The sequence below is a fragment of the Trachurus japonicus genome, chromosome 22 (genome assembly GCF_045865225.1).
Source record: "Trachurus japonicus isolate A0001 chromosome 22, Traja_1.0".
Lineage (NCBI taxonomy): Eukaryota > Metazoa > Chordata > Actinopteri > Carangiformes > Carangidae > Trachurus > Trachurus japonicus.
In genome coordinates this window covers 29376056-29448144 of record NC_140928.1, presented here as the reverse complement: position 1 = coordinate 29448144, position 72089 = coordinate 29376056, and the positions used below count along the sequence as shown (strand labels likewise).

The 72089-nt window shown below is 41.9% G+C and overlaps 3 protein-coding genes across 6 annotated transcripts; 1 reads left to right on the top strand and 2 right to left on the bottom strand.

Annotated features, from left to right (window-relative positions):
• Window positions 1-32626: 32626 nt before the first annotated feature.
• Window positions 32627-34465, bottom strand: kcnf1b (potassium voltage-gated channel, subfamily F, member 1b). 2 transcript variants are annotated; one of them, XM_085767870.1, is made up of 2 exons: window positions 33163-34465; window positions 32924-33061 (listed from the first exon to the last, which is right to left on the bottom strand). In XM_085767870.1, the coding sequence occupies exons 1-2, from the start codon at window positions 34296-34298 to the stop codon at window positions 32986-32988; spliced, it is 1212 nt and encodes a 403-aa protein (XP_085623996.1). In that variant the 5' UTR covers window positions 34299-34465; the 3' UTR covers window positions 32924-32985. The 2 variants fall into 2 exon arrangements, with proteins under 2 accessions (XP_085623995.1, XP_085623996.1); XM_085767869.1 differs by having other exon boundaries at window positions 32627-34465.
• A 3089-nt stretch (window positions 34466-37554) lies between these two features.
• Window positions 37555-48261, bottom strand: atp6v1c2 (ATPase H+ transporting V1 subunit C2). Of its 3 annotated transcripts, none has more exons than XM_085766914.1 (14): window positions 48138-48261; window positions 47711-47911; window positions 46210-46277; window positions 45684-45769; window positions 45291-45353; window positions 45019-45113; window positions 44089-44180; window positions 43907-44002; window positions 43764-43832; window positions 40788-40880; window positions 40607-40694; window positions 40401-40498; window positions 40159-40288; window positions 37555-37701 (listed from the first exon to the last, which is right to left on the bottom strand). In XM_085766914.1, exons 2-14 carry the CDS (start codon window positions 47837-47839, stop codon window positions 37609-37611), a joined length of 1200 nt encoding a protein of 399 aa, XP_085623040.1. In that variant the 5' UTR covers window positions 47840-47911; window positions 48138-48261; the 3' UTR covers window positions 37555-37608. The 3 variants fall into 3 exon arrangements, with proteins under 3 accessions (XP_085623040.1, XP_085623042.1, XP_085623041.1); XM_085766915.1 differs by having other exon boundaries at window positions 37561-37698; XM_085766916.1 differs by lacking the exon at window positions 45291-45353.
• Window positions 48262-48777: 516 nt separating this feature from the next.
• Window positions 48778-71264, top strand: nol10 (nucleolar protein 10). Its single transcript, XM_085767114.1, has 21 exons — window positions 48778-48970; window positions 49306-49351; window positions 49444-49542; window positions 49692-49769; window positions 49855-49892; window positions 50235-50371; window positions 50485-50550; window positions 51427-51487; window positions 52085-52170; window positions 52430-52508; window positions 56140-56289; window positions 56412-56478; window positions 57814-57866; window positions 63600-63726; window positions 66966-67045; window positions 67182-67280; window positions 67592-67684; window positions 67866-68042; window positions 68710-69008; window positions 69681-69783; window positions 70589-71264. The coding sequence occupies exons 1-21, from the start codon at window positions 48905-48907 to the stop codon at window positions 70763-70765; spliced, it is 2181 nt and encodes a 726-aa protein (XP_085623240.1). The 5' UTR covers window positions 48778-48904; the 3' UTR covers window positions 70766-71264.
• The last annotated feature ends 825 nt before the right edge of the window (window positions 71265-72089 follow it).

Here is a 72089-nt window from a genome sequence, read left to right as displayed (position 1 = left end):
AGGATTACATTAGCACCAGTGAACAAGTGTCACCCCGAGCTGGAACTCAAGTCCTCTGCAGGAATACATTTCTCTTATCATGTCCTTTAAACGCCACCTGTACACAAATGTTCAATTTTATTCTACTATTATTTTGCTGCCAACCAGCCCCCACAAACTCACAGGCAAAAAAGTGTTCAGGAGCGTGCAGGCCCCCTGAATGGTTGGAATGACAGTGGTAATTATCCTGTCATGACACAGCAATTAGATGGAGGTATTTAAAGCCAGCGCCAATTGGGTAAGAGATTCCTCAAATGATAGGCTCACATCCCACTTGTGCAGCAGTAGGCTATTCTCTTCTTTTCTGTGTGGGCATGAATTGCTAGTGGAAAAGGAGGAACATGAATTAGCATATGGCTAGAACCAAGTGTTATGCTGTAAGAGATAGCATCAGGAGTTGTTTTTCTGAGTACTGTGTGATTATATCAGCTAACCAACTTTCATTTTTTTCTGATAACAATAACCAACCCATAACTCAGCTTGTTTAAAGGGATAGTTCAACATTTTGGCAAATTGGCCCCATTGCCATAATCCCTATAGTTTTACGAGTAGGTTCGTTACATTTAATTGTTGTTGCAAGCTATTTTTATGTGACAGTGGTGGTCCTGTCACTATGCCTCCAATTGATCATGCGCCCTGGCTACTTGGCCAAGGGGATGTCCCTTTGGGTGACTGGCAATCGCACATGACTCTTACCCGGGAGGTGTGGGTTCAATCCCCGCCCGGGCCCTCTTCACCTTGCCACATTCTGGCGTTGTTGGCAGGATCCATGTAGCACTAGGGGTGGGTCCATGGATTCCTAATGTGTGGCAGCCTGCGTGGAAGCACGAGGACGTGCTTGTGAAAAGAGGGGGAGAGATGTGACAGTGGTGGTCCTGTCACTATGCCTCCAATTGATCATGCGCCCTGGCTACTTGGCCAAGGGGATGTCCCTTTGGGTGACTGGCAATCGCACATGACTCTTACCCGGGAGGTGTGGGTTCAATCCCCGCCCGGGCCCTCTTCACCTTGCCACATTCAGAACAGCAGAGCAGAGCCGTGAGCTGCTCAGAGCTACGCTACGGAGGCTCATGGGATTTCTTGGTTTCCCTCATCAAACTCATTAAATACACAATCCAACAAATGCTCTTGTGGACAAGTTGTGACCTGCACATTCAGCACGCTATGAGATAATAACGGAACGTTACCAGACAGAGTTGTTTTCGCTGATACGTAGGGTTGCCACCCGTCCCTTAAAATACGGAATCGTTCCGTATTTTGAAATAAAATAGTGCGTCCCGTTTTGAATCAATACGGGACGGGCTTTGTCCCGTATTTCCGAGTTGTCATGAATGCAGCATCACTTCGCACGTGTTCTGTAAAGATCCAGCATTTAGTCAGAACTACAACAAAGCAGAGATCTCTCTGTAGGACACTTTCTATCCATCGCTCTTTCACCGTTATTGACGCTCTCTCTCTCTCTCACACACACACACACACAGAGCAAAGGGCGCATGCATGACATCAGTGCGCGGTAAAAGCGAACTCATACGGTCCGAACGCGGACCCCCCGCGCCCCCCTCCCTCGTCGGACAATCGGACCACCCGCCACAGTCTCCTTGCTTTATGTATCCATAGATGTAAACACGTCCTCGTGTTGTCTTTTGTTGTTGTTGTTTTTTTTTTTAATCCACTGCTGCTCTCTGCACCCGGACGCAGCACAGTAGCAGATCGTAAGTGAGGGTGATGTCCTGCACCCCCGGCTTAAAAAAAACATCCTAGAGGAAACACTGCTCTGCTCCATGACTATACTAAATAAATGTGCCTATTCAAAATCACTGTGCTAATATTTCAGTGTGCACTCATCTGTCTATTTTCCAGGTTAAAGCAAACTGATGTGGCATAGTTTTTCCCCTCCAAAAAAAAAGATTATTTAGAGCATTGGTTCCCAACCTTGGGTCCGGGGGCGTCAGAGATGTCAGGGGGTCCACAGAGCTTTGTCTGTTCTGACGTTGTGAGGTTATCAAAATTAGATTTGTGCATATTGATATTTTAAAATTCCAATAACACATCCAATTGGATAATCAAAACCATCAAAATCAATAGGAACAAAAACCTACATACAACCTACCTGCTTATAGGGACGTGATAACAGTTATGACACAACATAGGAAAATTGACATAAAGACAAAATAAGGATGGCACAAAATAGAATAAAAAGGCTTGTCTTTGACAAAAGCAAGGGGGGGGGGGGGGACTTTGAGGAAAAAAGGTTGGGAACCACTGATTAAGAGGAATGCACACCAGAAAGAGTATCTGAAGAATTTAAATAAGAGAAGTGTTTTTTTTGTAAATGACTACTCGTCAACCAAAAATTAATTGTTAGATTTGTCAAAAAATTAATCGCTAGACTAATCGACTAAATAATAGTCGATAGATTAATCGGGAGAAAAATAATCATTTGGGACAGCCCTATTTTATATTATTATTATTACATAAACAAAAGCAAACTAACTCAGTGGGTGCTGTTTATTCGTCTGACCTGCTGTTGCTGGTAGCCTATGCAGCTGGTCTTGAACTGGTCTGAACATTAGCACAGTGTTATTTCTGATCATTTTGTGCAGATGCATTTTTATTTGATTTGCATACGTTTCAAACCGTGGTAAATCACTGTTAATAATAGGCTTTATGCACAGCTCCACTACTTCCTGAACTTAAACCATCCAGTCCTCCCATTAAGCTGGCCAGCTCTCTGACCATTGAGGTCAGACACACCTGGATTAATCAGTTTGTCCAATAATACATACAGGAAATAAAGGAACTTGTTTAAATGTTCAGGAAGTAGTGGAGCTGTGCATAAAGCCTATTAGGCTGTTGTGAGGAATCATTACATGTGTAACATGTGACAGCCTCTTCACATAGGCTATAGGCATTAATATGTATGACTATTATATTTAAGTGGGATATTGCAACTTTATGTTTTGGATCAAACAAGTAGGCTAGCCCGTCCTGGCCTTAGCTACGTCAAGTGATAACCTCAATAAGGTGCACTGTACCTGCCCCCATTCCAGTTTAAAATATGTGTTAATACAAGAAATTGAACGTGTACAAAATACATAGGCCTACATGAAAAGTGTGGCGTTTTGACCCGTGTCCCCCCCCCCCCCCCGCCCGGTCGACATTTGGTCGAGTCAGAGCGATAGATATAACAGAGTGGCGACAGCCTTTGATGTCGCCGCCAGCGCGGTCACGTGGTTCATGTAGCTCCCAATAGTTCCAAACGAGGCTGCCGCTGTCATGTTCTGCTATGGGACAGACAGCACTGAGCTTGCTTTTGGACGGTAAATATTAAAAAATAAACCGTACAAAGGTATATTTACAACTGTTACTGAATTACTGTATGTACATCAATGTCAGTTTTCAAACAAAAGGCAAAATCTTCTTGCTTCAAGGTTTTATTTGTCACTCTAAAGTGAAGATTAGCCTGCCCTACAGTAAAAATGGCATAAGAAGAGGAGTAAAGCAATATATTAAGCGGGAATATATATATTTAAGCATAAAAGATGTTCAATCAAACCCACACAGTTTGAAACAACGTTCAAAACACACACACAGCCAGTATCACAACTAAATATAAAGCCCGCTAGCTTAATGCTAACGTATAATGCAAAACCTCATAGACGGGCTAACAGAAATTAGCATCGATATCGCCATTTTGCGGCAACCGAGCCACAGCAGTAAAGCTGCCAAAACCTGGCTTTAGCGCTGTCAACACGTCACAGTTTTAATATTTTGTTCATGCAAGAAAGTCACCGTTTAATCCGGAGTCTGTGGTCAGTTCATAACGTTTGTTAGGAACTTGCACCGATGTTTGTTCTGGGAGAAGTGCAGAGTCTGTGTGAGCCCAGACCGGGGACCAGGGGCAGCGGCTGTCACAGCAGCAGCAGCCGCTCTACTGAGCTGATCTGCCGGGGCCGACCGTCCGTCCTCCCGTCGGAGAAAACGAGCCAAGTAACGCATCCGCATGCTTTTAGAGGTTTACCGCTGGCTTGTTAAATTATTTTGAAGAGATTAATGTTGGTCTCATTGATGAAATATAACAACTGTGGCAGTGGCATTAGTTTGTTTGAATGAAAAGTGAGCAGGGCTTCTGGGCTACGGACTGAAATCACCACAGTTACGTAAATAAATAAATGTTTTTCAATGAACCGATCAGTCTAATAATTTTTATTTTGTTAAGTCAACATGGTTACTGTACTTGGGAAAGATTATTACCACTTTATAACTTAAAATTGGTCGGTATTTCGTCAACGTAGCTCAGTAGTTTCTTGCTGTGCGGCCATAGAAACAGACGTGGTCCAGCGCCGCGGGAGGAATGTTTGGAACTATTGAGGGCTCCATAACCCGGAAGTCGGCCCGCCATTTTTTACAACGGAGTCCTATGGGAGTGTCGCCACTCTGTTATATCTATCGCTCTGGGTCGAGTGTCCCTTATTTTCACAACTCAAAGGTGGCAACCCTACTGATACGCGCCAATTGACCCTTTGTCAAGGCCCCGCCCCCCACGGTTACTGTTGCTAGGTTGGACAAACAATGGTCACGGAAGGGTTAACTCCCATTGGAAACCATTGAAAATTAGGCAGATTTAAATTGTTTGTAAGGAAAATTTGAATTAACTCATACATCAGAAAAATAGCGTCCATGACAGAGGACAGACGTGGCTCAATAGCGATTGAACGGGCATTACCTGACTTTTCCGAAAAATGGGGAAAAACTATTGTTTTGGTCACTCACTAGCTAGTAGCTAACGACGCTAGCTAATGTTAGCTACAAGCTAACGCTTAATCTCCGCTGATCTCCCGTTTTTCCTCGTAAAACTTCACAAAGTTCAAAAGACATTAGTAGCGGTAATGTTACGTTTGCTAGATAACTAAGGTACTAGATCTTCTCTGTCTATGAACACGACCAGAGAGTGGACTGGAGAATGAATGAGCTTAGCACTTCAGTACAGTCAGGGAAAAACAGGCTCACTTCTCATGAGGACTGCACACAACAACAACAACAAACAAAACTTTGCAGTTAACCCCTGACCTATGCCTACAGCTCCCCCTAGTGGACCACCCCCAAACCCTATTATTAAGCTCAACTAAATACATAACAGAAGGTTAAAGTATATACAGTAGCCTACATAGGCTAAGTATGTTTATTGATGTCTTGGGTTTGGGGAATGGGATAAAAATGACTCTGGGAATACGTTCCAGATATCGTGAGTTGCTATTGCAGGAACCCCAGGCACATTTTAACCATATTGAAAAATTATAAAGTAGTTTTTGCCAAAAAACTTGCTGTCTACCTATCTCGTTTCATAGGGTTTCATGCCAGAGTTGTCCAACCTTAGAATGTTGCGCAACACGTGACATGGGGAGAAGCGCTCCGATTGGTGGAACAGCAGACCAATCAGAAGGCCAACAAAGGGTCAATTATCCAAAATGTTGAACTCTCCCTTTAAGATAATGAAGGCTATATTATGTTTTGGCACCATACAAACTGAATCCTTTAGGGTTCACACTCATCATTTTCCAGGACATATGGCTGCTACAGTCTGACAGACAGGTTATTACACCATACACTAATACATCCCCTCATCCCAGTCATGCTTTGGAGACATTGTAGTTTGATAGTTGTACTTTATTTTGTACATTAAACCAGTTTGTTTCTATGTTTGTTCTTTTCTCTCACCCCCAGAAGTCTGATTTGAAAATGTGCAATCTGGCTGTAATTTACATATCTATGAAATAATCTCATATATGCTTAGAAATTAAAACAAATTTATCATAGAAAAACGCAAAAACATGTTGTTTTTGTACCTAAAACAGCTCTCTGTCACTATATATCTATCTGTCACTCAGCAGAGGAGACAACAGGTCCAATACTGGAAACACTCATCAAATAATTTTCCAGGACAACTCAAGCTTTTCCAGGACATTTGACCTTTTTTTCTCAATTTCCATGTGTTTTCCATGACTGGAAATTTGGTCAACCATTTTGCAGGTTTTCCAGGACATGAGGGAACCCTGTCCTTAACAATCCCTTTGACCTATGGCATCAGCCATTTTTTGTGGAGTGGTCTCCTGGAGCAGCAACATCTCAGCTGTGAAGTAGAGACTGGACGAATTGGTCAAGAGGGCCAGCTCTGTCTTGGGATGTTCACCTGACCTGTGGCTGTTGGAGAGAAGAGAATGATGGCCAAGCTGTCATCTCCGATGGACAATGACTCCCACCCCATGAGGGACATCCTGACTGGACTGGAGAGCAAGGCTAAAGGAGCAATAGTGTAGGTCCTTCCTCCCTGCAGCTGTCAGACTGTACAACCAGAGTTTCTGCAGTCCACAACAGACATAGCCTGGACAATCTGACAACTGCTCTGAATATATATCTGAGTATATCCTATACTGATTGATTGTATATTGTGTCAACTAAGGTACTCATGGCTGGACTGTACATATTGTTTACAATTACATGCATTACCAATAGTATAGATACAGAGTTAATCATTTTTTGTATTGCCACGATGCACTGCTGGGATGTATATATTTTTCTTATGAATATTGTTTTATATCACTTTATATATACTGTGCTTTATATTCCTTACACTGTCTGCTGCTGCAACACTGTAAATGTCCCCATCGTGGGACAAATATCTTATAGATTATCATATCATATCTTATCTTATCTCATCTGTGTATCAGCCTCTCTGATTATCAGCATACAGTATAACCTCAACTATGGCCTGTAGAAGTAACTGATCATTATGATATTGATATTAATATTAATTACTTTTTCAGCTAATTTCAGCTAAATTAACTCCCCAAAATAGCAAAAACGTAATCCATCCATGTGAAACACTGTGCACATTTTAATGTGATTGAATTACCAGAAAGCTACTGTAAAATGCAGTTACACTACTACTAACTAAGTGTTCACTACTCTGCATCATTTCAAAAATCCTCTGGAAAATGTTTTTTAAATTAATAAAACAAAATCATCATCTCAGGGATCTGTTCTTTGGCAGCGACGCTCTGAAAACGACCCGTGACACTCATGATCTACAGATCAGGCTGATTTCCGCTGACTAGCAACATGGTGCCAGTTAAAACAAGTTCTGTCTGTTCCCTCTCTCTCTTTGTGGCACTGGCGTCACTCAGTAAGCAGGTGGTGCAGGTCTATGAGGCTATTTAGTCATTAGTCACCAGCATTTGTCACACCATTTGGGATGCATGGAGCCTCCACGTGTTCTGCTTATATGGGGGAGGACGTTGGACAAGCTCTCTGCTCCGTCTCTTCTGACTGAAACCTTGCAGCTTTGTAGTTTCGGCGCAGGTGTCACATGTAACAGTTGTGGAGAATTATTCTATAATGCAAACAGCAAATGAATGTTGGTGTTACTGCTATTCATAGCAGTTTAAAGACAAAGTGGCACTGGCAATCGCTCTGTTCAAATCACAGAGCTAATTCGCTCAGCCAGTCGAGCCGTTCTGATCCTGCTGTTGACGAGCAGCACAGTGGTGAGGTGCTTTTAAATGAAAGAATATAAAGAAAAAATATACAAAATATATACAATGGAGGCATTATGTACGCATTGATGTGTGGTTGTGCAGCGTAAGTGATGGTTCACATTCAGCAGTCCAGCAGCAGTTTTGGTCCTGATGGACCACAGCCGGAACAGGTCCTCAAGTGAGGGCAGCTTGCAGCCAATCACCTTCTCCGCTGAACGAATGATACGCTGCAATATGATGATGGAGGAGGTGAGGATCTTCAATGACATTCAGCTGAGGAGAAGTTCCCCATGATTGTCTTCAGGCATTTTGAACTTGTCCAGCTGCTGGAGGTACAGTACTACATCCTCTGCTGTACTTTGGATCTGAGGGGGTTCATGTTCAGGTCCCACTTGAGGTCCTTGGTGCTCAGGAAGCAGGAGGACTCCACAGTGGCCACAGTGGAATTACACAGGGGGATGGGTGTGTCATGCCACGAGTTTGCCGCCACTTTGTGGCTCGGCTTTCAGTTTGGGTTTTGGAGTTTGTCACTGTCTTGTCCTGTGTATAGGTTCTTGTGTTAATTTGTAGTTCTGTGTCCTGTTTCCTGTGTGTTGTGTTTTGTCTCGTTTTCCCCATAGACAGTAAAAAACATGGACGTAGCATCCGTGACATCACGCATTGGTTTTGGGGAGTCGTTTTTGTGACTCAAATATGGCGGCCTGAACAGCGCCACTGGCCGAGAACCCACCCACTGGCCTCGAAGCAGCCTGTCTCCGGACCGCTCCGGACCTGTCACTCAACGTTTCCGCGCCCTAATTGGCCAGAATTTTAAACCTAATAACAGTAAAACGGTAGAGTTAAAAAAAAAAATCACCCCCCTCAGAGTGTGTGTGGGGGTAGAAACTATCGATTGAGACCAAAAAATGTATGGTACCAGGCTTTGATCATGTTTATTGAGGATGTAAAGTCGGCGATTTTAACATGGGGGTCTATGGAAAGTTGCTCCCTTCTGGTACCAGCCCCCAGAGGAAGCCGAGGGGATTGCAGTTTTTGAACGCGGAAGTGAGCTTCACTTCTCAGACCGACAACTGCCCCCTTGGTTTTCTCTGTTATGTACTGGTTTCCTGTTTTATTTTGAAGTCTGTGTCTGATTCCTGTCTTCGTGTTAAGTTTCCCGCCTGTTTGATTACCTCATGTGTCTCACCTGTGTTTGATTGCACCACCCGTGTCTCGTTCCCTAGTGTGTATATAACCTCTGTGTTTCCATTGTCTCTTGTCATGTCATTGTCTACCCATGTGTCTACCTGAGTGTCAACCCATGTCTATCCAAGTGTTCACCCTGGCTCCATGTGTGTACCTGTTCCCCTGGTGAGATTAAAGAAGTTTTTGTTCAGTCTGCATTTGGGTCCTCCTGCTTCCCTCAATCCCTGACAGGGTGCTGGTGGGGCTGGGTTCTTCCTGAAGTCCACCATCATCTCCAATGTGTGTAGAGCATTTAACTCCAGGTTGTTCTGGCTGCACCATTCCACCATACGGTCAACCTCCCACCTGTAGGCGGATTGTATCCGCACCGGAATACCTCATGTGATACTTTCACTTATGGATGTCACTTTTAATGTGGCAGTAATGTGGAGTTTGTGCACAGATACACAGACACATGATGGCAGAGTTACTCACTCACTCAAACAATTCAATGAGAAAATAATAATTGTAGGATGTTAAATTCCAACTATGCAAATCCCTGGCATCTGGTTCTAACAAGTGGGAAAGAAAATTCTGACTGAAATCTCTAAACAAAACAAACTAACACACACAGAAAAAAACAGCTGTCATTTTCCATGGGGTAAAACATGGAGGGTTGAATCTGTCTTCCACCTCTTCGATATTATCTATTTTTTAACAGAAAAAAAGACTTGTAATGGGGATAAAGATCCTTAGACGGCAGTGACTGAGACTGTCATAATGGATGATGGATGGAGACACTGATATTTTTGAAATGATGGTGCCATTAGTCACCCTGACTAATGGCACCAGGGCTAAGTCCATGCCCATTACATGCAATGTCCTAAATTACTGAATGTGGTGTTTTCTTTAACACTGAGAGGTAACACCATCTAATCATCTTACATGTCCTGATTTTGAAGAACCTACACCTTCAACCTGCTCCTCCTGTCTTACCATGTGTAAGAGACGTGGAGGAGAAAGGAGAGGACGCAGGGAAGAAAGACAGTGTCTTTGTTCTCAGAACAATGGGACAAACCTCGGATTTATACATGTCAAGGTCAATGGGACAACAGCTTTAGAAAATTGTAAGGAGAGATACTACAACTGTAATCATGTGTGTAATTACATGATAGCACTGCCTGCTTGGATATTTGTTGTTGCAGAATGCCTACAAGGTGACTTTCATGTCCGTGCATCTCAGTAATGTCTCGCTAGGATATAAAATCATGTTAACATGATGGTTTCTGTGCTACACATAGAAAACCAGTTTCACTCTGTAGGGCATCCCTCAGTTTCTGTAGATTAAAAATCCACATATAGCTAACTGGCTATAATTACTGCCACAGTAATGTCATACTGTCCAAATGGTAATTACAAGTAGCTGAATGAAAAGGAATTGCATTAGAATCCCACTTGTAATTCCAGCTCTAAGATGTGAATTTCCCACAGCTATGGCAACCATCAACACTGACCATCACATTGGAATACAATCCAATATTACATTTAATCAACATTAATTAAAATTGTGTACACAATTGTTTGCACTGTTTTAACTGTTACAAATACAAATTTTTCTCTTTATTGTCTGAATTAAAGTGTTAAACCATATGCAAAAATAATGTGCTTTCTATGGCAAATTTTCTCATTCATGACAAAGTGATGATGGAGTGAACTGTTGTATAACTAACCCATTAAATTATATAAAGGCTTAAAATGTAACTGTCTGCTGTCACCTGAGCTGATTTCAGAATGATCTAGCGCTATCTACTATCTATTTGATTTAGTATATGTTGGCACTAATTAGCTATCACTGTCAGTTCTCATCATACCTGGCTTAATAGCAGAGTCCATTAACCAACCAGTTACCCAGCAAATGAATTAGCCTTGAGTACGCCTTCAAGTAAGACACCCAGCTGTACTAATGATGCAACCGCTGGCACAATTATTAAACAGGTATGCACACACTTTTCAGATAAGCCAGGAGTTCAAATCCACTGCACAGAAACATCACTAACTCTACAGTAACATCAGAGGGCTACATCCATCTTTGGCCTATAGACAGTTTATAGGTTAAATATAGTATGGACCAGTGACATTTTTGGCATTTGTCCGTATCTTGGAGCTCTTAGAAATTGAATCCAAACTAGTTCCATGTGTTCCAGTTGTCTGCTGTTAGATGTGGTAGGGGTTATATGTGCAATACAAACAGAAAATGCACTGTTTGGTCTTAAGCAGAGGGAGTGGCATACTGCACCACTTCATAGTCCAGCTTGTCATGTTCGTGTTCGAAGGATGAGGCCGTGTTGATAGCAAGTAACTTAGTTTAATGTCTCACGTTCTCAACAACATACATGTGGCTCCATGCAGTCTTGCTCTACCCAGTTATATGGTATGGTAAGCTGACTACTAACCAGTACTGCCGCCTAGCGGTCAAACATGTAATAACATCCAATCATAACATCCCCCCTTTTCTAAGGTAAAATGCATTAACATGAATCATCACATTAGCTGTGTCAGTTATTTTAACCATTTCACATTCAGCATAACTCTGCAACACATAAGCAGTATAAACAGTTTACATCAGATTGCATAACTCATATCTAAGCCAACACTAGACCATTTAGACCACATTCACAACATCAATCAATATACATTTTGTTCAACATCTTTAACATGCATATTGAATTTTCTTTGTTTATAAGTTCAGTCTATCAGGCTTTCTGATTTCTCTTGTGGACCTTCTTAACTCAGGTTCACTTGGAGTAGGTGTGTGAGAGTCAGTGTTACAGTCCATAGCAGGTGTAGGAGTTACCTGAGATTCACCACAGGTTACACTGAGCTCACCAACAGTCCCTTGAGGAGTCTTTAATAGACTGCGACGATTGCGTCTGAGGATTTGTCCATCATCAGTTTTCACCGTGTACGATCGTGGAGCAACTTCTTGCAGGACAGTTGCTTTTGTACTCCATCCATCAGCATCCTCAACCCTGACTGTGTTGTTGGTAGACAGTGGAGGGAGATGCTTGGTTGTTCTGTCATAGAATGACTTTTGCATCATTTTCTGTTGTCGTAGCTTATGTTCAATCTTTGAGTGATTCTTTTGCTTGAATTTGTCGTTTTGATGACTCGGCAACGTTGTTCGTAGCTTCCTCTTCATCAGCAGTTCAGCTGGTGATAGGCCGCACTGAAGAGGTGATGCTCTGTAGCTCAATAAAGCCAGATACGGATCCGAGTCACTGTCCGCTGCTTTCTTTAGGAGTTGCTTGAGAATGTGAACTCCTTTTTCAGCTTGCCCGTTTGACTGTGCATAGTGTGGGCTTGACGTCACAGGCTTGAAATCATATTGCACTGCAAACTTCTGCCATTCTTTGCTGCTGAAGCAGGGGCCATTGTCGCTCACCACGGTGTGTGGGATACCATGCCTGGCGAAGATAGATTTAGCATGTGTTATGACACAAGTTGATGTTGAGCTTGTTAGTAGCGCCATCTCAGGGAAGTTTGAGTAGTAATCCATTACCACTAAATAGTCTTTACCTCTGAGATGAAACAAGTCCATTCCTACTTTGTGCCATGGTGCTGTTGGCACCTCAGCTACCACCATAGGCTCTTTGCTCTGCTTGTTCCTGTGTTTCTGGCATGTTTCACATTTACTTATAAGTGTTTCAATGAACAGAGAGATGGCCTTCATGTATCCTGTGCAACATGTCCATTCTCAAAGCCCGTGGAATAACAATCCTGCCCTTTTTCAACAGCAGACCATCCACAGTACTAAGCTCACCTCTGACATGGTAAAATTGTGGACACGAACCAGCTGGCCATCCCTCATCCATGTTCTTCATGACATGCTGTAGCTCAGCATCCGTTGCTGTAGCCTCCGCTATTTGTCTTGACTTTGTGTCAGACACAGGCAGTGTAGCCGACACCATGTTCACATGACACTGTATGTCTTCGTCTGTTGCACTCACACTGTCGCCTGTAGTTGCTCTGGATAGGGCATCAGCAAGGACTAGGTGTTTACCTGGAGTATATATCAGTTCAAAATCGTACCTTTGCATCTTCATCATTAACCGCTGAATCCGTGGAGACATTTCATTCAGATTCTTTTTGATGATGGCGACCAGCGGTCGATGATCAGTTTCGACTGTGAAAGATGGCAGGCCGTACACGTAGCTATGAAACCGCTCCAAACCATACGCCAGTCCCAAACATTCTTTTTCGATCTGAGCGTATCGGCATTCAGTTTTTGTCATAGCCCGAGATGCATAGGCTACCGATTTCCAGTGCTCACCCTCAGCCTGGAGTAGAACGGCACCAATACCATCTTTGGAAGCATCTGTAGACACTTTTATCCTCTTCGTGTGGTCATAAAATGACAACACAGGTGCTGTGCTCAGTGTGTCCTTGAGTTTTTGCCACTCATGCTCATGTTTCACTGTCCATTTAAACTCACAGTCCCTGTGCAGAAGCTCTCGTATGCATGATGTCTTTGCTGTCAGATTGGGAATGAATTTACCTATGAAATTCACCATCCCCATGATGCGTAGCACCCCTGTCTTGTCTGTGGGCCTTGGCATGTTCTGTATTGCATGTATTTTGTCTTTATCTGGCTCGACACCACGTGCAGACAGCTTGTCTCCCAGGAAGAGGATCTCTTGAACGCCAAACTCACATTTACTCTTGTTGAGTTTCAGTCCATACTTTTGTATGCGCTCCATAACTCTGTTCAGCCTCTCGTTGTGCTCTTGGGCTGTGGAACCCCATATGATGATGTCATCAATGTAGACTCGAACTCCATCCAAGCCCTCGATGATCTGCTCCATCGCTCTGTGAAATATTTCAGGTGCTGACTTGATTCCAAAAGGCAGTCTGAGAAAGCAGTATCTGCCGAAGGGCGTATTAAAGGTACAGTACTTGGTGCTGCTTTCATCCAGTTTCAGCTGCCAGAAGCCTTGTGAGGCGTCAAGCTTTGTGAAGTATTTGGCACCTGACATTTCACTGAGGATCTCTTCACGTGTAGGTATTTGATAATGTTCACGCTTTATGCTCTCATTTAAGTCTTTAGGGTCCATACATATTCTCAACTCACCATTCTTTTTCTTTGTGATGACCAGTGAGTTGACCCAGTCTGTAGGCTCATTAACCTTTTTGATCACTCCTAGCATGATCATTCTGTCGAGTTCTTTCTTTAGGCAGTCTTTCAGTGGAGCAGGAACTCTGCGTGCTGCATGCACAACTGGTTGGGCTCCTTCTTTCAACTGTATTTCATATGTGAAGGGCAAAACACCAAAACCCTTGAAAACATCTGAAAAGTTCTGAACAATTGTGTCCATAGAGTCATTTGTTGGGTTTATGGTTGGAACGATGCGATACACTCTTTTCACAAGCCCCAGTTCTTCACAGGCTCTGTCACCAAGAAGTGATTCCCGTCCCTCATTCACAACAAAGAAGAATAGGTGGTGCACTTTTCCTTTAACTGTGACACTCAACCTGCATGTGCCCAAACATTTGATTGGCCGCCCATTGTAGTCTTTCAGTCCAGATTCTTTTCTTTTTATTTGTGGCTTATTTTTCATTGCCTTCACATCACACATGCTTATGAGATTTGCTTTCGCACCAGTGTCCAATCTCATGGTGACTACAGTCCCATTTATCATTAGAGGAGCTATCCACTTATCTTCTGTAGTGACATCATTTACATTGTCTGGTTTATTTATTTGTTCACTTTCACAATTCACCATTCCAACAAAGAACGTGTCACTTAGATCAGGCTTGTCTATTAAGTTTACAGTTTTTTCTTTTTTACACTCTTTCCGTTTGGAGAAGCATTGTTTAGCAAAATGATTCTTGCCTTGGCAAATGGAGCATTGCTTACCAAACGCTGGACACTGTCTAGGCTTGTGCTGTGAGCCGCAGCGCTTGCAGTTTATCATCACGTCCTCCTGCTGTGCAGGCCGGGTCTGTGTGCGCCGTCTCCGCTGATACGACACTGCTCCAACCGCTGCTGCGCTGTCGCTCTGCGCCGAGGCGACTGCAGACATCTCGCTGAACGTCCTCACGTGCCTTTGGGACAGCTCACTTGCCTGGCAGATCTTAATGGCTCCTGCCAGCGTCAGCTCCATCTCCCGTAGTAGCCTCTCTCTGACCTTTTTATCCGCCACACCGTAGACGATCTGGTCCCGGACCATGGAGTCAGTCAGCGCCGCGAAGTTGCAGGACTGCGCCTTTAGCCGCAAGTCCGTCAGGAAGCTATCGAAGGGCTCATGCTGCCGCTGTGTACGAGACCGAAACACGTACCTCTCGTACGTCTCGTTCTTCTTCGGAGAACAGTGAGCATCAAACTTGCTAAGCACTACATCCAACTTTTCATTATCTTCAGGACTGTCAAACACGAACGTGTTAAATACTTCTATGGCCTGTGGCCCTGCTATTGTTAGCAGCAGCGCTACCTTTCTTGCTTCCGGCTTAGCCTCGAGTCCCATAGCCGACACATAGAGGTGAAACCGCTGTTTGAAGGTGCGCCAGTTCTCGTCGACATTCCCCGTCAGTTTCAAACTTTCCGGTGGTTTTAAATCCATGTCGTCCATTCGAGTTTACTCCTGGTACCATGTCATGTTCGTGTTCGAAGGATGAGGCCGTGTTGATAGCAAGTAACTTAGTTTAATGTCTCACGTTCTCAACAACATACATGTGGCTCCATGCAGTCTTGCTCTACCCAGTTATATGGTATGGTAAGCTGACTACTAACCAGTACTGCCGCCTAGCGGTCAAACATGTAATAACATCCAATCATAACACAGCTAACATTAGATATAAGGTCTATAACATATTAGCATTGAAAGCTAATTAAATGACTTTTTAACTATGGATTAAGTATGATGCATGTTAGTATAGTATGCACACCTTTGAAAACGCCCCTTCCCACCAACTCCTCTGATTGGTTCAAGCAGGCTCCTCCTATGGTATTTTTGTGTGTCTGTGTTATAATGAGAAGATGTTTATCTCTGTCCTAAATCAATGAGTCTGTCTTTCAGAAGGCACCTGGTGGTCTGAATAAGCTGAAGTAGTCTGTCAGGTACTGACCTCATCTAAACTTTCTAATTAACACTTGTTGAGGTGACAACACAGACAAAGACTCTCATTACAGATCCAGGGACAGAAGGTCTTCGATTGGTGAATATTTGATACACGTATGTTCTTCAACAGATGTTACATGTACCAACACAGATGAATGGATATGATCTGTAAACAATGAATTCTCCTGAAACGGAGACTTTCTCGCAGCTCATAAACATTATATCAATATACATAAAAACAATAAACATCAGTGTGTCTTTGTAATAGCTTGTTGCTGATAATGAAATACGTGTGTTGCTATAAGAATCAAACATGTGGGAAAATAGTAATAGTAATAGTAATGCTAACAAGTTCTACCAAAACTCACTGAAATATTTATAATAAATGGGTTATAATGAAACAAACAGTCAGTAAAACATCATATAATGTAATGCAATTCTCTTTCATGGATGCACATCAGGAAACAATAAGAAACAACACTATCTGGCTCCCTGTGTAACACCTAAACAGGACCAGAAAGAAACAAGAAACTCAATCTTTCTACTTGTGCTATAAAGTTCATACACGTCTATTTGGAAGAGTTTGGAAAAGGGAACATTTTGTTTTGTGCAGTATTGAGTGAATGAGGTGATTCCTAACTTGTTCATTATGGGACAAATTTGAAGTGTTGAACCATGGTAACCACCCAGACTTAATAGCAGTTGTTCTAGTAAAAGTAATCAAAAATAAGCTGAAATGATTGAAAAAGATTGTAGCCACGTGGCTTATTTTCATCTCTTGTCCCATTAGCAGGAAGGTGGTAAATAAAACAGAAAACAAACTAATTAAAAAGAAGCCAGAACAAATTACAACAAAACAATATGAGTTGGGGGACCACATGAAATTATTATTATTAGTTATTAATCAATGAGAATATACAGTGCTGGGTTGTAATTGCATGATGCCAATAAATAAGGAGGACTCTGTGTAACTGTCTGTAGCTTTTTGAGCTTGATGTGTGGGCATTTGTGTCAACGGTCTGTTTCTGCAGCTGATACATTTGACCTTTATGTGGGACATCATCACCATGTTTCCAAAAAAAATAAAAAATCTAAGGATTAATGGCTGCATGACTGCTTGGCAGGGTATCCATAGTTCTGCTACACAGAATTAAAACAAGGATGTACACTAACTAATCAATACCCTCCAGAGCTGGGTCTTTGACATCCAGTGTCACCTGGGGACGGGGCTTTGTCCTCTTTTGACTTCATGCTTTAGATGAGGGACATGGGGACCCCCAGCACAGGCAGAGTGTCTCTGAAGTTAATCCTGGAGCTGTTATCAATTCTCTGCCAGAGTGGGTGTTAGCCACTAGAGACAGCTCCCAAAACACTGGGACAAAGATGTTCAGAAATGAGAGGAGGGCAGCCTCGAAATAACTTTGAACATCAAATGATAAGAGGAACCACAGTGGTTTGGGACAAAGGATTTTGCCCATGATGCTCTGCTGCAAACGCACATTGATTATACACATTGATTCTATAATCACAGCAAACAGTTTCCCAGGCAGTGGAGAGGTTAATGTGTTCATTACCAACAATGCATTGCAGTCATTAATCTTATCGTGAGTTATAAAGTGCAGCAAACACAGTCTCACAGCATGAATTGAAAATATCCTGTAATACATACTTAAACATTGATATCAAACATTCTTAAATGTTATGACTTTTATTATATGGCTGGCTGTGAAGTGTCAGCAGGGCGTCAAGACTGAGCCCAGTGATGCAGTTATTCCTCATTCAAATCAAGATGTTCAGTCACTCACATGGAACTTGCTTAGTAGACACCCCAATAAGAACATGCGCAAAGATTGTACATGAGGAAACACACCAGCATGTCCAGTATCTAAATGTAAAAGGTTCAGTGACTAAGACTCCTCTGAACCTCAGCTGTGTGGACTCTACTCCCCTCTCTTACTTCTTTAATGGAGCTATTATTAACTCCTGCAGAGGTGAAGCACTCTCTGGTTCTGAGAGATGAATGAAAAGGTAGTCAGCATATGAATAATTAACATTTGTCCTCTTCATTCATTGCTGAGCTCAAGTTGGACAGATACACACTTAACCCCACTCTTTCTTTTCCTTTGAGCTAAAGTCTTGATTGTAACAGCAAGATTACAGCTTGCAGAAGTATTTTCTGCAGAATTAGGAACATATTAATAATTTAGGAGTAAAAACTGAATTTTTGGGGGGAAGTGAAGAGGCTGTGAAAGACCTGAATTTCAAATAGCCAAACCTCAGCAGTTCAGCAGTGCAAATAGCAGCTGATGAAACCATCATCTGACATTTGCCTGCCAAATTCCTCCTTCAAATTTGAACTGTCACAGAAATGCTTAGAATGCATTTATGTAAATTCTTTAAGCAATTTCAGCAATTTCTTTACCTTGAAATACATTTTTTTATATACCAAGTCTTGGGACATTGGGTTCGCTCTGCTGCAGTGCATTAAAAGTTAACTTTAGGATTGCTTGTCAGAGTTTACAGAACAGTCATCTGTCAGTCATCCAGGGGCAATCTTCCAACAAAAGACTAGGATTTCAAACCTGGGTCAAATACCTCCAAGACAAGAGGGAATGAGAGAACATCCAGATTAATTAATTTTCAAATTTTCTTTCACAAAGAACCATAACAGACATCCCTGTTCTATATATATATATGTGACAGTTGAGGTTCCTGTCACTATGCCTCCAATTGATCATGTGGCCAAAGGGATGTCCCTTTGGGTGACTGGCAAGCGCGCGTGACTCTTACCCTGGGCCCTCTTCACCTTGCCACATTCTGGCGTTGTTGGCAGGATCCATGTAGCACTAGGGGTGCGTCCATGGATTCCTAATGTGTGGCAGCCTGCGCGGAAGCACGAGGACGTGCTTGTGAAAAGAGGGGGAGAGATGTGACAGTTGAGGTTCCTGTCACTATGCCTCCAATTGATCATGTGCCCTGGCTACTTGGCCAAAGGGATGTCCCTTTGGGTGACTGGCAAGCTCACATGACTCTTACCCGGGAGGTGTGGGTTCAATCCCCGCCCGGGCCCTCTTCACCTTGCCACATATATATATAAAAAGAGCTGCATCACCTGATCTAAAATACCTGAGTGCCTGAACAATGAAAAGAAAACAAACCAAGGAAACATTCAATAAACCTAAATCTGGTTTCCTCCTAAACACAGCAAGTATGCTGTAATGGACTTAATGGCTAATGCTGCATTCACGTGAAATTGGGCAGACGGCCGACGGACGACAGCCGCTGCACGTAACGGCATAAACAAGCCTCTATGTAAACAAGTGGTCCGTCAGCACGAGGCAAAACAATACACGTGACAATATGTTGTCATGGCGATGTCGTATTGTTGACCTGACCCACGTTTTACCGGCTTTCTCTGGACTTCTGTGACTAAAATGACATCTGGTTTATTACCGACGGCCGTCTGCCCGACTGCAGGTGAATGCAGCATCAGTGTAACGCTCCATTCCTCCTCACTGCGTCACCGCGGTGACTATTCACAGACGCCACCTCGACCTGAGCAGACAGCTCCGGTGTCTCCGCTGAGTTTCCGTGGTTTCCTACCGTCACGCTGCCACTGAACGTAAAAACATGGCGACACCACATGGCAGCAGCACCGAGCTTACCCACTCCATGTAGATATGAATGATATGAATGGCAAATTCAGAGCTGAAAGGAACACTTCAGTTTGTTGATGGGGGGGATTACTGATTAATGAAAAACAGACTTTTGAATGAAATAATACATTTTCCTGAATAGATAACAGGAGAAGTTACACAATGTCCCTTTAAGGGGGTATAGTTCAGCATTTTTAACAGAGGGTGTGAGATAGTATGAGGAAAGAACCAACATTACACAACTCACATAGGTGAGTCTAAGTAAGCGTTTATTGAATAAATCAAATGGAAATCAAAAGGAAAGCTCAGTCTGAAAAATTAAGCCAAGAGTCGAGGTGAACTCAACAAAGGCTGGAGGACAGTGAGGGAGTGGATATTTGGGGACAGTAGGACACAGGTGGTGCAGGTGGAACATGTTGGGGGCAGGACAGCTGACCACACAGGAGGGAGGGCTGATGGAGACCAGAGGACAAGAGACTGACAAAATCCATGTACCAGAATAAAACAGAAAATGACAAATTCACCAAAAGGGACAAAATATAAGAGACATTACCTAAGAGTCAGAGATAAATGTGACAGTGTTATGTACCAAAATAACACAATATCTGTTTAAATGTACACTTCAAACAGTACTCTCCTTTGGCTCTACCTTTCTTCAGCTGCTCCCTACACAGGTGGATCTTTAGTGCTACATGACTGCAGGCCAGCTGAATCAGAAAGCAGCATAGGACCATGTGCTTTATTGTTCATCTCAAAATATCACTGAAAGCTTAAACTTGGCTGAGTTGAAAGAAAAATCTACACAGTACAATTGAAACAGACAAAATGTCCACAGAAACTTGTTGTCATGGATCGTGTCTCTCGTTCCCTGTTCAGTTCCTGCTTTATTTTGAGGTTCTGTCCTGTCCTGTCTTCCTGTGCTCTCCCTCCTGTCAACCTCATGTTCTGTCTGACTGCACCACCTGTGTCTTGTTTCTCCCTCATGTATTTTACCTCAGTGTTTCCCATTGTCCTTTGTTGGACCGTCTGTGTCAGTGCTCAGTGTTCCTGTGCTCTTCCTCTGTTCCTGTGTTCCTGCCTTTGTGTTTTTTGTGTCCAATGAATCCTTTGTTGTCATACTATACCTGTCTTCTGCATCTGTCAGCATTTGGGCCCAGTTCAACCAAAAACCTTAACACCTGTGCTGCACCACATACTGTAAACATTTGGAGGGCTGACTGTCGCTGTGTAAATGACATCACCTCATTGTGCCCCTGTTCTCCTGCAGTGAATTAATGACAGTATTCATTAGCACTTTGTTTTTTTTCCCACTTCTCTCAAACTTTGGCTAATGTCTGCTACAGTTTGGGAAATTTGATTTGTTACAGTAGGAAATCTCAGGTGTTAGCCTGCTAATAACATTAATGATGGCTGTATCCTGTTCAAGTGTCTCAGGAAATCATGACAGTGTGACAGCGAGCTGTCATTCACAACTCTGTCACTCAAGCAGTGGAACAGAGTCCAGTCATTATTCATCTGCTGATTTACACCAGTGCTTTTCCTGCAATACTGCAGCACTTTCTCTCAGTTCTCAATTAGATGTAACCAATCCAATCCACATTAGAAACTTGCACAAGTATAAACTCTTTCAAGAAGCAATAATTCATTGTTTATAGATGAACTCAGCAAGGGATTTGTGTATGCCACCATTCTGCTGCTATTAGAACAGCCGAGGACGGCACATGTCCTCCCAGCCTTCCTAGACATATTCACAGAAGAGAAAAGGTCCACTTCTTGGCGAATGGCTGCTTCGCACACAGAGCCCATGGATGCCTGACGGAGCTGTCACCGCAGTAACGGCAGCTGCTCGACTTCCGGTTATTTCACAGAATTTGTCTATTGGCCCAGTTGAGCAATGCATAACCACTACATCACTAGATAACTTTGATAAGATTTTTTCTTACATGTAAAGGTCCAGTGTGTAATATTTGGTAAGGTTTATTGGCAAAATCTAAATATACTACCCATGAATATGTAGCAATAAGTGTATTATCGCTACAAAATATAATTTGTTTGGTTTTCATTGCCTTATAATTAGTCTTGCTTTAGAGAGTGTCGCCATCTTGCGCCGCCATGTTTGTACGGCAGCCTGAAGGGAAAATCCAGCCATCCAGAGAGCAACCATTCCGCACACATAAATAAAATAAGAAGGCATCAGGAAAGAAGAAGGAGTAGGAGACCGAAAGACTGAGACAGTAGAGAATAGTGAGACGTTTTTGAGTTATGATATACTGTATATTTCCGCACAAGTGTTTTTGTCCTCGGAGGCCACCGTTATTTTGCTGACGGGAGCGCTGCAATCGAGAATCTGAACACTGTCACAGCCCCCCCCCCCCATACACACTGGACCTTTAACTGTTTTATGATGCTTTTCACATTATTGTAGTGGTTCTTTTTTCCCCTGCACATTTGTGATATGTTGTATCTATTCTATAGTATATTGTATGTTGTTGTTGTTTTGTTCTACTCTTTCAACATGCTGTTTTATTTTTTCTCTCTCATGTCCTAATGAATAAATCAAAATCAAATCAATAAAACAAACCCAATAGGTCATTTAGTTATTCTGATTTGTTGTTTTGGAGTCTGTGATCATTTGGAAGCCCCCTTTCACCTGTTAAATAATCTAAAGTGCAGAACAGGACAGTCAGAACCAGAGGAGCCCTATACAGGCCAGATGGCCTTGTATGTGAAAACGCAGTGCAGCTGCAGCTGTGGCTGAGTCAAAGCCATTACCTCCCAGACTATGGGAACCCACTCGGGACGGACAAACATGAACATCATGTTAAATGTGCAACCTGCAGCCCTTGACTCTAAAAGGCAAATTAGGTGGAAGGTTTTCATTTTAGCATCATTTAATACCACCGAACAATTAAGATGATAATGAACATATAAACCTGAGCTGATCATCATAATTAAATAGCATTATAATAAATGAAAGTGAAAGAACACTGAACATGCACTCTCTTTCTATTTTGAGGTTATGCACAGTGATGCTGAAATCTGAATGTTAAGGCAAACTTGAATATATTGCTGGTACATCTAAGCAAAGAATGAGCTTCCTCTCCTCTCAGTTTTACTTTTCCTTTGTCCCCGGGCACTCAGAGCTCTGGAAACGTGGCTATATGGCAAAAGTACACCATGGACCGCCCTACTCCCATCTCTCCCCCATGGAAACATTTTGCCTGCTTGCAGCGGCTCTGCAGCCGGTGACATTTTAAAGAGCAATCTGGAAGAAACAAATGTGAATAAGAAGCTAACTCAAGCATATGATTGATTTTCCCTCATGTCCCCAATGATATTTAGAAAGACACACATTATCCTCAGCTGGGCTTTCTCAAGAATCACTAAGTTGTGTTTTGGTTATGGCTGAAGGGCCACTAATTTCTTTACGGGATGATTAACGGGCTTATTTGATTTGTTGAACTTTGTGCAGCAAAATGCAAAAAGTGATGAGAGCTCTTCAGCTTCTACTGTTGCAGCATACATTTATCTGAGGATTACTATCTGCTGCCGTGCAGGCAGAGAGACAGTTATAGTGGGGGGGGGTCTAGTTTTATTACATTCCACATTGCAACTTCATATTAAAGACATCAAAAGGAACACATATGGAATTCTGTAGTGAAAAAAAAGTTAAACAAAGCAGAATATGTTTTATATTTTTGAATATTTGAAGAAGCCATATTTTGCTTTGATGACAGCTTCGCACACTGCTGACATCCTCTCATCAGTTTCATGAAGTCGTCACCTAATCTGAACGGTTTTCCAACAGACATAAAGGAGTTCCCAGAGGTGCAGAGCGCTTGTTGGCTGTTTTGTCTTCACTCTACGGTCCAACACATCCCAAACCATCTTAGTTGACAGATAACACTTTTGTTTTAATTAACAGTTTTGTGTTTACTTCATAATTCCATGTGTTCCTTCAAAGTTTTAATGTAATTCATATAAATCTACAATGTAGAAAGTGATAAGAAAAAAGAAAAAAGAAAAGCCACTAAATGAGAAGCTGTGTTTGAACTTTGGACTGTTGCTGTACATGTTTATTTATAATAAGAAAGGGAGCAAAAAAACTCATCTGTTGCACCCTCCCCTCTCTGTCACACATTGCAAACAGTTGCATCCTCTCAAGAGCCAATCACACCATCATCAAGGACAACACACATCCTGTCACCACCTGTTTGAACTGCTAGGTCCATCAGATCCAGATCCACCAGATTCACAAATAGCCTCTTCTCTTATGTCATAATCTCACTGAACATAGTAAATAAAGTCAGTCCAACCGTTGCCCCACCTGCACTTTATTTTACACTCTCCTTTTATTGTTATGTTGATTTATGTTCCATTTGTTCAAGTTTTATTTATTTACTGCATGCACCACAGTGGAGTAGAGCTGCCAATTTGGTTGTATTTTAATGTGCAATGAGAATAAAGGCTTTCAATTCATTTCAGTTTCAATTCAATTTATTGCACTGGCTCCACAAATTTGACAATTTAATGCCTCTGATTTTTTTCCCCCTTCAAGAAGTCCCCTGTGTTACAGGCCTCAGTAAAGTACCTTTCAAGTGCGCTCAGAGCTTATAGTCTGAACTCTGTCTCACCCTCTGTGACAGAATGTGTGCCAGATATACACACACATAGCTCAGTACGTGTTCATACAACACACAATAGCCTGGTCACCTCCTGCAGCAGTGGCCTTTACCAGGGGAACATGCATTATTGACCGAGGAGTGCTTTGCAAAAGTCAAAAAGTGAGACATAAAGAGTCTCCTGTGTCGCCATTTGAAAACACATTTAGTGGAAGAGGCGAGCTGCCCTAAAAACCAGACGGAGTGACCAGCTGTGAGTGAGCGGGGGCCGAGGAGCGCTACAAAGCAATCATGGAGCAGGCAGGGCTGAGTACTCGCTATGCACCGACAGCTGAAACAAAAAAACAAAACATGTCTGAAAGGACGCCGTCCCGCTGCTTTTACAGACAAACTTTTGAGATCAATAATTTAGCAGACGAGCTGCTCAATCTGAGCTGAGGCCTGTCTCAGTTCACCCCGATAGAGTGCTTTTCAACACATACTCAGAGAGCTGAGTGGGGTGACATTGACCAAAATGGTGCCATGGGCTTCACTTGCAAATAAGAGAGAGATGTCACGATAAAAGAGGTCCTATGGTCCTTGTCACACACACACACACACACACACACACACACACACACACACACACACACACACACACACACAGAAATAAGACATTTCTGTGAGTGTGCTTTCTGTGTCACCAGGCCCAACAGACTCTAGCAGAAATACATTAACAGCTTGAGTCACTTCACAAGTGATAATCATTAGTGAGTCTCTGAAGCCTGGAGTCGTCCTCCCCAGTGGCACCAGTGTGAAATGGTTTTGGCACCAGATACATAAGTTTAACTGATACAAATGAAGGCAATGTTGTAACATAGCAAAGAGCTTAAATCATAGGCTACATCCTGAAAATACTGACTGTTAGAAAGTATAAAAACAAGCTGTGTGTCTCTTTGATGACCATTGGTAGGTTTAATGAGTGGATTTACCAGGAGTGGTTTCTCTTTTTACTCTAACACTGATTTTTGTAAGTCAAGTTATTAAAGGGATAGTATCATTTTTTTAAAAGTGGGGTTGTATAATCTACAAATAGCCCCTAAGTACTTTAATTGCAGTAGAAGACTCTCTGCACTCCTCCTGTTAGCAATGCCAGCCCATAGCCCTGCCCAGAGATTTACAACATACAGTGATGTGAATGGACCCAAAGAAACAGCCTATTTTCACAGCCTAAAAGAGGTTTTACCTGAAAAAAAAATACACAGTTCCATTGTTCGCTAAAATGAAAATAGGCCGTTTCTTTGGGTCTGTTCACATCACTGTATGTTGTAAATCTCTGGGCAGGGCTATGGGCTGGCATTGCTAACAGGAGGAGTGCAGAGAGTCTTCTACTGCAATTAAAGTACTTAGGGGCTATTTGTAGATCATACAACCCCACTTTTAAAAAAATTATACTATCCCTTTAAGGTACAGTGACAGTTATTTTAACCCTTTAGAATTATGAAATATAGCACTCGTAAAATCGGGAAATGAAGTACATGAAACTTGGAAAATAATGTAATTGAAACAACAAATGAAGATTCTGATCAAACTGAATCAGAATGAAGTGTTAAAAAAGGCCACAGGAGGAAATGAGTCTTGATTGTAGGCAGCGGACCCCACCGTCCCAGACCACAGCCATCGAGGGCCAGGTGGTAGAGTCTGTGGAGACGTACAAGTACCTGGGGACTCTAATTGATAAGAAACTGAATTTGAATGATGACACTGACATGCTATGTAAAAAGGGTCAGTAATGCTTGTTCTGCTTTCAGAAACTCTGGTTCTTCCATGTGGACAGGTCCCTCATGAACCTGTTTTATAAATCTTGCATTGAGTCCGTACTTTCTCATTGATGTGCTGATGTGGGAACCTCAACATCAAGTCAAAATATCGACCGACTACAATAGTGAAGATGAGAACCTCAGAGAACACTGTCTGATCTGTTCACCAGACAGGTGGGGAGGAAGGCTAGAAGCATCCTGTCAGATTCACTTTTTTTGCGTTTTCAAGCCCCCAAAACGCTGTCGCCGTCTAAACGAAAGGCACATCCGATTAAATATTTTGCCGTTTTCATCCGTGAGCGTTGTTGTGTAAACAGGGCCTCTGACTCTGCCCTCTGGTTCCAGGTTTTAGGTCCCCTGTAAGAGTAACAGGTCTAAGTATGTTGTATAAGTTAGTAAGCCCTATCAGGTGGAGATCTACTGTGGCTGCAACTCATGCAATAAACATGAAGTGTTATTCAGCACTTTATATCTTTTATATTTATTGTCATTCATCATCCTTGTTGTTGATTTGCGGTTGCTGACCACCATCTCTTTATCTCTCTACTTATGTGCCATTTACTGTGTCTATTTCCTGTCTTTCTGCAAAACTAATTGACCCCTGGGACATAAACCATATGTTGAATGTATGAATAAATGTATGGAGGTCTGAAAGGGGTTCATAAAATGTAGCTGCACATTTCCATTTCCTCTACCCACAACACCAGATATGCATGGCACTTACAGATGCACCTATAGGTCAGTCTGCTGAATGAGCAAATATAAAGGTAAATGTATAGATGCACTGATAAAGAAGATACATTACTGATGTGAATTTTAAATGCAAATGTAAAACAGCTGCTGTCAGTCTTCAGTTGACTGCTCTGCTTGTATTTGACCAGTTGCATGATGGAATCATACAGAGACTTGATCTGATATCAAGTAACACACCTCCTTTCCTATTTTCACTCAGCAACACCTTAGAATATCTGTAATGACTCAGTCTTGTGACGTGCGTTCCATTAAAAAAAACAGTTGCTCTGCTAAATCGACAATAAACTGCAGAGTGGGAGTCCAGTCTAAAAGCAAAAGGATTCGGCGAGGCTGAATAATGAGAGTTAGACAGACTGTTATTTAAAGACTGGAGCCATGACAACAGAAGACCACTGCTGGTGTGTTTGGGTGTGTGTGTATGTGTATGTGTGTTAGACTGAACAAAAACTGCAGGGGGATATGTTGCTGTAATGTTGTGCGTGACATTAAATAAAGACAGAAGGTTTCTCTTCTGCTGTTTGCTGTGTGTGTAACTCTAAACACAGAGGGCTGGGAGTTCCTCTGGACTCTTTCACGTCGTAGTCGTGTCTGTTTGAGCATTTTAAAACACATTTAAATCTTTTTATTGGAACTTTTGTTGTAAAAGTCACAGAATCCTTTTTTTTAGAAAACCTGAATGAAAAAAATACAAGGTCATTGAAAATGTATCTACATGGTGGATCGAGGTGTACATGTGTATTAATACTGGAGCTTATATATCACTCTAAATATGTGCACCTTTATTTGATCACTGTGTGGTAAGGGGTTTATCTTTCCTTGGTTACAAGTTGTATTTGGCACCATCAGTGTAGCCAATTTAACAGTTATACAGATTTGTCACATAACAAAGCCTCATTCTTCAGTGAGCAAAATAATAATCAGTCAGTATCTGCCAAATTATTTCACATTTCTCCCACAATCCTAACCATTTATTCCTCTCTATTAATTTTCATCACCCTTACAAATCATATCACCACATGTGTAGGATTACATTTGAAGTTTTTCGATTAAATAGTGTACTGTGAAATTGTTTTGTACTGTTTCATCACTTGAAATGTCACATCAATCATATCAGCTCATCCTAGAAGTGTGAGAAGTCTGAAAACCTGAACATGATCAAGTTTATTAATATTATTATTCTCAAAGCAACCCCATTAAACAGCATAACATTCTCTATGGGTACCACCCCCAGTGAGGTGTGTTAAAAACCTGAATGACATCGTATGCATTTCATCATGCAGGATATGTACAGTAGACATGATGAGTTTCTATTTCACATGTGTATTGACCGCTTTATTGTTTTTGACTGATCATCTTGTTATTGGATTTTCATTAGTGGATTGGTTTATTGACTTTGACTGAAACTAACCTGGAGTGTGTGTTGAGATCTCAATTTTATTCTTATTTTCTTTGTATTGTTATAGCCTATATACATACCCGTCAACCAAGAAGACAAGGTTGCAACAATGGATTGTCTAGTAATCAGTCATGATGATTTCTATTTGTCTTAAAGTTACAGTAAATGTAATACCTTTGGGCTTTGAAATGTTGGTCTGATGTTAAAATAGATTAATTGATTATGAAAAACAAAATTTGACTTGCTTTTGAAAACACAGCTCAAATAAAAATGTATTCTTTAAAGTAAAAGTGGCCGTTTCTCAAAGAGGAAACTCTTTCAATCACAATCAGCAGCTGGAAGTGAGTTGGAAGGTAGCTGCCACTCAGTAAGTGTGTCTGTGGGTGTTTGCTGTAGTGTTGCTGCATCTAAAATGCTAAAAAAAAAAAAAAGCATAAACTTCACCTAAACCCTAACCCACCTATATCCACACACCTACACTATTTCTTCACTATCACCAGTGGGAACTAATTAAAAATAACTTATAATCACTTTTAAACCTTCCTTCAATTGAAATCTATTGTGAAATCCTCCTGTGGACACACATGTGTGCTCTGGGACCTGGGGGGTCGTGGGAGACCTGTCAAGTATCAAAGCCCACAGAGGAGGCCAGGTATTGACCTGCAGGCTCTTGTGTCTTTGATGCATTTGTTTACAGGTTGCCATCGATCAGACATACAGCATGAGAGAGCCGGAGAGATACACTGACTGCTGTTTAGAACATCAACATGTTTAAACACTGGCTGAGCTGAGATCAGTTTGACTGCTTTTCCCTTCAGAGGTCATTGCAGACAGGAGTCAGCAGCAAAAGATTTCAGTCTGTGAGTGGCTGGACCGTACAGTCAGAGTGATGGCTGCTGATGCATAGAATATGAAGTGCTATATTTGGTTGGAGTCAATGTCAGTTAATGTCTCTCAACCCCCCGCCCCCACCCCCCGCCTGACCCCCATGTTCACACAGGTCTTTCATACCTGACTGTTGAGCAACAAATCATTTATTCCTTTCCCTTTTTTCCACCTCCTGGGAGCAGGATGTATTTTTTTCTAACTAAGGTGAGATTAACAGGTATCACCATAAAACTTCCCAAGTTTTACATTACAGTATTACAGGTTTTGTCAAATCTTATGTTATACTGTATATGTAAATGAGGCAATATCTAATGAAATATGCGCTAATTTGCATAGTCCAGGAAAGAAGTCTGAACAATGGATAAAGCTACTTTCAAATTTCTTGTTTTGTTTTGTTGACATATTAAGAGTCAAAGATTCTCTCTTCTCTCTTTTTATCACTCTGTAAATGAGAAAATACTGTCACCATCCCTAAAAAAAAAACTAAAAAAACAAGAAAAATCAAATTGTTCCTGTTTTTAGGAATAAAATGTTGTAAATAAATCAGGCTATGAATGATATATCAACAAACCCCTCTGTAAAAACCTTCAGAATCCAGAAAAGGATCAAACTGGAAGGTTTGGTGTCTCTAGTGCTGCTGAAGTGGATTTTTGAGAAAACGGTCTTAAAAGATTTATATTGTAAAATTCCATAGATTGTTAATGTCAATGGTACTTTTATGATTTGTTGCTGATAGAAAGGAAATTACCGTTTTCAGAGCCCAGAGAGCTTTGCAATGATACCTGACATGACATGGGTCAGACAACAGGCAGGGCAGTTTGCCACAGTAGCTGCTAACTAGGTCTATCGTAGTTTAGGAGAACTGTACCGACAAAAGAGACAAAATGAAGTAAAATAACCACCTTAATGTGGATTTTCTACCATTTCTTTCCACTATTCGGAAAGAAGACATGTTAAGGAAGAAAAAAACTATGTTTTTGCAGAGTGTCTCGCTTTAAAGAGTAAAGTTGTGCATTGCCAGAAAACCTCCAAATATGACAATGCCAACGCTTTACATATCACTGCTCTCCCAGCCAGTGAAGCTGACAGATCGTCATCTGAGACGGAGGATGAGGAGGTGGGGGGGAGGTGAAGGAGTGTGGAGGAGACTGGGAGAGAAACAGCAGGTGGGGGCGGTGGCGGGGGAGGGAGGTGGGGAGGCAGCGTTCTTCAGTGTTGAGCGAGCGTGGGTGTGTATAACCTTACTTTGAAGTGTTTTCCCGCATGGGGGCCGCCAGTTTCTCACTGAGCGCCGGCTCGGATCGTGTCACACATGATGCACAAGGCCTGTAAGACAACACGCTGATGAAGATGCACAGACATGACACACAAACACGGAATAAAAACTGCTCATTCATCTCATTTAGTTTGCAGAACACATGGAGCCCATCCCTGTGCAGCTCACCTGCAACACACACTTATCTCAGTAGAATCAAATCCGGTTCTACATTCTGACCACAAACACTTTCTGTCATCTTTCCTGTGTTGTTTCTTTAAAAAAAAAAATGTCAGGAAGAAAAACATAAACCACTGAGTCACCCTGGGAAAACAGCTCGCTTTTCTCAAACATAGTTTTAATACACAAGTTTTGGCATCTTGTAAAAAGTCATGCACTGTCCCTTGTGTCTTCAGATTTGAACAATCCCAGCTCTTGAACTAAGACTATTCCCACATTGGAAAATACATTTTTTTATTAAAAGGTTTCAAGGCCTGTGGAAGTTAAAGTTGTCTAGAAATTGTGTTTTTATTGAAACAAGCTTTAACAAATACACATCTGCTGCCTGTAAAATGTGAAACCAACCTTTTTTTTCATTGAATCCTCACTGTATCTATTTCTCTTGGGCAGCATTTGACCAAGGAGACAAAATGAGTCCACCCATGAGGTGTCAAGCTGATGAGACAGTGTTCAGTACATTACCATTGCCTTCAGGGCAGGCAAATCAGGCAATTGCACTAGGGCCCCCGAGCTGGAAGGGGGCCCCCAGAGACGGCTGACATTGGTCCATATCAGTGACAACATGATGCTGCAATAGAGTTTGCCAGTAAACCCGGAACTCTGTTACTGTAGCGCTTTTAGAACTTCCAGATCTCCCAAAACGTTTTTTTGAATAAGATTCAAATATCCAAATTGAAAAAGGTTCACTGTGGTTAACAAAAGCTGAAGCGAGTTTCAGGTTTTGTTCTACAACATAAAACATGTCAGTAAATACCGTACTTGTGAATTTTGAAGCTTTTACGTGTCGTAAAAAAGGCGGTTGCTAACAAGTTGCTCAATACGAATACAAACCCTGTCTGGCACATTAAATGCCATCACCCCCCCCCAACAGGCCAGAATGTTCTTATGGATCTTATTTTATGTTTTTTTGTAAGTAAAAACAGTCCCATTTCCTCATTAGAAAATGATTTTTTTGTTTGTTTGTTTTTTGTAAAGCGTCTGAAATCAGTGGAAAGCTTAGTGGTGGTGACGTTAAAAGTCAGGTGACCGTGTAGTAGTCCGTTAAAGCCTAACGTTAGCTTTTTATTTCTGGCGATCGCATTTAAGCTTCAAACATGGTATAAAAGGTGTTAATGAGAGAAGATTATCTCGCTGAACAAAATGTGTAAGCATCATAAACTTGTGTTAGACACAGAGCTGATTTTCTGACATCATCCAAAACACAATGCAAAAACCCCATTCACTTTCTTTTCCTGGAACCAGCGCCATGCTAAACTTCCGGGTTTTGACGTCAGCCCTGGCAGCACTCTATGGCTGTGCAAACAGAACGTTGTGCATAATATGCACAGTGTTATCGTTTGGACTGCATACAATAAGTTGGTGCTGCCAGCGGCAATGTTAATTTCTCCCAATAGCAGTGGAATAATGCACTTTTAGTCAAATGCTACCATTGATACCAACATCAGTTCAGCTGTCAGTAGATGAGCTTGTTCTGTCCAAACTGTTATTTGTATTTGGAATAGGAAGATATTGAATTAAATGTTACATTAAATGAAATGTAAATGTTAACATGTAGCTTTGTTACTGTAAAATTTAATCATCACTAGTTTTGGATTATTGTCAGTTAATTTTAGGTTTTTTACAGTCTATGGTTAAGACATAGAAATCAACGTGTGCAGACTCCTCACATGAAGAACTTTTAATTTGAGAAAGTAATATAAAAGCACATGGGACTTGACATCACTGTCTGCCACAAATCCAACCACTGGTGAGTGAGGTCAGCCACACACACAAGCGCACACACACACCATGACTGCATTAGTCCAGATGTATTATTTTCAGCTGAATCTTTACCAGGTTTAGCTTTCAGTACTCATCCCTCCTGATCATAGTGAGCATTAAAAGATCCTTTCCTTATCTAATGAAGACTTAATGATGGGGATAAATTTACAGCCTCGGTTCCCTGGAGCAAAACACCAGACTTCCACGGTCTGAGTTAATTAAATCAAGTGGTTATCTTTCAAAGTCTTTTCAGAACTAAATTCTCTCTTTGTGTCCCTCCGCTCCCACCATCACAGCTCAACAAGGAGACAGTGTCTGTGGAGCCACAGAGAGAAAATGTTCTGAGAAGACTCCAGCTTTGGAAATACAGCGGCCCGTTCTATCAGTGTGTTGTTGTTTTTTCCCCTCAAGTTCATCCTCTATGCACATGGACAGGGTTTTTTTTTTCATGCACGAGCTTTAATTCCAAGAGCCTCATTCACAATGACTGGGACAGAAGCAAAAGCAGCACAGCACACATTCCCCTGTGAAAGCAACTGCAGCGTAAAGACATGTGTATCATGGCGCTATGTACAGCTGGAGCTCTCCCTCAGTGTTTGCAAGTCCAGACGGCTTGAGTTGAGGTCTTGAACACAGCTTCGTACGAAATTTCACAACAAACTTTAGATTTAGATTTTTTCACTATGCTTTCTTAGCATTTTCAATATGAATGTTCTTATTGAGTCAGTTTAAAAAAGACAGACAGTCTCTGTCTCTCAATTCCTACTTTTCCTGCGCGCGTCTCTGCCGGACTTCAGCTCCATCAGCTCCACTTCGTGCTTCGCCGCGGTCTCCAGCACTTTCTGCTTATTGTAGAATATGACAAAGTTATTAATGATGGGATGGATGGGCAGGGCGATGGCTATGACCCCGCACAGAAAGCTCACGGCCGCGTTGCACTTCCCCAGCGTGGTTTTGGGGTAGATGTCTCCGTAGCCCACGGTGGTCATGGTGATGATGGCCCACCAAAAAGACTGAGGGATGCTCCTGAACAGGGTCTCCGGGTGGCTTTGCTCCATGGTGTAGGCCAGCGCCGAGAAAACGAAGATCCCCACGCTCATGTACATGAGCAGCAGCCCCAGCTCTTTGAGGCTCCTCTTCAGCGCGTAGGTCAGAGTCTGCAGTCCGGAGGAGTGGCGCGCCAGCTTGAAAATACGCGCGATACGCATGATGCGGAGCGCCTGGACGGCCTGCTGGACGTTAGCCAGCTCCATCATGGACGAGGTGCCGAGGTAGGTGAGGGACAGGACCACGTAGAAAGGTATGATGGCCATGAAGTCGATGATATTCATGAAGGAGAGCGCGAAGTGGAGCTTGTTAGGGGAGGAGGCGAGGCGCAGCAGGTACTCCGTGGTGAACCATAGCATGCACGCGGTCTCGATCCCCTCCAAGGTGGGGTGCTCCACGAGTTTACCCTCCGAGTCCGCCACCTGGAGCTCGGGGATGGTCCCCACGCACATCACCACCGCCGAGACCAGGATGGAGAGGAAGGACGCGATGGCGATGACGCGCGCCGGCAGGGATGAGCCCGGCTTCTCCATCAGCTTCCACAGCCACCTCTGGCACAGCTGGGTGCGCGTGATGCACTGGTCCTCCCTCTGGTCCTCCAGAATCACTTTCACTTTGTTCGCGATCTCCTCCAGCTCGTCCTCTTTCTCGCTCAAGTAACTCTTGCAGCATTCATCCAAAACACTTGGGTCGATTTTCCAGAACTCCATCTCCTTGATGAAGCAGATGGGGCAAATGCCGCGTTTGATGTGGATTTCATCAAAGTAGTAAACGTCGATGATGCATTTAAAGGCGTCGGGGTCTCGGTCAAAGTAAAACTCCTTTTTGCCCGGATCAAAGTCGTCACAAAGCGACGAGATGTCTTCATAGTTCTGAGTTGAGCAGTTCACCAGCTCGGCCAGTCTGCTCTCCGGGTAGCGGTTCAACACATCCCCGAAAAGCACCACCCGGACCCCGCCGATGTTCACAGCGATCTCCCCCTCGGAGCACAAATCACTCCTGTAATTTGGCCTCGGAATTGTCCACATTTTAACAAATGTTTGTTTGTTTGTTTGTTTTTTAATCTAAGATCAGTATTAATCCTTTAATGTCAAACTAAAACGCACTAACCAGAATTCATGTCCATTATTTCGGTGCGTAAAATGGCTCCTTCAGAGCGTTTCTTGCACTGAATAGTACATCTTGAGCGATCAGCTTTTCCTAACACTTCCCACCCACCCCCCCCCCCCCCTCTCTCTCTCTCTCTCTCTCTATCTCTCTCTCTCCCTCCCTCTCTCACACACATATTTGGTGTGAGAGAGAGAGAGAGAGACGCATGCACTCTTTCATTACTGGAATTTGCTGTGTTGCTAAGATGCAAAGGAAATCTTCCAACATGAAACCCAAAATATTATCTGTATCAGCAGAGACAAATGTGGGACTGTGGTGATCATATGATGCAGAGCATTCAGCCAAACAAAGAACATAAACTAAAGAGCTTCACTGTAAAACAATGTGAAGTTGCTGGTTATTCCCTGTTTAATTATACCCGGCTCCACTATATTTATCTAACAGCTGAAGTTACTGCTCACTTCTCAAGGTTAGATTTGACATAATCTCACTCATTCTCTCTTTTTTATCCTGGCTTGTGAGACATTTTAAAGGAAAGGGTAACCCTCTTGTTTACAGACCATTAATTATGCAGCAAGCTTTGTAATTTCTATGAAATAATGCTTAAGAAATAACAGTCAAGTAATGCCAAGGTGAAGTACACCTACTGTAAAATGATGGGTTATTGTATTGAAGAAGAGTAAAGAGGATTTGTCAGTAATTGTACAAGAATCATTTATATATAAGCTGCTGATGACGATAGCATTAAAGCAGAAGTAAGTGATATATTTGTATTAATATAAGTCTTAAATAGTTGTATCTTCCGACAGCAATCACTTACATAGAGTGTTTGGACCGAAACACGGGTCTGTCAGTCCCTCTGCTCTGCTCTGAGCTGAGAAAACATTTATGTATCCTACAGTTTTTATCCAATGAGGAGAGAGAACGGCATGCAGGGCTGTGTGTGCAGCCAAGGGACGCCGTGAATGTGGTGACGTAGGGACGAGGACTGTTATGGTGCGTTCAAGGAAACTTGTATTTTTCCGACCGTGAAGTGGTACCAGTTCGATCTGGTACGAGTTCACCGGTCGGAAGTTACGAGTGGCCGTTATAGTGACTTTCACCGGTAAAACAGGTCGGAAAAACACGAGTGGGTTGCCTGGAACGCTACAAAGTCGTAAGTTGTGACTTGAAGCTGTAATTTACGATTTCAAAAGCCTGCCTGGAATGCAGCATTAGCGAAAACGACCGGACCACTTACTTCTGCTTTAATATCATTTACTGCACAATGAAGCATACCATGATATCTCATGTTAAAGGGATAGTTCACCCAAAATTCAAATTTCACTCATTATCTACTCACCCTCATGTCGACTAAGGGCGCCGGGCGGGGAGAATTTTCAGTCCTCCGTGCCTTCTCGGAGTTACAGGGGGGTCCGCGCAGCAGTATTTGTCCATATAATGGTTGTGAATGGTGCTCACTTTTCTTCATCCAAAAAGACACACCAAAAAACATCCAAATACCTCCATAGTGCTCGTCTGTAATGTCCCTCTTGTATTGAAGCCCCGTCATGAGAAATTGTTCCGCTGGTCTTTGCACTGACACAGGAAGAGCAGTGAACTGAGACACTGGGAGCTTCCGCTACAAACAAGCTTAAAATATAGACTTATTTAATTTTTTTCTGAACAATTTCTCATTGTCCCCCCCCCCCCCGTAACTCAGAGAAGGCACGGAGGACTCTGAAAATTCTACCTGCCCTTAGTCGACATGAGGGTGAGTAGATAATGAGTGAAATTTGAATTTTGGGTGAACTATCCCTTTAACACAGCAGCCACTTTCCACATTCTGTATTAACTCACACTTATTATGATGTATTTCCTCGAACTTTTACATGTTCTACATAATAAATAATAAATAAGAGCTGACTTACCTAACCCTATTTTCTTTATCATTTCTTCACATTTCTGCATAACTACCATGTAATTACTACATAATTAACTTTTTGTAAATTAAAGCGTTAACCAAAAAAAATTATTTTGATTATGACCCATTGTCATGTTTCAGATGTCTGTGAGTTGTTAGGAAACAGAAAAAGAACCACTTAACTGGAGTGTCCATGGGTCTATGGTCTGACTCTGACTCATATACCACCATGCTTCCACATCTGGACCAGTTCTGGTGCACATACACAGAATCCTCCAGCTGTTGGTCAGTGCTGGAAAACACCCGCTGGAATCTGCACAGAGATGGGACAGAAGTTTTGTTCTGCTCTTAGTTGCACTCATGATGAACAGTTTTTTCCAAAATGTATAAAATCAGTGTTGTGGAGGAAGACAGCATTTTTTTATTCCATGCTTTTGTGTTTATGGCTTTTGTCGGACCCTGACACTGACCTGACACATATCCAGCCACTTTCCTCCAAACATATCCAATTTAACTAGCAGTTGTCAGGTAGACAAGTGGACTGTAGGGGTTTGGTAAACTGGCATTAGCACGTGTCAGATTTAATATAGATAATATGGTTTAAACAACTTAAATCTGACTGACTTTAAAACTAGTTCCACACTGATCATAAAATAAATATACATATACTGTAAGTATGTACCCACATGTGGACATACCTGAAGCCACTGTATAACACAGGTTTTTAGTGCTGGTTGATATGGCGACACCTGTGGTTAGTGGTGTTAACAGCATGTAACAATTAAAACCACAAACACTGAATGGCTTTTTCCCTCCAGACCATGAGTACTGTATTGTAGCCTCCTTGTAACATGACCAAACTGATCAAACATTGAGTAAAAAAAAAAAAAAAAAGAGCTTCATAGAGAACTGCTGTATGAGTCGTCTGAATAATGTACAACCATGCACAAAGAAATCCCCTTTTTATTCTGTGATGGCTTTAGATTTCTAAAAGGAACATGCTCATTTAAAACACTGTACACTGACAATCAACATTTACAGTACTCTGTCAAGAGAAAACAATGAACAGCCTTTGATATCAAACATACTACATGATTCCACATTGGAATCCAAATCCATCCACTAACAAGATTATTTACATATTTACAAGAAGTTCTTTGTGTCTCATAATAAATGTTGAAAAGACATTCGTGATTATATTCTTCACTAGATGTGTTTTATTTTTACTGAGAGTCTTTATGCTCCTGGTTCTGAGAGACAGCTCTGGAAGAAGAGTCAGGGTCTTCATAGCTTGCTCATAGTGCGGCTGCTCTCTTTGCTGACTGCTAGCTGATCTCCAGGACACTGGTGTTTATGTGGAAGCAGATACACGGGAAGTATTCCTGCTGACAAAGTCCTGGGATGTCACAGCTGACCTGCTGCAGAGGATACACAGAAAACATTAATAAAAATCAGTGTCACACACTCTCTGGACCAGTTGAAATCCATCATTGTTCTGCAGGAGTGTCTGTGCACCATGTTGAATGTCATGCACCATAGCTATCGTGCCCTGATCTGCATGCAGTGAACGTGCGTGCAGCTCCATAGCCCACAGTTACATTTTTCTCACTGCAGTCTGCCCATGGACACATTTGCATGAGACAAATGTCATTTCGAGAAGGCTGGACAGCAGATGGTTGATGATGTTCAGCTCCTCTCTGATATCAGCATCAAATCTGGACGCACACTTAACTTTCTGCTTTCACTGGTCTTATGAAAATGGAGAAGCATCATCAAACTAAATAGTTACCCACAATCAGTCTCTGAATAAGTTTAATTTCAGCAGTTTCTTCCCTGGGAATCAAATGTAAGCAATACATTAATGAAAAGCTTTAATGAACTGGTGAATAGCAGTGGTTCAGTGGATCATTCATAGCCCTTAATCAATTTTTTATATTAACAATCAATCACATTACGGGACGAGACTGCACTCAGCGACACAGCCACTGTGTTCTGTTTCAGTTTTTCTTCTGCTTAAAAGTAATAATAAGAATTTTTTTAAAAATGGCCAATTACATAAATGTTTTTTTTTTTTTTAAACAACAAATCCTAAACACAAGATCTTTTGAGCACATAGCTGAGGCTGAGACAAGCTGTCAACTGAAACAGCACAAAATGGCATCATGGGTAGAGTGCAGGATGTTAACCCCAGATCTGACACATTGTTTTATTTGAAGCCTTGATCGATAAGAAGTTATTTAACCATCTCATTAGTTTCACATCTTCTCTCTCAAGCTTCTCTCTGGAGGCTCGGAGCCTCACACACATTCAGACCCTTCGCTGTGGTCAGGTGCATCCTGTTTGATCCTTGACATTTGTCTGTAGTTCACGTGTGGAAAATGTTGTAGCAAGACATAATTAAGAAATCCACACAAATCCCCACAGATCCCACAGGTCACACTGCATGTCAGGACAAAAAAATAACACTGAACAAGGAACTCTCCTTAAAGGGATAGTTCAACATTTTGGAAAATTCGCTATATTGCCATAATCCCTATAGTCCTAGGGGTAGGTTAGGTACGTTACTAATTGTCGGTGCAAGCTGTTTTTAGATCGGCGGGGCCTTTCCCTTAAAGGGACAATGAGGAGTTTTGGAAAAGCGAAGCGTTTTCACACTACATTTATGAGCCTCCGCGCGCACCGTGAAATTCTTTGACCGGCGCAAGACGGACTCATGTTTTCATTCATCAAGAATTAAAGTCAAAGGTTCAAAGAGGTTCAGATACTGTCTTAGTTCCGACCATAAACGGCGATTCGGCTGCGTTATTCTCATGACTCGCCGCGAAACCGAAAGTAAGGAAACGCTGGTCGGCTCGCCCAGCATTTCCGCCATCACTAATAATAACAAAATAATGATAGAGACAAAACGATATATTTATCGAAAATGGGCCCATTAACAAATGTGGGTAACGTAGATTCATCCACATTAATATGAGACTTTTTTATTGTCGCGGAATTTTTCGTTCTGCCGATGGAGAAACCCCTCGTTGTCCCTCTCCTGAAGAAGTTATGACCTGAACATTTGCCATGCTCTGAAATAATAACGTATAAAAAGCAAATACTCGTTTTTGAAATCACTCCGCCCAGCAGCCATGTCTGGAATGTAGTTTCGGCTATGCATTTGCTTTGAAAACAACTTGTCCACCAGAGCGTTTTGGAGTTGTTGGATTGTGTATTTGATGAATTTGATGAGGGAAAGGCCTTTGTTGTGTTAGCTGAGCAGCTCGTGTCTGCCCCGCCGATCTAAAAACAGCTTGCACCGACAATTAAAGGTAATGAACCTACTCCTATGACTATAGGGATTATGACAATAGGCGAATTTGCCAAAATGTTGAACTATCCCTTTAAACCTCTGCAATAAAAAATTAGGGAAAGCAAGGGTATAAAATAGTTTGCTACCAGTTGCTATAGTGACATGTCCCACAGTTGACATAGGGCAGAACTTCAAACACTGTGTCTGGTAGTAGAGACCTATTGTCTGACTAAGGCATTTACCCTCTCAGCAGCAGACCGGGAGACTTTGAGAAAAAGCTACAATAGAGGATCAAAGCTTCCCAAAGCCTCCAGACACCAAAGAAATAGAACATTTCTTAAACACATTTTCACTTTGTCATTACGGTTAATTGAGTGTGGCTGTACTGCAAAATATGTTATGTATGTGCAACTCAATCTGCAACACTATTAAGTGTGCAGAGTCACTGTGTAAGGTATGGTGGAAAGCTGCAGAACAGGTAGTAAGGAGACCATAGGCTGAAACTGTTCTGTGGTTGTGCTTTAGATGCAGCAGTGCTTTAGATGCAGCAGTGGAAGCAGGGAGGGTGAGTCTGTTCTCTTACATCGGTCTTGCTGGCAGTGGCAGTGGGGTCCAGATGCATGAACAGTGAGTCCAGCTCTTCTCTGAGTTTCTTTGAGTGCTTGCTGTCCGTCTGCAGCAGAACAGCCTGATAGCTCACAGGTAATCCATACCTGACAGGAGATACCTTCATGAGTCCACTTACACATGACTCACATGACTTTTTTTTTTTTCATTAATGTTGAGCGCACATGAGAGAAAATCAGGAATATTGTCAGCACTGACCTGAGGACGGATTCTACAAACACCCTCAACGCTTTCAAGTGAATCCAGGCTATAAACACCTCACTGAAATTAACCTTCAGCCAACACACAAAGATTCCCTGTGGAGGAGACATGCACATTTATAATACAATACACGTCAGCACTAACACATACACACACACACACCAAACAACTCACACCGAAAGACTGTATGATAATTCACGCACATATTGTTCCTTCTTTTGAACACTGAGGCGCTTCATCTCCTGCTGCTTCTTCTCCTCCAGATCAAAGCTGTACTCGCGCACAGTGAACCTGTGGGTCAGAGGCCACGCTGTTAGCTCACAGTGACACAACTGTCACTCCGCTGGAGGATTTTTTTTTTTCAGGGTGATCCATCCTGCTTACTTGCTTTCCTGGGCTTTGGCTTTGAATTCACAAACGGCTCTTTTGAAAAGCGTCACCGAGAAAACTCCCCCCTCTGGGTCCTCGTACAGCTTCCTGATGCTCCCACAGAAGAATGACAGAAAATTAGCAGAACATATGGAAGACAACATAGGTACTGTAATAGTGTAGCCTGTGAAGCTTCAGAATCATCATATTCACATTAGTAATGCATGGTTTTTGTTGTGATTGCTTTTACCTCACATGTATGGCCTAACTGGAATAACTCCACAGATATACTATCATCAGGTCTAAATTAAATTTTGTGTATTAATTTCATTTAAAAATTCCTAAAAAATAAAAAGTAATCACAATTTTTTAATTTCATTAGTGCACTTTACAAGAAATAGGGTATAATATTGGTGTTTATGTAAGCCAATGTAATTATAACAATGTAATTATAACAACAGAGAGGGGCAGGTATTATAAGTTATAACTTTTCTTCATCCTGCTCCTTTTCATTCATGGTGACAATGTGTACATTATGTAATTTTGTGCAACCTTGTGAAGAATGTATACCATGAATGGAATAAACCAAAATTAAATTAAATTAAATGAAAGTAAAGGGGTAGGGTTTCTTGTTATAAGTACTTGGGTATTTGGTTAGATGATAAACTGTCTTTTAATTTACATGTTGCAGAACTTTTAAAGAAGCTGAAGCCTCTATTGGCATTCTTTTATAGAAATAAATCCTGTCTTCCTCAGCACTGTAGAAGGCAGATAGTGCATGCCACATTTCTATCCGTTTTAGATTATGGTGACATTATTTACATGCATGCTTCTCCCTCGGTTCTTAAACCACTCGATACAATTTATCATTTGGCTATTAGATTTATTACGGGCGATGGGTTCATGACCCATCACTGCCATCTCTATCAAAATGTGGGTTGGACTTCCCTGGCTCTAAGAAGGGAGCAACTGTGTATTGTTTATTTATAAGGCACTACTAAAAAAACTTCCACTCTATCTAGCCTACTGAGCTTCAGATCTTTTAAGTATCCCACTCCAACCCCACTGGCTCTTAACACACACAATACACAATTCATCAAAAAAGGAAGAATTAATAGGCTTTTTGTTTTATAACTGAAAAACAGTCATTCATTTCCATATTGTCCAGTAGAGGGCAGCACATACCTGCCAATTTTAAATGCAAAGCATTGTTTCATTTGTTTATTAGATTATATAAGGACACAGCCCTAGTCCCAAAATGATTGTGGTTGTCATCATTGTAGGTATGGCTTATCATCACTGATATGAGCTAATGGGAGCCATCATAGCCTTTCAGGCTAGCCTGTCCTCTGTTGGACAACACTGACCTGCAATACACCACTGGCTTTCTGGACTGTCATTTCAGTTTAATGATCAATCATAGGAATAGTTCACCGTCTTTATTTGTTTGAAATAAGTTTGGGTTGGTAGGTCTCTTCAAATCCTCCATATCTACAAGCCCTTCACACCTGTACCGGTGTTTTTATTAATCCTGGCTGATTAGTTGAAGGTAGAAATCAGTGGAAGAATCTGAAGCTGCAGCTGAAGCTACTTAGTGCCGGTACAATATTTATCTTGATGGGAAACAATATGATGTTAATGAAAGATGTAATTGGGGAATTCATAAGGACTTAGGAAAAGACAATACAATGCTAACAGAATCCTATAAGCTTCAAACAGGGGATGTTTTCTATCACCAGTTACTCATAGGAGGTAACAAGTAATTTTTTCAAAAAAGCAAAAGCAACATAATTGAAGTGCTGTAACTAAAATAACATGGAAGGAACAAATTATTAAAGTCATTAAATGAGCAAGTACACATCAGGATATGAGCAAAAGCAAAGAGACAGTTTGACAGCAGCAGCAGCTGTAAGTGGCTCAGCCTTTAAAAGCTCAGTTCCTACCTGCTGTTATTAAGAGGACCAGGCATGACTGGAACACTTGTCGCAATGTTTCCAACAAATCAAAAGCCATTTACACTGAATAGATCAACTTCAATGTGTCAACTATTGTGATATGTCTTGAAGTGGTTTCAAACAGATGGGACAGATGTACAATGTCTAAAATATACATAATTATTTCATCAAAAACCCAACAAATTTAAAAAGCTTATTCATTAAATTATGTTATTTTGATGACTATCTTACCTAAGCACATTTTATACAGCTATAATCTAAGGATGAACTAAATTTTACAGAAGACAATGGCGTTTTGATCGATTAATCAATAGTTGAATAACTGTAACTTAAATCTGTAAAGCTGTAGTTGATAATAGTATAAATCTAGTTTCTGTTAATGGTTGTACATTATTCAACCAACAGTTGAATAACTCTTATCTATGAGACAATGGATGTTTCCCACAGACTGGAAGGAGACACGTTGTATGTACTTTGCTTTCGGTAATTTGTACTTTAATCAGGCCCTTCCTGGTTGAGCTGGACCATTTGGTGGCTCTCTCCCTTCACACTACAGGGTTTCCTTAACACCTCCTGTCTGCATGGGCTCACAAGAGCACAAGACTCCACTTGAAATGTTGAATCTGAGAAGATTTACAATATGAAGTAGTATGATATACAAATATCATTAGCCATCACACACATACCCACATGCCCTATACACCCACACGGGTGTTTGAACTCACCATGGTGATATTTTCTTCCATTTAGGGAACAGATGGGTGTGGTTAGGAGCTGTTTGATGTACTGTATTTCACTAATACTGTATGTCTTTTACATGAGGACATTTTAAATTGTCAAAGTAGGAAAAGAACAGGTGTAAGTAATAAGACTCGCTGCACAGACTCTTACTTTCTGCTGGTAATGGAACACCTGTGGTTACTCAGCCTGACCTATTGGAGGCTGGGAGCAGGTATTCAGAGGTTTCCAATGCACTTGTTCCTGGATCAAGTGGAACAGCTTGTCTCATAGATAAGAGTGTCTAAGGACCACTCACCTGCTAGACCGCGGAACCACAAAGGCTGACAAAGACTCATAGGTCCTCTCCCACTGCAGGTAGCCCCCCCTGTCAGATTTTAGAGTTACATATTAATATAATGAGAGAGATACTTAACGCTCATACAAGTGAGTGTCACCGACCTGCTCACCACCACCAGCAGAGTGGTGAGGTACTCGGAGAACACCAGGTCTTCTTTTCGCACGATGTCACTCAGACTGCGAGTTTGCAAATTCCCACTGGAGAGGCAGACACAGCAGGTTAACATTTACATACATTAATATAATGATGTGTTTTTAGTTAATATGCAACTGTTGTCACTCACTCTAGTTTGTGCTCAAGGCTTTGCAAGCTAGTTTTCACACTGTTGTACGCTGCGGCTCGAGACTTTAGTTCTGTCTCCACCTGGGAAACCTCCTGACACACATGCAGACATTCACAGCACATGGAAGCATCAGGGTATGTGATGACCGTAAGACAGAGCTCATGCACACACACACTTATCTGTATAGCAAAATAATGATTTCAAGCTTTTTCTCAGAGTTTGGATTCGTTAAAACTACTTGTAATCACTGTGACCTCATATAATAACACCGGTTATTACAGGGACATAGAGCTCATTTTTAAAGTCTTTGGAGACAGCGCCCCCCAAAGTCTGAATAACCCTGATGATGTGAGGAGATGACATGATTTTTTTTTTATATACTTATTTTCATGATAGACACATTTATCACACATAGATTCCTGTGTTCATTTCAATGTATCTGCTGTAAGATGCTAAATATGTGTCAGAATGACAGCATCCGAATGTCATTTGGGATGTTAGTTTATGCTGCCTGTTCATATTTGGAGGTGAATCTGGATTTCAGTGGGCAAAAACATACTTTTACATCTCTTAACAATACAGTTTAAGTCTTAATTATCCATTTAACATGCGTACAGTTTGTCCTCCTCCTCTAGTCTCAACACTGGGAGAGTTTGAGGTAGAAGTGCAAGTTCTACCACTCATTCCCTACATATTTTCAGTCAAATAATGCAAGAATGTTTTTGGCCGGTGAAAAATATGTTTGGCTAGTAGAATTCTGGAGGTCACTAGCCATTGGCCAGTGAGCCAAAATCATAGTTTTACACCCTGTCCCTACAGCTCCATATCAAGTGATATTGGTGCAATAATAAATAGTAGGAGAGCCTTTTTGGGGCGGTTCTATCTGGTTCTATGTCACCCATTATTATCCCCATTGCCATTAGTGTATACCTTGTTGATGATCTCTGCCAGGCTAGAGAGAGGCAGAGCTGTGGGATACTTGGCTTTGTCCCACTGAAACTTTGTCACATAGCTCATGAGGTCCGCTGAGAAACATACACAGTGACAAGTCACAACCTAACTAGAAATCCATAAATCGCACAATCGTAAAGCCACACCACCACGCAGTGTCACTCAGAAAGCAAGAGGGCAAAAAGCACTGTAAGAGGGCACACATCACTCCACTCCAGCTCAAAGGGCAAAACTGGCATTAGATCAAATACCCCTCAGGGACTTGAGGTAAGCTTTCAGCGGTGACAGGACAGCTCTCTGATTCATGCCGTGGCCTGATGGGGGAGAGTGATGAGAGGCAGCGGTCAGCCAGCTGTGTTCCCATGTTGCCTGTGTGCAAGAGGCTGTTACACTGGGTAAGTGAAGGCTGCGTTCTCTGTGCATGTGTGGCAGTGGAAGTCTGTGTGTGTGCATATGGAGTCTGGTTTAAGTAGCTCTTAGTCTCATTTGCTGCTTGCATGTACCCTAGGGCTCCTGTGCACTTACTTAATGAGTTTCTATACAATGTAATTAACACCCTCAGCGTGTATGTGTGTGTGTGTGTGTGTGTGTGTGTGTGTGTGTGTGTGTGTGTGTGTGTGTGTGTGTGTGTGTGAGTGACTCACCTCCATTGGCTAAGGCGTTTTGCAGCACTTTGTCAGTAGACTGCTCCATCACCCCCTTCATACACTGGTAGGTTTTTTTGATCACACTGACCAGGCAAGAGCAAAAATATCACCATTACAAGCCATGTCCATTATTTATTCAGTTATATTTTACAGCTTCATGTCTAGATATATCTTATTCTGTGCTATTCTATTGTGGAAAATGGGGTTTTCATTTGTCCAAATAAAGACAAAAAAAAAAGCAATGAGTGAGAATAATTTACAATCCCCACTTACAGGACGACAGCTCAGAAACACCAACAATGAATTTCAAATCAGGGGGAAAACTAACCGTCAGCTGCCCCTGACCATCAATTAATCATGGCTCAGACCACACACAAGCTCAGAGCTACTAGTCCTAATTAAGGACAAAGGTTTACATTAAGGCACAAACCTCCGACGACCGCTCAGACAGAAGGTCTAGTGTGCATTAACGGAGCACAGGCTACATGTTCAGTTTGCCTCATCTCTTTTTGCGCCTTTTTACCTTTCAGTGAGCGTGTCGAGCTTGTAGAGATCATCTGACATACTGAGCAGACTGTCCAGTATTCCCACCTAAGGTCAGACCATAGAAAGCACAGTTAGTGTCACTGTGTGTTACTCTGACATTATCAGAATCAGAATAACTTTATTGAGCCCTGCAGGTAAATTCTTGGGTTACGAACAAACTCCCAGTGGAAAAATGAAACAAGATAGAGGTGGATTTTAAAAATCCCAAATAAATAAAATAAAATAAAGTAAGAATACTACAATAGCCATCCCTTAGAATATACATATAGCAGAAAAAATAAACATATTTGCACATTCACATGTACATGAGGTCTAAAAATGAATAGCCAATACATAGCTCAACTCCTGCTTGCTGGCTAACCCCAACCCTTGCATGGAGGTGTCCATTAATCAAACATATAGGGGTCTCCATGTTTGAACTCTTAAAGGGATAGTTCAACATTCTGGCAAATTCGCCTATTGCCATAATCCCTGTAATCATAGCAGTAGGTTCATTATCTTTAATTATCAGTGCATGTTGTTTTGAGATCTGCGGGGCAGAGACGTGAGCTGCTCAGCGAACACAATGGAGGTGAATGGTACAGGTCCCCTGTCCCTCATCAAACTCATCAAATACACAATCCAACAACTCCAAAACACTCTAGTGGAGAAGTTGTGACCTGCACATTCACCACATGATGAAATAATAACGTATAATTATGTAACATTACGGCACATGAAGCAAATACTCTGAACTATACTTGCACTTTTGAAATCACTCCGTCCAGCAGCCGTGTCTGGAATGTAGTTCTGGCTATGTATTTGCCTCAAAAATCAACTCTGTCTCTGTCTCTGTCTTCATAACGTTACATTATTATTTCATCGTGTGGCGAATGTGCAGGTCACAACTTCTCCCTGGGAGTGTTTTGGAGTTGTTGGATTGTGTATTTTATGAGTTTGATGAGGGACAGGGGACCTGTACCATCCTACCTCCATTGTGTTCACTGAGCAGCTCACATCTCTGACCCGCAGATCTCAAAACAACATGCACCGATAATTAAAGGTAATGATCCTACCCCTATGACTACAGGGATGGCAAGAGGCGAATTTGCCAAAATGTTGAACTATCCCTTTAATAAAGTGGAAAAGCAGCTCTTAAAATGTGACTCAGTGGGGTCAAGGTGAACATTGATCACGCTGAGTGAAATGGGTCAGATGGAAATTTTGCCTCAAACTGTAGAGAGCAACCTGAGCCGTTATCCCTTCAACAGAGAAGGACACCAAACACCATCATCCTCCTCAGCTACACTCTCCTTTACTGGTATAACACTTTACCTGGTAACGCACACACTGTCCAGACCCACAACAATAAAAGTATTCCATCTTTACGCACTTACAGTTTTTTTTTCTCTTTGTCATTATCATTGTAGCCTATCATATGTGAATTTCCTCTGTGTAAGGTCTGTGGCTCTTTACTGGGACATGAAAAACAAACTCACCTTGAGATCTGGGATGGAGAACTTGCTGCAGGAGGCCAGGTTGGTTTTGGCAATGGTGCGCTTGAGCTTCTCTACACGGTTTAAACTGGTCTTGTCCAGTGGGACAGAAATCAGCCACAGGTCTGTCATGACTCCCGCACTTTCACATAGAGACCTTCACATAAATCCTCCCCAGAAGAACAGGCTTTGGCACCAGAGAGACTGTGAAACCAAACAAACATTAATATTAACAATATAGTAATCTTTCATGTTGGGCTGACTAAAATGACATGTAGCCTTATAATAATTTTAGTCTGTTTTGTTAGACTTGTTTCTGCTAAGTTACTGAGTGTCCTGTAATGAACATGGTTGTGCCTACATAGGCTACAGTTAAATGAAAGAAGACATGAAAAGAAATAGCCTACGGAATAATAGTAGGGGTTCTTACCGTCAGGTCGTCCTCATGTCGGTCCTGTGTGTGTTTATATGTGTGTGTGCGCTGCAGCTCCTTGACTCTGACTGACAGCTCCCTGTCCTCCAGGATCAGCTGCTGACATCACTGCAGCTGGCTGAACCAACATCTTGTCGATAATGAAATTTACCTAGGCCTGTCTCTCTGCCTGCACGCGTTCATTTACAAAATCCCTTTTTTTTTTTTCAAGTTCGGCTTAATGTGGAAAAAAATAAAATAAAAACCAGCTGTATTCCACATAGCGACTCGGCGTTACAAAATGAGTAGGCTATAGCTTTAACAGTAGCCTAATATTTCTGACTGAATTAATAAAATGTTGTATTTGGTATCGAATTTACAACACGTTATCATTACCGATAATATTTCGGTAGTTGACCTGTTAGTTTTTTTCTTTAAAAAGGAAAGGAAAGAAAAGAAAAGAAAAGAAAAGAAAAGAAAAGAAAAGAAAAGAAAGAAGCCATGATAATGTTTAATTAAAGTAAAATTTAAATTACGTAACGTTTTATTTATTATATCAACTGTGGTATTTCTTTCTTTCATAAAAAACAAACACACAAAAAACTGTGATAACTTTGGAGAAGATGGGAACTGATGTTCAGTCTGTGTGGTTTCTACTCGGACCTGTTTCCGTGAACTCGCCCTCGTTTCCTGTTGTTGCTCCGAGGCAACAACGTGGGTTCCGTGCCGCTCTCCACGGTGCAGTCCTGTGTGATGTGTGACCGGTGACCTGTCCACTCTCTACAATGCAGATATCAAGTGTGAATGACGTGAAGATTTATAATCTAAGCCACGGGAAGTCTCTCCCCGAGGTAAGAGGCGCGAGCCGAGCCGCTGCTAATGCTAATGCTAACTTATATATCAACTATATGAACTAACTGCTTCACCTCGAGCCCACCGAGCTAGCAGGCTAACAGCAGGAACCAGTCAACTGACCACTGACCAGAGCAGTCTTTACATTGTGTGTTCAGAAAACGTCAGTGCTGCACTGTGTCCAGTATCACTCCGCCTTGATGTAACCTTCCACAGATGAATGAATAAGTCGTTATAACAGACAGACTGTAACTGACCCAAACCACACACCTCAGTGATACAACAGCACTTTTCTACATACTCAGTCTTAATCACCTCTGATTCCTTTCTACAGTGGCTGTCAGACCGGAAGAAAAGACAGTTACAGAAGAAAGATGCAGGTGAGTTTACAGCATCACAAGTCAGTTATGTCTGTCAAAGTGCACAACATGATGTTGAACTCTATTTCTATTCCTTCTTTTTTTTTAACCAGATATCCAGCGTAGGATTGAGCTCATCCAGGACTTTGAGATGCCCACAGTGTGCACCTCTATCAAAGTGTCCAGAGATGGGCAGTACATCCTGGCAGCAGGTGAGATGAGTTGTGGATCAGTGTGTCAGCAATCCCTCCTCACAAGTGACACCAATCAGTATTCTATTCTGATTATTCTGATATTTAATCTGTGTAGAATAGCATGCAATTGTCATTTAATTTTTGTCTTTTTGTTAAATTCTTATCAGGCACTTACAAGCCCAGGATCCGCTGCTACGACACCTACCAGCTGTCCCTGAAGTTTGAGCGCTGTCTGGATTCAGATGGTGAGTCAGCAGACATTACTGTCCCTGGGCCTTTAATGTTATTAATCAATTCATCTGACGGTTTTTTTTTTCCTCTCTTTCAAAGTTGTGGCCTTTGACGTCCTGTCTGACGACTACTCCAAGGTAGGACACTGGTGGATGTTTGCTCCAACAGTCTAATGCTGTCACACTCTTATGTACATGATGCAGGGTAATACAGTCTTTTATGTGTCACAGATGAAGACATTTTATCAGCTAACTCACAGGTGATGTTGTATGATATCACTTATTTTCATCAGATCTATATTAACGTGGATGCTACATGGTTGTTAACCTCAACAGTTTTCAAACACCTCTCACAGTCCCTGATTGTCTCAAATTTCTTTGTTTTCTGCGTAATCCTTGTTCTGTCTTTATAGGAACTTATTTTTTATTTTATTCAGAATTTAGACTGAACTATGTGTTTGTGTGTGTGTGTGTGTGTAGCTGGTGTTTCTGCACTGTAACCGCTACGTGGAGTTCCACTCGCAGCACGGACACTACTACAAGACACGTATTCCAAAGTTTGGACGGGACTTTGCGTACCACTACCCCTCCTGTGACCTGTACTTCGTGGGGACGAGGTGAGAGCAGAACAGAGGCGTTCTCTCACTCTGACGCTGTTTGGATTCATCCTGTGTGTGTGTGTTGGATGTGTGTGATGGTTGGGTGACACTGCGGTTGTTTTTGTTTTCAGTTCAGAGGTGTTCAGACTGAACCTGGAGCAGGGACGCTTCCTCAACTCACTGCAGACTGACGCTGTGTAAGTATCAGTGACGTGTACAGATACAGATGGGACAGTACCTATAGAAAATCATCACACCCTTTTGAAACAGATAGATTATTTGTCATCCAGCCTGAAATCAAACCCATTAAGAATAAACATTTTCCAGCTTCATTTACTCATTTACCCTGACAACATCAAACTAATGAAAAAAAGCAGTTCTGAAAATTAATAAAAACAGTCCCTGACTTGTAGAGTCACCTTTGCTTTAATTACAGCCATCAGTCTCTTTGGTTATGTCTCCCTAATCCCTAATCCATAGGGATCTAGATATTTACCCGTTCTTCTGAAGAATCACTGGAGTTCAGTCAAATGGCTCGGTCATCCTGATCCTGTTCCACCACTTTATCCTGAAGGTCTTTTCAAAGCACGTTTCCAACCATGTTGAATGCTCTGCAGTACCAGGTACTGGTAGAGAATCCTAAAGAAACAGCTGCTTTTATTCTGAAGTCATTAAACCAGGACATCTGATGTCAGGTGGGCTCAGTCAGCCTGGTGTTGGATGACTAGGTTGATCCGTTGTAACTAAGCAGATTTATAATGGTTTATTCTAAGTCTGATGACTTAACCAAACAGGTATTTCACTAATTTTTTTTTTTAACAATTGTCCATAATGTTTTAAAATGTTATTTTCACTCTGATGAGGGTTATATACAGCTCAAAAAGGTTAGACTGAATTCATTTTAATTCCATGGTGTAATGTAACAAAAGGTAAAGATTCTAGTAGAGTGTGATGACTTTCTCTAGGTACTGTATGATCCAGCTGGATAACTCTGAACACATACAGTGATACAGTCTGATATGATCAGTGTCTGCCAGATGTTGACGCTGCCTTTGTCTTGACCTGTCAATCAGGGAGAACAACGTGTGTGACATCAACCCCGTCCATCAGTTATTCGCCACAGGAACCTCAGAGGTAAGAACCACAGCACTGTGTGTGTGTGTGTGTGTGAGAGTGTGAGAGAAAGAGAGAGACATGAGGCACCACTCATTAGCAAATTATAGTGGCATAGTGACTGTTAGCTGTTTGCTGCTACATCTATTATGAGATAGCCTTATTATCAAAATAATTTCCTTGTTTTATTTTTGCATCATGTGCAACAAAGCTTTTGCATATTTGTATTCCTGCAGTGGATTTCTCTCCCTCCTCTCTTTTCTCTCTGACATTGGTATTGATATGAGGTATCACACACCAGCTGGGGTATTAGAAATGAGTGTGTGTATATCTGGGTGGTTGAAAGGATAGTTCAACATTTTGGCAAATCCGCCTATTGCCATAATCCCTATAGTCATAGCAGTAGGTAGTTCATTACCTTTAATTGTCAGTCAGTGCAAGCTGTTTTTAGATCAGCGGGGCAGAGATGCGAGGTGGGATAGGGATATTTCAATAAAATGTTGAAACATCCCTTTAAGTCCAAGATGTTCAGATGGTCACTGTTGACTTTACATGAAGAGCTGCCTACAGAGAAACCACTGCAGCTTGTCACTGTTCTAACTTCCTCTTGGTCACCAGGGCCGGGTTGAATGCTGGGACCCTCGCGTCCGGAGCAGAGTGGGCCTGCTGGACTGTGCTTTGAGCAGCCTCACTGAAGGAACAGAGTGAGTACCAAGCTGTCACACTGATGTCAGCTGCTCTCAGACGCCTAATGATGCATATGGAGCCACATGGCCCTGTCCTCCTGTGCTGCATGATAAACAAGAGGCAGGCTGTGCACCGATCTGCTGCAGTGGAGAAACATCCAGCAGCTTTAGTCTGATTAGTTTATTATCCTGTCACAACAAGAAAACAAACGGGTGTTTGACATTATTGACTTGTTTCTGTCTGTCTCACTTTGTCTTCATGTGTTCTTGTTGACAGAGTTCAAGCTCTGCCGTCAATCAGTGCTCTGAAGTTTAACGGCTCTCTGACCATGGCAGTAGGAACCAGCACAGGACAGGTGAGGGACACACTCACTCTCTGTTGTGCTTTTTCACTCCATCAGCTCTGTGTTTCAAACAACTGTGACTCTTCTGTCTATATCTATATCATATACACCTGACACAGAGTGGTCCAGCGCTCACGTCGTTTAAATAGCAAATTGAGCGAAACAGAGATGAAGAAAAACATGATTTTCTTCAAAACATGAAAAACATTGTCAGAGACAATAATCTGTCTGAGGAAAATCATGTTTTTCATCTTGTTCATATGTTCATGTAGCATTTTTTTGATGTTAGAGGACATGTATGCATTGCGAATGGGGGAGGTTGCAGTCAGAGCAGCGCCGTCTCCGCCCGCGGCTCGACTCAGAGGCGCATCGCTAATGAGCCACTGGCGCTCTGCAGAAGGAGAGCCCTGGGAAATGGCACAGGTTTTGTGATTTTGGCTAAAAACTTCATAAACTTTAATTACTTTAATTTAACTTTCATAAAATTTAAAGACCACTGAGAACGTTTTAAAATAACTAAAAAGGAGGATTGGAGTGCCCATTGGACCTGGACCTGGGTCCCTCTGTTACACCTGTGGTGACAGAGTGGACAATGATTTTAACCTGGATGAACAGATCAATGTAAAAGCTTGTTTTTATCATATAAAGGAGACATATTATGGAAATATCACTTTTTGAAGGCTCTTTAACATATATTTAGGTGTTTTTCTTGCCTTCTGGCCCCAAAATGTGAGAATTGACAAAGAAATCTGTAATTTTCAGGCTGAAGGTTGAAATCCATGTGGTTTTACAAGCTGTTCCCTCAGTTGTCTTCCAATGATGTAACTACTAACTACTTTTTGAATTTGCATAATACCACCCCTTCTGTTGGTACCCCTGGTATTAAAGCATGGACGACTTTCTCAATATCTAAAAATGATAAAGTGCTTTGACCTTTGAGAGCATTCTTAAAGGAGACATATTCTGCCCCTTTACCACAAATTAAAATAGTTCCCAGGTGTCTTAAAGACATGTCTGTGTCTGTACCCCTGTTGGTACCCCTGGTGCCAACAGAAGGGGTGGGGAGGAGCAAGCAGTGGTTCATTTGCATTTAAAGGGACAGACACTGAAAGCAGCCGTTGTGAACAGGGCTGTTTAGAGAGGATGAAAAGAGCTGTGATGTTTGATCCTTGGGGGATTTTGACCGAAGCATGTCACAGACATGTCTTTAAGACACCTGGGAACTATTTGAATTTGTGGAAAAGGGGCACAGTATGTCTCCTTTAAGAATGCTCTCAAAGGTCAAAGTGCTTTTATCATTTTTAGACATTGAGAAAGTTGTCCATGCTTTAATCAGTGTTCACCTTGATTACTGCATCGGCCTGTATCTGGATGTTAGTCGTCTGTTTTCTGCTTAAAACTGGTCCATAATAATGTCCAGCCTGACTCCTGACTGGTCCAGTCCTCATGTCACTGCACTGGCTCCTAGTTCATTTTAGACTTGATTTAAACTAGGGGTGCACCAATTGATCGGTGAAGGCAGATAAGGCAGATTTTATTTTTGACCAAATATTCTTGTTGTTGACTTATGGATAATGCAATAAATATTGTACTGTGGAGCTACTGTACTGTATCATGATGTCTTACAATACTGCAGTAACATGGGGCTTGTTATTGAGGTATTATAATATTGTCAGATTTTGATATTGTTATGTTACATCCCTATAGAGCACAAAGAACAGAAGAATAGGGGGATGATACAGTTAATCTACAGTAAAATTAAATGTGTGTCAAGAAATAGAGCATTGTCTAAATTAATGTTAGCTGAAGTAGGAAGTGAGTCTCATTTCCTCTAATATTGTACAAAGTATGATGATTTGAGGGAGCTATTATTTAATGAAATCTGTGGACAAAAGCCTGAAGTATTTTGGTGCTCTGATGAGCAGAAGCTGGAGTGGTTGTTAATGTCAGTGTGTTTAAGACTGCTAGTAGAAGAGAAGACAGGAAAATTTGTGTAATTAATTTCCGATTTCCCTTGAACCCTGGCATTGTTTTCCATTTCTTTTTTTGGATAATGGTTTTGAACTCCACTTTCTTATGTCTTTGATGTACTCTGGTCCCAGTTTGTTTTCTTGGTGTTTTATAAGCCCATGTGGGCTGGCATACAGAAGTATCCATGACACAATAATAAAATTCATTCATTCATGAATAGTTTTACGTGGTGGTACTGTTGAATTTTAAAAAAGCAGGTCAGGTTTTTTAATGATCAGTGATGGGCCAGAAAATTGCAATCAGTGCAGCCCTAATTTAAACATTTTAATGTTTGTTTTAAAGCTCTTAAAGCAGAAGTAAGTGATATATTTGTGTTAATATAAGTCTTAAATAGTTATATCTTCCGACAGCAATCACTTACATAGAGTGTTTGGTCTGAAACACGGGTCTCTCAGTCCCTCTGCTCTGCTCTGAGCCGAAGAGAAAACATTTATCGTATCCTACAGTTTTTATCCAATGAGGAGAGAGAACGGCATGCAGGGCTGTGTGTGCAGCCAAGGAACGCCGTGAATGTGGCGACGTAGGGACGAGGACTGTTATGGTGCGTTCAAGGAAACTCGTATTTTTCCGACCGTGAAGTTGTATCAGTTCGATCTGGTACGAGTTCACCGGTCGGAAGTTACGAGTGGCCGTTATAGTGACTTTCACCGGTAAAACAGGTCGGAAAAACACGAGTGGGTTGCCTGAAACGCTACAAAGTCGTAAGTTGTGACTTGAAGCTGTAATTTACGATTTCAAAAGCCTGCCTGGAACGCAGCATTAGCGAAAACGACCGGACCACTTACTTCTGCTTTAATGATCTTGCCCCTTTTTTCTGACTGACCTTTTCTAGCTCACTGTTCCTGCTGGGTCCCTCAGATCAGACTCCAGCAAAGTAACTTTGGTCCCTTTGGTTTCATGACTTTTGAAAAGTCGTTCATGTGGTTGGCATGCTGCTGTCCTCAGGCAGCAAAACACAAGTGTGCGATTGACCAGCAGTTAGTGCTGCAGTGTCTCACTGTTATTCTAAGGGTGTTTCTCAGGTTTCTCCTCCACCACCATTTTATGAGCTGAGAGTTTATTTCACACTTCTCATAATAACATTAAATATTTCTGACATGTTTGTGTTGTTGTTTCTTCATAGAGCTGCACAATGATTCACACTCAGTCCTTCTACGCCCCTCAGAGACACACAGCTGCTGCGTGTGTGTGGGGTGGTGGTGTTGTTGTTGTTGTTGTTGTTGTTGTTGTTGTTGTTGTTGTTGTTGTTGTTGTTGTTGTTGGATACAGGAAGAAGAAGCGGAAATGACGTGCGCTGCGTCATGACGTTGTCCGTGCGTCACTGTTTTGATCGGGATATCCCAGTTGATTACAATTACCATGGATACAGGAATAACCCTGTTTGCTCACACATGTAAACAGGTTATTCTGAATGTTTCAGAAACTGGTATATTGAGCGTAACCCGAATATTGACTGTATGTAAACATAGTTTATGTTCTTTGCCCGCTCTCTGTCTGTTGTTGTTGTTCTTACAAAGTTCAGTTCAGTTTGTTTGTTTGTTGTTCATGTTGTCCCAGCTGTTGATTTCCTTCAGTCCATGTGTAAGCCAGACTGTGTGTGTCTGTCTCCAAGGTGCTGATGTACGACCTGCGCTCCAGCCAGCCTCTGCTGGTGAAGGACCACTTCTACAACCTGCCAATCAAGTCACTCAACTTCCACCAGCAGCTGGACCTGGTTATTTCTGCCGACTCCAAGATCATAAAGCTCTGGAACAAAGACAATGTAAGACCAGGCTGACCTGGAGTCTGCATGATAATGACCGTCACACATCACACATGTTTTAAAGACGGGGCTGGACTGTGTGGACTCCCTGAACTCATTCGTCTCTTGTCTTCTCCTCACAGGGCAAAGTCTTCTCCTCCATCGAGCCTCAGAGCAACATCAATGACGTGTGCATGTACCCTCAGTCAGGTGAGTCACACTCCTCCAGAGGAAATAACCTTTAGATCAGGGCTGTCAAACGTGTGGCCCGCAGACCGAAGCCAGCCACGGGCTGAATTTGTCAAGTGTGAGAATTAAAGACTTTTATTATTAAAGACAGAGGAGGCATAACATTGTGGAAATTGCACAAATTAGTTTTGTGAAAGGACAGTTCATTATCTGTGAACATCTTAATAATGTACTTGTCCTTTTTTGCACTAAAACAAAGGGAAAGATTTTTATTATTTAAAGGTTATGATGTTCTTGTTTTACTGGTCTGGCCCATTTGAGATCAAATTGTTCTGTATGTGGCCCCTGAACTAAAATGAATTTGACACCTGGTTTAGATAAATACCAGATTCACAGAAGGACAACACATTTATAGAAAATGTAATTCTCTGTCACACAAAACATAAATGATGAATTTTTTAAAAAGCAGCACTGAAAACTATAAACATAAGTAGCAATTGTAAAGTGCAGCTCTTCTTCACCTCCAGGTGGCGCCACCTTACTGTAAAGTTCACACTGACTCTAAAAGCCTCTTACCTTTACACTATTTTATTTATGTATTTATTTATTTCTTTGGTTAGGACATTGCACATTAATCAACATATCAGCAAAAAGCATCAATATAAATATGCCGGAGTTAGCACAGTTGCTAAATTTCATCTGTTGTCCTAAGTTATACAACATGGTCACATACATCAGAGAGTTCTTTAAAACCAATCAAGCCTCTCTTCAAGAGAACACTTAAAACCTTTGGCAAAAAACCTAAACATTACCAATAATTTACACTAGATTCAAACAAGGAGGGGCCAGTGACATTATTAAAATCATTGTTTCATTTTTTGAATATCCTATTTTTGCTTTAACGTCTCATCCTTTAAATTGTCATAAATGAATAAAATACACATTCCCACTGATTGTTTTTTTTTTTTAACTTCCTTTACCATCTTTAACCTTTAAACAATTTCAAGTTCCCTTCTAGGGCAGAAATGAATTCTTTTATTAAGGTGGTGTTTTGGGCATGTTATTACTTAACTAGACAGGACAGTGTAGAGAGAGACAGGGGAATGATATGCTGTAAAGATCCTCTCAGTCAGGAGTTGAACCTGCGATCACTTGTTTGGACTTCTCCAACATGGGACGAGCTCTAAGCACACAACCAGAATGAGTTCTACTTTAACTTTTCTAAACTCAGATGTTCAGATCAGCAGTGTTGAGTGTTGTCTCAGTGTCAGGACCTTCAGATCCACCTGAGCTGAACTAAACCCTGTTTACACCACAGAGCTGTTAACATCTGTCCTCCTCCTGTGTGACTGACAGGTATGCTGTTCACGGCCAACGAAGACCCCAAGATGAACACGTTCTACATCCCGGTGAGCACACACACACATCCTACACACTAACATGCTACAGCTGTGTGTAAACCATGAGAGGTGGTATCTGCTGCCTCGGTGACTCTCCTGTCCTGTGAGTCTGTTGTGATCTCACAAAGTGTGTGTGTGTGTGTGTGTACAGTAAACTCAACTTTGATTTGTGTAAATGGGTAAATTCCGGACCTGATGGACATGGACATGCTGAACTTTGGCCCCTCTGTCCTGCACTGGAGATAAGGCTAAGACAGATGCATCACTTTGCTTTTTGAATACACATCGGCTCTGCAGCTGAAATGACTAAACCCATCATAAATTTAACGGTGGGAGGAATTTTTCAAGCAAAAATATCAAACAACTTCTACTTGTACTTCCTCCGGCCTCTAGATTGTGAGGACGAGCTGGTTTTCTTCCTCTCAGCTCACAGTAAAGTCCATATCTCGTTGGTCTGATGCAGCGCAACATTTGAAAACATCTCCTCCAGCTTTTGGAAAGCATAGAAACGTGACTCACTCCTTTTACAGCCAAGGGATTAAAGGTCCAGTGTGTAAAATGGGGGGAAGCGTGTTTCCTCCTCCTTCTTCCCTTCCTCCTTCTTCTTCATTGGTTTATTTATGGACACAAAACTCTTGAAACCTGCTCTCTGGCTGGCTGGATTTTCCATTCAGGCTGCCGTACAAACATGGCGGCACAAGATGGCGACACTCTCTTAAAGGGATAGTTCAACATTTTGGCAAATTGGCCCATTGCCATAATCCCTATAGTCATAGCAGTAGGTTCGTTACCTTTAATTGTCGGTGCAAGCTATTTTTAGAACGGCAGAGCAGAGCCGCGAGCTGCTCAGAGCTACGCTACGGAGGCTCATTATGGGATTTCTTAGTTTCCCTCATCAAACTCATCAAATACACAATCCAACAACTCCAAAACGCTCTGGTGGACAAGTTGTGACCTGCACATTCACCACGCTAACAGAACGTTTTTTCGAGGTAAATTCATGCAAAACCGCTGATGCGCGTTGCCTTCAGGGGCAGTTTTTCAGCAAGCAGTCTCTGCATTTGCCTCGAAAACAACTCTGTCTGGTAACGTTCCATTATTATCTCATAGCGTGGTGAAGGTGCAGGTTTTGGAGTTGTTGGATTGTGTATTTCATGAGTTTGGGAAACCAAGAAATCCCATGAGCCTCTGTAGCGTAGCTCTGAGCAGCTCGCGGCTCTGCTCCGGCGTTCTAAAAATAGCTTGCACCGACAATTAAAGGTAACAAACCTACTGCTATGACTGTAGGGATTATGGCAATGGGCCAATTTGCCAAAATGTTGAACTATCCCTTTAAGCAAGACCCTCGCTATATGTACGTATATATAAAAGAATAATTATAAGGCTACAAAAACCAAACAAATTTTATTTTATAGCGATTATACACTTATACAAATATATACATGGGTAGTATATTCAGATTTTGCCAATAAACCTTGACACGTTTTGCACACTGGACTGAGGAAATGGGCTACAGGTTCATCTTCATCAAATGAAGGCTTAAACGAATGATCCAGACAGATGTTAATTGCAGTGGAAGCTGCATTAGTTGATCAGTAAGTTAGTTGAATTCCTGGCAGACTCAGGTTCTGGGTTGCAGCCTTTGTCTGTGGACAGCTGCACGTCCTCCATCATCTCAGGAAACAGAAAAACCAGGATGTACGTTCCTACATTCAGACGTTTCTGCCGTGATCCTCGGCTCCTCTCATATCTCAGATGTTCCCTGACGATCAGCTCGGAGTCGGAGCTTTATCAGCTCAGCGCTGATGAAACTAAAGAATGACAAGGCGCTGGACTCTGTTGACTTTGGGCTCAGCGTGTGACGCCATGTGACATCATCATGTGTGTGGACTCGGCACAGATTCCATAGAACAGACAGAAACGCTGTCTCCCATTCACCCAGAGGAGTGAAAGGTCACGGTGTGTGAGTGGATCTTTGGTCTTCTGCGTCACTTTGAACCAGTCAACCCTGACATAACTCTGTGTTTACATCCACACGGGCCAATGTAAAGACAAACAGGACTGAAGATAATACATGGTGACACAAAAGAAATTTGATAACCGCGACTCTGAGTGGTGAGAGAATGTGTTCTAATAGTGAAAAGTCATCACTTCTCCTCACCAGCAGACAAGATGTAAAGAAAAGGAAACTCTTCTTTAATTTTGATAATCGCTTAATCTCCCTCACTGTCCACTACTTAGATAACACACTGTCCTTTAAACAGCAGCTTCTAACACTGAATTGTCTGAATACAGAAGTTACACAGTGTATACTATGTACGGTATGTTAGGGTTCCTGTTTATCTGTTGTTAGTTTTCCTTTTCAAAGTGGCAGTGAAGCAATACGCTGCTGGAAAAGGTTTGAACAACATCACAAAACATTTCTCTTCATGTCTGTCAATAAGTCACTGAACCGAGGGACGCTTCATCACACCTGTTTGTTTGCTGCCTGGTTAAAATAACAAACTGGAGCCAGGATGAAGAAAAGTGTTCAGTGTGTCCGAAACATGGACTGAAGCCTCAGCTGCTCCACGTTCAAACTTATAGTATCTTGTTTGCTGCCTTCTTGTTCAGGTCTTGCTTGGAAAAGAGATGTTTTATCTCGAGCAATCTGCCTGGTAAAATAAAAAATAAAAATAAAAAACACATTTTAGATGTAAACCAGACAAAGGAGGTCTTCTACTGCCCCAGCTTAACTGCAGATTGGCAGAGAGTAGGGATGTCACGATTCTAGATTTCCTAAGTACGATTATTGTCAGAGAAATAATCACGGTATTATGAGTATCACGATTATTATGCATTCATTAATTTCACCACATAAAAGTAAAATTAGTTAAAATATAATTACATTACTAATTATATACACTAAATATTCAATGTATTCATTAATTTAAAACATTAAAACATTTCCAGGGGAAATCTTTGAAATATTCAAGTCATTCAACTTGTTTAAGTTTATTTTCACCTATTATGTGTTTTTTTTTTTACAAATTACAAATGACACACTAACATTCCTACCAATTCAGTGTTACGTTAGGTAAATTGACATTAACGCAATTTAACCCAGTTACTGTGCATTTAGCTTTACTTTGGCGTACAGACAAAGTTACACATGCAGTTGTTGTGTAACTTTGTTTTCATTCTGTGTGTGTTGCGCCATTGATCTTCCAATATGGTTCTAACATACCGGTAATCTTTTTTGGAAAGTGTCGGCATGTAGGAATTGAATTATTTGTGACGTTTAATAACATGATTAATTGTAAAAATAAGTAATGGTGACATCGGTAGCAGAGTAATGGAGAACAAATATCAGCCTTACCCCGTGTTATGTCTCCTGATTAGTTGTAAATCAATTGAGAGAATAAGGTGGATAAAAGCCCAGTGGATAAAGGGAGCACTGACTACTGCTAAAAGAGTCAGAATGAGACAGCCTGGCCTACTCTGAAAGGCTCAATGTCCTGGCAGAAACAGCCTCATATGAACAGCTGATACATAAAAGAAATCTAGCACCCATTTCTAACAGATCAGGGATCTGTAATCCAGGATAAAAACTAAAAAGAACTTGATAATGTTTAGTAAAATTTGAGTGCATTTAGTTGGAGTGACGCCATGGACAGGGTTTGGGGTGGAAGAAAAATAAGGTTCTGCTTGATCTTTAACTAGTGCAGTCTGTCTTAATTTTTTTTTTTTTTTTACAGTTCAGAGATGTATAAATTCTACACTGATAACACATGGTAGCATCAGCATGTCTGTGTTTGGGCTCTTGTGTATAAATATCTGACATGTATCTGTCAGTTGTGGATTTAGTTCCAGTAGAGCAGCTGGAACCAGAAACTGTTCCATATAATATGACATAATATTGCTACAAGAGGTGGACAAAGTGAACAACCTGAGATATTCCTAGTTAAATATGACTTCACGTTAAAGAGACACAGAGGAGTTTGCTTTAGGTTATAAAAGAGGCTCATATTAATTTGGATCAATCTACGTTACCCACTTGTTAATAGGTCCATTTTCAATAAATCTATCGTTTTGTCTTTATAGTTATTCTGATATTATTATTTAGTGGTCGACTCGCCCAGCATTTCCTAGTTTGGGTTTCCCGGACGCTGCCCGGCGGGTCATGGGAATAACGTCGCCGAATCGCTAGTTGGCATCGTTTATGGTCGGAACTACGACGGTATCTGATCGTCTTCAAACCTCCAACTTTCATTCTTGATCAATGAAAGCATTCTTGGCAAAATTTTTTATTTTTATTTAACCTTTATTTAACCAGATAAAAGCCCATTGAGATCAGGATCTCTTTCGCAAGGGTGACCTGGCCAAAAATGGTCAGCAGCACGCGGTACAGCAGCAATACATGTCAACACAGAAAACAGAAACAGAAAATGTTTTCCTTTCGTCCGTCTTGCGTCGGTCCAAGAATTTCACCGTGCGCGCGAAGGCTCATGGGAAATGTAATGTGAAAACACCTCACTTTCCGAAACTCCTCGTAGTCCCTTTAAAGTTGATTTTAAGTTCTGGAGCACTACAGGTGACTGCGTTTACATGCACTTCAGTACCCCGGTTTTAATCAGATTTTTTAAGTACCCCATTTTTGGATCAAATTCGGGGTATGGTGTTTACATGTGCAAACACAAAAACGGGGTACTTAAAAAACCCGATTAAAATCGGGGTACTGAAGTGCATGTAAATGCAGTCACAGAGCAGAATGACTCTCAACTGAATTCACTTGACTGACTACAGAGTACAAAGCTCCAACAAAACAGCTGTTGTTGTTTTTGGCATTTCTTTATTATTATTAGTTTGTCTTGATAAACAGAGTACACATTTGAAACAGAAGGAGCCTTGATTGATGAATTGATGAACTGATTGGTTTATTGACTCGGTGGAAATAAGTCAAATCAAGAATCAAGAAATTAATCCAGGTAACAAAACACACCACAACGTACAGTAGTGCAAACATGCTGCAGATCTCCTAAAAATGAACAAGATGAGCAGTGTCTTCACATTTTTCAAAATAACTGACTCAAAGCTCTGTTTTAGAATAGATGTCCTTCGTAGCAGTGTACTGAGGATAAAACTAAACTATTTGTCCTTAAAGTCATAAGTTTCCAATACTACTGTTCTCAATAGGCTTCCTTCCTTCTTTTTTTTAGCCAGGTTTGACTTGGGAATTAATGCTACTGAGTTGGGCTGGGTCAGATTTTAATTTTTAGGCCTGTTGAGAACTCAAGTACAAGGAAATGTCCTGTTGTACTGTTGACTCCTGGTTTAAACTGTCACCTAAATTGTGGATCAATTGTCAAAACTCTCGTACAGTGGTAATAAAGATGAGTAACTGATCACTGGGACACTGACAGGAACATCACTGGTTTAGTTATTTTCTATGACCTTGTTTCTAACCACCAAATGTCAGGGTGACAGTAGTTGGAGCACATGGCAGTGACAATGTTCTTAACACTGAGAACACTAAATGTTAGTTTTAGTCAGAAGAGACGACTGAAAGTGTCGCTTCACACACCAGGCAAGCAGAGCCAAGTCGTTTCTAACCTGACAGGAAACAGAAGAGCTGGCAGTCGGTTTATTTTTGTTTCAACAAAGTGGTGACAGGTTTCATACTTACTCAGAATTCTAAATCTGACCCGTGTGTGTGTGTGTGTGTGTGTGTGTGTGTGTGTGTGTGTGTGTGTGTGTGTGTAGGCCCTGGGCCCTGCACCTCGGTGGTGCTCCTTCCTGGACAACCTGACGGAGGAGCTGGAGGAGAGCCCAGAGAGCACCGTGTACGACGACTACAAGTTTGTCACCCGGAAAGACCTGGAAAATCTGGGTGAGACCTCTCTGCCTCCATTTCTCCTCTAAAGTCTGACTTTCTGTCAAAGAAAGTCGCACAAGCATCAATTCTCCCTTTTCAAAAGCAGCACATGCAGTTAATGCACTCAGTGTTTTGTGTAGAGAGACCTAAAGAGACGTCTGTAGAACTAGAGGATCAAATCCTGGAAGTCTATAAGAATGTGCACCAAAGAGCCATTTTGATGTCTCGGGGGTCAGTGAGGGACTAGCAGGGTTCCTTTGTGTCCTATCCAGTCATGGAAAACACATGGAAAATTAGAAAAAAAAAGTAAAAAGTCCTGTGCTGTGTCTCAAATCGCACACTTCTCTTAGTGCACTGCTTTACAGTACACTGTAAAGCAGTGCACTGCCTTGTGCACTGCCTTGTGCAGTGCACAAATTTCGACAGGTTAGTACCGTCTCAAATCAAACACTGCTGCTGCGCACTTACCGGAAATGACTCGACAGCTGCTTCTTCTATTTTTTAAATTCTGATTGCAACCATAGCAACCGGCCGTTGGAGCCCTATCGCCGACACTTGACAGCGCTTTTTGCCGATCAAAACGAGCTATTAAGTTGTGTTTTATTGTGTTAGTGTTGTTGTTGTGCTGTTATTAGTGTTTTTTAAAGACATTTACGCCGGTGTCAGCTCCGTCGCTGCTCAAAGCAACCGCTGCCGTTTGAAAAGTAGTGATGTGCTTCCGCTACGTCACCAAGATGGCGGCCGTTAAGTGTGGAAAGTATGCATCGATCCACACTCAGTTTTCTGGCCGTTTGAGTGCGCCAATTGAGTGCGCATAGCGCACTACATTTTCGCGCACTGCTCAGTGTGAACGCACTTATGCACTCAAAATATTAAGTGTAAGTGCACAAGTGCGCGATTTGGGACACACCACTGGAAAGACTTGAGTTGTCCTGGAAAATGATCTATCCTGTCATGACATCATCTACCAGAGCTCTATTGACTGTTTCAGACCCCACTAAGGATTGCTTTTCCAAAGAATACCTAGCAAATATAAAAACAACATGATTTTTTGTTGTTCTATGATAAATTTGTCTTCATTTCTAAGCATGTAAGAGATTATTTCATGAAGAGTTAGAGCCACAGACTGCACATCTTTAAATCAGACTTCTGGGAGAGAGAATGAGAGAGAGGAATAAACATAGAAACAAACTGGTTAAATGTGCAAAACTAAGGTACAACTGTGGAAAAGACTTCTCTAAAGTATGAATGGGGCGGCGTAGTAATGTCTGTCAGACTGGAGCAGCTGAAAATGTCCTGGAAAATGATTTGTACTAGAAAGGAGTGGGATCCCTGACTAGACTGACATCTAAGCAGAGTGATCGAGTGTCAGTAGGTAAGAGAAGGAGTGTGTGTGGGGGGTGGGAGGAAGGAGGGGGGCGCGGGGGGGGAAGGGAGGGGACGCTGAAAAGGGTTGAATGAACATTGGAATGCAGGCTCAGCAGTAAAGAGATCAAATGACAAGAAGCAGAAAGGTGGTTGGCTGACGTGGAGTCAGCGGGGAGGAGGGGGCAGGCGGAGGAGCAGCGGTGTTGGTTTACAGGAGCCGCGTAGCGTGGCCCTGTTATGTAACCTTGAGGCGGCCCAGGCTGACTGCCCCCCACCCCCCACCCCACCCAGCTGCAGCCTCCTCCACATCTACATTCACACACACGCGCTCCCAGCTCCCAGCATGCTAATGTTGAGCTCACACACGAGACAGATGGTCAAAACCTTCAGGGCCTCATGAAGAGACTGGTTCCCTCGCAGCCACTGGAATAACGGCGTTACATAACAGCGTTACTAACGGCACTACATTTTTAAAGTAATCAGTAATCAAAAGTTACTGTTTCCCTGTTTATAACGCCATTACTTGACTCAAGAAGTCCCGTCACAAAATAATACACCCATTAAAGGGATATTTAAACATTTTAATTGTCGGTGCAAGCTGTTTTGAGATCGGCGGGGCAGAGAAGCGAGCTGCTCAGCTAACGGAGGCAACTAATCAAATACACAATCCAACAACTCCAAAACTCTCTCATGGACAAGTTGTGACCTGCACATTTAATTCACCACGCTATGAAATTCTAACGTATAATTATGTAACATTATGACATGTGAAGGAAATACTTGGAACTCTCTCCCAGTCTCTGTCGTAGTGTCCTTGGGCAAGACACCTTACCCACCTTGCCTCATGTGAATGCGTATGAACGATCATGGTGGTGGTCGGAGGGGCCGTTTGGCACACATTGTGCAGCCACGCTTTCGTCAGTCTGCCCCAGGGTAGCTGTGGCTACACACACGTAGTTTACCACCACCGGTGTGAATGTGGTATGAATGAAAGCGTCTTTGGGTCATTGAAAAGCGCTATATAAATTGAATGAATAATAATAATAATAATTAATAATAATAACTACTTATGCTTTTGAAATCACTCTGCCCAGCAGCCGTGTCTGGGATGTAGTTCCAGCTACGCATTTTCCTTGAAAACAACTCTGTCTCATAACATTCCGTTATTATCTCATAGACCAAAGACCAGACCAGAGTGTTTTGGGAGTTGTTGGATTGTGTATTTGATGAGGGAAAGGCGAAAATACCGCATGCCGTGCAGAGCTCATGTCTCTGCCCGGCCGATCTGAAAACAGCTTGCACCGATAATTAAAGGTAATGAACCTACTGCTATGACTATAGGGATTATGGCAATAGGAAAATTTGCCAAATGTTATCCCTTTAAAGTGTATGTTATATACACTTTTTTTTTTCATTCCGGGACTAACCAACTCATTCAGTATTCCTTTTTTTTTCTTTCTTTCTCAATTTTAGACTCGTTGGAAATAAATTCATTAATTAATTCATATTCTCATCTACTTTGGTGCAGTTGTAGTCAAGGTGATGCTGTATGCATCCCCTCATTACTATAATGGTGTTTTCCGCTGTATAAACAGGAGGATAAAAATGTATTTTTTCTTTTGGTTCATCATAATTAGCTCAGCAGAGGAACAGTCACAATGTTACTGACACTGACTGGAGTTCTATTCTCTGAGGTCTTGTCTCTCCATTGAGACCAAGAATTGAAAGTTATTCTTGATTTATTTTGGGTAGGTGCGTTTAGGATCGCCTCCAAAGACCCTCAGGTTGAACAGGTTATGAGCAAAAAGATGAATGTATTTCAGAGAAATCTCAGTCTTCACTGTTTATTGTAGTGAAACCTTGACTGTCTTTGTTTTCCCTGTCAGGTTTGTCTCACCTGGTGGGATCCTCTCTGTTGAGAGCCTACATGCACGGCTACTTCATGGACATCAGGCTTTATCATAAGGTAGCGTGTGGATTGCCACATCAGCTTTTCCACTTATGCTTGAATATTTATCAGAGTTCCAATTCAAATTCTGACTGATTAGCCAGTACAACCTGCTGTAAACCTGTTGTTGATGTGCTGTGTGGTTTGGCTACAGGTTAAAAGCATGGCTAATCCCTTCGCGTACGAGGAGTACCGCAAAGATAAGATCCGCCAGAAGATCGAGGAGTCCAGGACTCAGAGGGTGCAGGTGAAGGTGAGAGGCTGAACAGCATCATCTCACAACAAAACACACACCATTGTTCTCTTTGTACATTTGTCACATTGTTGCTCATTGTTGCTTGTGTCTGATTTTGACACAAGTTTAATTCAATGTGGTAAAACTGGTTTCTTCACATTCTGTCACACTCATCTTTACCATCATCAAAAACAAATGATCACTAACATCTGCTGGACTTTTTGTTGATGCCGACAAAACCGTAAGATGCTTTATAAATGAAGCCGATTGGATCAAATCAGCCTCTTCCTGTATGGACTAAAATGTACATGTTGTTCTGTCTGAGACAGAAGTTGCCTAAGGTGAACAAGGATCTGGCTCTGAAGCTGATGGAGGAGGGTGATGACGAAGCAGAGCTGGCCTCCAGGAAGAAGAGGGGCAAGGTAGGAAAAGATGATTTACACAGTCAACATGTTAATGTCTGCGTCCAGAAGACACTGTCCTCAAGTGTTCTCAGTCTGGCACCGGCATATAAGATTAGATGTTTCATGAACCAGAGATTTGAAGAGAAAGTTTGGATACTGTTGCTTCACCTAACCACCAACACCTCCGTCTCACCTGCAGGCCCTCCCGACCATCCTGGGCGACGACCGCTTCAAGGTCATGTTCGAAAACCCCGACTACCAGGTGGACGAGCAGAGCGAGGAGTTCCGCCTGCTCAACCCCATCGTCTCCAAGGTGGGACAGAAGAGGAAGAAGAAGCTGCGTCTCCTGGCTCAGCAGGCTGCCGCCTCCCAGCAGGTAACACTCAGCTTCCACACGCTCATGTTGTACAGAGAGAGGCCTTCCACATTCAGCTCTGTGGTCCCTCCAGACGGCCAGGTTCACATGCAGATTGTATTTTTTTCTTTATGAATGAATGAACATTTCATATCAACTGTAACGTGTGAGGTGATCTATTCTGATCACTTGTGCCACTCGATTTAGATGGAAGAATATGACCTGGGTCATTTTTTGAGAATTAATGCTAGTGAGTCAGACAAAGATGAGTCCAGGCATAAGTCATAATTTAGCAAGATAAAAGTCATCATTTTACAAGAATTATGTCATAAATTGACAAGAAAAAGGCATAATATAATAAGAATAAAGTCATCATTTTACAAAGTCATCATATTACAAGTTTAAGTCATAATTTTACAAGAATTTAGTGGCAATTTTATGAGAAAAAAGCAGCAACCTCCTCCAAGAGCGCCTGGTTCTATCTGCAGAACAGATGCATTTTCTTACATATTCTAACATAAGTCCTGATACTGATGACAATGTGGTGCTGATGTGCCATGTAAACCCAGCTGCCGTCACATGTCTCCCTCTAGCTCACAGGCCTTTTGAAACATTTTGTGGATCTCCAGTGCCCAGACAGATCATTATGGCCATCTTTTTTTTTTAACTTTGCATTATCTCCTTGCAGGAGGACGAGGACGAGGAGGAGCCAGAGGGGCGAGCCAGCTCCGAGGAGGAGAGCTCCGACGACGACAAGAGCTGGGTGGAGGAGGTGAGGGAGCAGCGGCGGCTGCTGTGGGAGGAGGACAGAGACCGGCGGCGGCAGAGGAAGCAGGCCGACCGCAACACGGTGCTGCTGGAGAAGGAGCAGAACGGAGGAGAGAAAACCCAGAGCAACAAGACCAGCCAGCCGCAGTTCTATCAGATCAAAGCCGGGGAGGAGTTCAGAAGCTTCAATGAAGTGGCCCGCAAGCAGAAACTCCAGAAGTACGTTCCTGGAGATCCATTCACTGGTCTTATTGTGTAGAACTAATACTGAAGGTGGTTCCAGGCAGATTCTCACCTTATTTCTCGTGTTTCATATTTTGATGTGTATACAAGAGTAACAAAGACACTTATATCAGGACACATCGGTGTCGGCTTTAAACATGTTTGCATACACCCTTAACTTTTAGATTGGCATATTTTTTAAGAACAAACAACAATTACAAAAAATAAAACCAAATACACAATAGGCCTACAATGAAAAAAGTCTTTAGACATAGTCTGTATAGAATGATTAAACTGAGCACATAAACATAATAGATAAAATAAATAAATAATAGTAAAAGAAAGAGAGAAAAGAGAAGAGGAAAGAGTGTGTGTATGGGAGGGGGTACATTGTCGCAAAAAACATCAATGAACGGTTGCCATTTATTGTAGAATTTGTTCAAGTTTCTCCTTCTTGAATATCTAATTTTCTCTACTTTTAAGAAGGACAAGCCTCTGGAAGGAGCTGTTGTGGATTTCCAGATTCTCACCTTATTTCTATGATGACACTTTCTCTAAGTGAATATTTCTATGAAGTTTAGACACAACCATGGTTGAAGCTGAAGGTCAGGAGATTAAACAGCCAAAACACTGACTAATTTCCTGACTGTGTTGTGTGGCTTCTTGTAGAGCTTCTCTGGAGGAGCGTCTGAAGATGGAGGAACACTCTGGAACCAGCAGCATGGCTGACACCGCAGTGGGCAGCAAACAGCTGACCTTCACCCTCAAGAAGGTAAACTGATCACAAGAGATTAAAAAAAAGAAAGAAAAAAGGTCCTGAGAGGATCTTAACATTCATCACCAAAGCAACAGTTGGATGTTTATACGTACTAGAGCGAGTGACAATATTGGTATTTAAAGCTCTTAATGATCTTAGTCCTTCTATCTAGCAGATTTGCCTTTAACTTATGAGCCAGAACTCTCAGTTCTTTTATTAAAACCTAAAGTCAGATCTAAAACTCACGGCAAAGCAGCTTTTCACCACGGCCCACAACTGTGGAACAGCCTTCCTGAAGACCTGACAGCAGCTGCCATATTTGGACATTTTTAAAAGCAAACTGCCTGGCTGTTGATTAGATTTTACTTATAGGTTTTTCTGTTTTTCCTGTCCCTTTATTTGCCTATTTTAATCGTTTAGTTTTTAGTCTTCTTCGCCTATTTATTGTATAATTTTAGTTATGTCCTTGCACTAATGCTAACTTTTTAGTTCCTTTTATTTATCTGGTTTTTATCCAGTCTCCTGACAGCAAATTGGTGAGAATAAGATAGCGCTTCAGTTGCCCTCTTTCAAGTACTTACAGTATGCATGTGTTATATGTGAGAGAAGTGGGTGTGTGTGAGGTGTGTGGCTTTTGGTTTTACTTTCATCCTTACTTTTGTTTGCTTTTATGGCGTGAAGCACTTTGAGCAACATTTGATTTGTATGATAAGTGCTCAATAAATGAAGTCTGATTGATTGAATAAAGAGCGTGTGCACGCCATGCGACAGCCATGCTAGATGGAAGTGTGTTTCTCATCATCATTGTGTGTGTGTGCAGTCGGAGCAGCAGAGGAAGCAGCAGCAGGCGGAGCGGGAGCACCACGAGGAGAGGAAGAAGCTGAGGCGCTCGGCCGGTCACCTCAGCAGCGCCCGCGGACGAGGCTGGGGCAGAGGAAGAGGAGGAGGAAGAGGAAGGGGAAGAGGGAGAGGAGGAGGAAGAGGAGGCCTGCACTGAGGAGGGAGGCCCAGTCCACTCTGAGGACCTTCATCCAGAGTCTGCAGCTCGGTGGACACTCTGGACTCTGTGTGCACGGAGCAGACTGACAGTGATGTGCAGACGAGCCTGGTCCCAGTACCACTCTGCAAATAAAACAAGATTACTCATGTTGTTACTCAACGTGCATATGATGGTTATTATTTGGAGGGTTGTCCCCAGGAGGAGGTAGAGACATGAAGAGCTGAAAAGACCTGACATGTCCTGCCTGCTCTCTGATGTCTAGTTTTTTACTGCTGCGCCTCAGTGGAGTCTTCTATTACATTTAATGTATTGCAGGAAAGATGTGCGTTTTAAAATGATGATTTTCATATTATTGTATGTTGTTAAGCCTCCCTGGATTAACAAATATTGTACTATTGGTAAAACACTTTCTCTTGGAGTTAGTTTTTACTGCTGAAAATCAAAATATACCATTTTCTACTCTGTGGCAAAATGAATTTAAAATGTGTAGATGGTCAAACCAGAGCGTGCTTCCCCTGCAGCACATTGCTACCTACTTGCGTCAGAAGCGAGAGGAGGGGAGGAAAAAGTTGTATTTTTTTCCCCTTACCCCACCAACAACTGCAGTTCTTGGAAACAGAGCGGCTGCTTGGGTGTCCTCCCCATCCCCCCAGCCCAGCCTGCTGATGGTGTGAACTCCCTCTGTTCCTGCATTGGCCCATTTTAAATGGGAGGGAGGTGCGTCTCAGCACTCAGCATGCCAAACTGTCCCCCAGGCTCATTTCAACTAATTTGATGTCACCGTGCTTTTTCACTCCGGCCGTCAGGGTTGGTGCACTGGTATTCAGGTCCGTTACTTTAGTAGAAGTACCAGTACAGCAGTGTTGGATAATTTGATTATAAGCAAAAGTACATAAATATTAGCAAATTGTAGTTGAAGCACAAAAGTAAGAGTACTGGCAGCCCATCCGGTTAGCATTAGGAGGGGGGAAGACCAAGTCTATCATATCTAATATATAATATGTACAAAAACTAGAATTTAGTCTGAAACTGGGAGTTGTGTGCTGGTTCATTTCTTGTATGGAAAACTATTCACAACTACTTTTGTTTTCTGATATGAGTTAAAGGGATATTACAACATTTTGGCAGATTCTAGGGACTATTGCCATAATCCCTACATTACCCTAGCCTCGTAAACCAGCCTCTCGCGGAAGTGCATTTCATTTCATTCTGAGGGAGAGTCTGGCCTCATCCCCATTCTAAGCGTTTGGACTGAAACCCTCAGAAGGCCGAGCCAATCAGCGTTGCCCGCTGTGATTGACACAGCACGTTGGCCAATCAG

Excerpts from the sequence above, each read along its gene's own strand:
- nol10 (XM_085767114.1), top strand. The coding sequence starts at position 48,905 with ATGCAGATATCAAGTGTGAATGACGTGAAGATTTATAATCTAAGCCAC. Across the intron at positions 49,770-49,854 it reads GCGCTGTCTGGATTCAGATG|TTGTGGCCTTTGACGTCCTG; the intron begins GTGAGTCAGCAG and ends TCTCTTTCAAAG. Across the intron at positions 67,046-67,181 it reads ACATCAGGCTTTATCATAAG|GTTAAAAGCATGGCTAATCC; the intron begins GTAGCGTGTGGA and ends GTTTGGCTACAG.
- kcnf1b (XM_085767869.1), bottom strand. The coding sequence starts at position 34,298 with ATGTGGACAATTCCGAGGCCAAATTACAGGAGTGATTTGTGCTCCGAG.
- atp6v1c2 (XM_085766914.1), bottom strand. The coding sequence starts at position 47,839 with ATGACAGACCTGTGGCTGATTTCTGTCCCACTGGACAAGACCAGTTTA. Across the intron at positions 44,181-45,018 it reads TGGCAGAGATCATCAACAAG|GAGGTTTCCCAGGTGGAGAC; the intron begins GTATACACTAAT and ends CATGTGTGTCAG. Across the intron at positions 40,499-40,606 it reads TTCAAAAGAAGGAACAATAT|GGAATCTTTGTGTGTTGGCT; the intron begins GTGCGTGAATTA and ends TCTCCTCCACAG.